Consider the following 72,089-nt stretch of genomic DNA (forward strand, 5'->3'; position numbering starts at 1 on the left):
GCCTATGACAGTTTAAGTGACTTGCCCAAGGTATCACAGTGTCTGAAGTGAGATTTGAACCTCAAGTCTTCCTGATTCCAAGTCTAGTACTCTAACCACTTGCTGCTTCTACGCCTTTTTTCCTTCCTCCTTTCCCCCTACTGCCGATCTTTTTTTCTGCCTGGAGAACCCTCAAAGGTTCAATTTAATACAATTCAGTGAGGATTCACTTACATCTACTTCATGCACAGAACTACTCTAAGTGCTGGGGATACAGAAATGGAAAATAGGCAGATACTGCCTTCAAGAAGCTTCTGCTGTATTCTTCAGGAGGAAAATGCCAGGTACACAGATAAGTAAAATACAAGGTAGGGACTGGTGAGGACACAGGGGAGATACAGACAAGGCTCTGCAAGAAAATTACAGGAAGGAGAGAATTCTTTCATTTGTGGGGTATCACAGAAAAGAATTAAAGGAAAAGGCAATTTGATCTTAGCTTTAAAGAAAGAGAAGTATTGAGATAGGTGGAAATGAGAAAGGGCATGCTGAGCATCCCAAGCTAGCTTAAGCGAATTTATGGAGGTGGGAGGTGGCATAGAAAATTCAAGGAACACCTCAGCCTCTAGGTTAGCCAGAATACAAGGTACTAGAATGGGAATCATGTAAAATTTGGAAAGGCAGATTGGAGCCAGGTTATGGAAGGTTTTAAATGCCAGATCAAGGAGCTGTATTCTATCCTATAGGCAATAGGCAGCCATTGAAGGTTTTAGAGCAGGGCAATGGCCAGATCTGTGCTCTTTGCCCTCCTTCCCATGCCTTTTCTGGCTGCCCTAATCCTCAATGACCTCTTCCTTCACTGATAACTTTTCCAGCCCTCACTTCCTGTCTAATTCCTGGCACTTAGCATTTGCTATCTTGTATTTTTTGTTGTGTATTCATCTTGTTGTGTTTTCATCTCCAACATACACTGTAATACCCCCTTGAGGCCAGGCATTGTCTCATACTTTGGAGTAAACCATCCTCCATCCCCTCCAAACACCAGCAATGTGCTGCACAGATCAGCAACAAATGTTTATTGGTTGGGGAGATACCTTATTGTCCATGGAACATTTTATAAGAGTTTCTATCTTCTTTGTCACCATAATAATAGAGTTCTTTCTGTTGTTTGCTCATTTTGACTTGTTAAAGTAGGGCTCTGCTTCCATTGTGGAGGGCACACTATCCCAAGCTTCAGGGGTTTTGTGCAGCTGTTTACAGAAATACTTCTAGGGACTTGTAAGTTTTCAGTTCTTCCCAGGTGGTATGATCTAAGGAGAGGTGTTTACTAGTGTCCTGGTCTGTGAGTGACCACAGGCACTCTTTTCTACCCTGGAACTGTGAGAAAGGTTCCCCTCCACTGTAGCCACAAGCTCTGCTACGCTAGTGCTCCTCCTCACCCTAGGACTGCCACCCAGGACAGCAACCCAGATCTGAGTATGGGCAAAGCAGCAGAGTCCTGCCTCAGTGCCAGCAAAGAGACCCCTGTAATTTCCTTCTGACCAGTTGTTTGTCCCCCTTACCATCTGTGAGCTGAGAGCACCAGAAGCTTTGGCTGCTGAGTCAGTGATTCCCAAGGACTGCTCCCAGTTTGCTGGGGGCCGGGACTGTGCTCCATTCTCACCCAAGTATGCCAGACTTTTCCTGTTGACCTTCCAAGTTGTCTTGGGCTGGAAATTTGCTTCACTCTCTCTTTTTGTGGGTTCTGTTGCTCTAGAGTTTGTTTAGAGTCATTTTAAAAGGTATTTGGAAGGGTTTGGGGGAGAGCTCAGGCGAGTCCCTGACTTTACTCCACCATCTTGGCTCTGCCCTTATAATTGTTTTTACAGAATTTTCATACATTAATTCATTCTTTTAAAAAATATCATTTATGTATTTTTAACATTAATTTTTTTTTAAAGTTTGAGCTCTAAATTCTCTGCTTCCCTCCCACCCATTGTGAAGGCAAGAAATTTGATATCAATTATACATGTGAGATCATGCAAAACATATTTCCATTTGACCATGTTGACAAAAAAACAGGATAAACAAATAAAGTTTTAAAATTGTGCTTCAATCTGCATGCAGACTCCATCAGTTCTTTCTCTGCAGGATGGAGGGTTAGGTTCAAACAATGCAATAAAGTATTCTCACAATTCCCATAATTGAATACAGTTTTCTCACAAGACAGAAATTCAATCAGACCCATAACTGAATAGAAAGGGAAGTGAGCTAGATTGAGTCACAAGACGGAGTCAGTGTGGTTTACTTGGTTTCCACATCCCTCAATGTCATTTAACCAGTTGTCTCCCCAGTATCAATTCACTAACTATCATCAATTAGCTTTTACAAAGGAATATTTACTAAGAAGTTATTCCAAGGACCCAAGTGTAACAACATCCCCCCCACCCCGCCCCAGACCAGTCTGCACAGTAACTATCCTTGGGGTAAGTGGTTGCTACAAAACATCCCTTGACTCAACCTGGATGGCAGTGGTACTTCCTGACACCTGGACTCCTTTTCTCCCTTCAATCAATCAATAATCCTTAAGTGCCTGCTATTTACCAGACTCTGTGCTGAGTGCACAAAAAGAGGAAAAAAACAGTTTATGCCCTCAAGGAGCTCACAATCTCTTCAAAGACAGCTTACTATACATATATATATATGTATATATATATATGTATACATACATATATAGTATAGTCAATACTCATATATATTGCTTACTATATATAATATATATTACTACATATATAGTATATATATATTACTTACTATACGTATGTGTGTGTGTAGATATATATATATATATATATATATATAGAGAGAGAGAGAGAGAGAGAGAGAGAGAGAGAAGTCAATAGATGAATTGCTCCCTTGATCAGCTAGGCTGGCTCCTTGCTAGTTTTTGGTTTTTCGTGTTTTTGTGATGCAATTAGGATTAAGTGACTTGCCTAGAGTCACACAGCTAGTAAGTGTTATGTGTCTGAGGTTGGATTTGAACTCAGGTCCTCCTGACTCCAGGACTGGTGCTCCATCCACTGTGCCACTTAGCTGCCCCTCCTTGCTAGCTTGGATCAAGGATGTTTTTCCTCAGGGCTGGCTCCTCATCAGCCTCAGCTTCCAGGAGCTGATGGAAGCCTGTGCTGCTAATTCCAGTTACAGAATCTCTGATGGCTTTTTTTTGAACCTTTTGAAGTTCACAAGGTCAAAGCCTATTATTCTATTACATCTCTGGACACTCATTCATCTAAAACCAGGAAAAAAATAAACACGTGAGATGGGAAGCAGAGATGTCATGTGTTCTTACAACAGCGATACCTTGCCTTTCTTGTTGCCAGAGAACAGAAGCAGATATTGCCTATTTGAACCTTTTGTATGAGCACTGCTTCTGGCTTAGCAGCCAATTAGCAGGCTTATTGTCACCATACAGTAGGTTAACAGGAAACAAGAGCTCAACAAGCAATCTCTGAAGTAAAGGGAAGGGCTTTTCCATTACTCATGCCCAGAAACGGACTAACCAAGTTTCCCCATGGCCTAGGACCAGGCAGGCATACTGGGAATGTTCTACAACTGACGTGCTCATTGGCCATCCTAAACACACACACACACACACACACACACACACGTATATATGTGTATATATGTGCTACATGCATGTGTATATATACATGCAAGTATACTTACATCTGAGGTATGTGGGGTGTTAAGGGGAGATTAGCACCTCTGGTGTGAGAAGCCCTCTTCAGGGCTGCTCATCCACCTTTGCTGTCCACCTACCACCCAACTCTCACCTGTGGCTCCAAGAAGTTATAGCATGTGCAGCAGCCACAACATGGTAAAACCATTTTGGCAGATGGGCTAAACCAGATTGAGAGGGACCTCAAACACATTGGTGAGTTGGGGGGAGTGTCTACCCTAAGCATGTGAAGACTTCCATGGTGGAATAGGCAGATGCAGACAATTTGTCCCAACAGTTATGAAGGCAGTGGAAGCAGGTGCTATGGAGTGCTTAGAGCTTGGTTAGACATTGAAGACTCCAAGGTCATCAGCTGCATCCTAAACCATCACCAGTCATCTTGACTTTTGTTTTGCCACTAGACTCTGATTACTCTGGAAGAGAGAGTGAAGAGACTTTATACAACTCTGCCTCAGTTAAATCCAATTTATGAGCAAGTCAAAAGATACCACACATACCATTTTACCATTTTTATAGGCAAATGATGAAGCAGCAAGTGTGGTTACACTGAGAGCTCTAATTACAATCCTGCACACAAGCAGCCCAGGCCATAGGGTCATCTTCTCACTTGAAGCAGCAGTGGGATTTGGCAGCCCCATGTCTGAGCAGCCTTTTTTAAAAAAGTTTAATAGTATTTCATTCTTTCCTCAGTTACATGTCAAGAAAATTTTTAGCATTCATTTTTACAAGATTTTGAGTTCCAAAGTTTTCTCCCTCTCTCCCCTCCACTCTTCTGAAAATGGTAGGCAGTTTGATATAGCTTATACATGTGTTATCATGTAAAAATATTTCCAAATTAGTCACAGTTGTGAAAGAAGAAACAGATCAAAAGGGAAAAAATGTGAAAAAGAATAAAGTGAAAAAAATGCTTCAATCTGCATTCAGAGTCCATCAGTTCTTAACTGGATACGGATACCCTTTCCTTCTTTCCTTCTTTCCTTCTTTCTTTTTTCTTTCTTTTCTTTCTTTCTTTCTTTCTTTCTTTCTTTCTTTCTTTCTTTCTTTCTTTCTTTCTTTCTTTCTTTCTTTCTTTCTTTCTTTCTTTCTTCTTTCTTTCTTTCTTTCTTTCTTTCTTTCTTTCTTTCTTTCTTTCTTCCTTTCTTTCTTTCTTTCTTTCTTCCTCCCTTTCTTAATGTGTATTCTGAACTTAACAAATACTAAATGATATGGGCATTTCCATATGCATGGCAGAACAGAAAAGGGATTACATATGAAACTTCAGATCTCTATTATGCTTATATAGCTTGCTTTTCTTCTAAAGTTGGTAGGTTGGAGTCAGGAAAATGAATGCTATGTTGGATATAGTCCATGCCTCCTTAAGAAAAGATTTATCACAACTTCTGCCTAACACTCAAAAACTGAGTCCAGTGAATGGGAGTGGTACCAAGTGCAGCCACAGAACAAAAGATATCCAAGACAGAAGGGAAAATATTGTCATTTTCGCGATAATATGACCTGCTGGGCCACCTTCCCATGAGGCTAGAATCCTAAAGAAGATACACATTAGAAAGGAGACAAAGTAACACATCTAGAGGGAAATATTGGAAGGAAAACAAACAATGCAACCACCTTCTCCCCAAATACCCAGAAGCTCACCAGGGTTTGGTTCATATTTTCAAGGTAATAACAACAACCCAACCAAACCAAACCAAAAAAAACAAAACCCAACAACAGTGCTCCATAGTAACAGACAGCTTCTACCAACCAGACAAGAAATTCTGTTCTTCCTTTGCCCTAAATCCCCTGCTTTCTGTCTTCTCTAGATACTCATAATTGTAAAAGAAATGTGGCTTTGCTGCAGATCAATAGTCATATAAATTCTGAATGATTTATAGTTTTCCTGGTGCCTCTGTCCTGGGTACTATATTCTTACCTAAAAGCAGAGAGGCTATCTAATTCTAAACTTGCCTTAAAGCAGGATATTTTGATAACTATATTTCAATATAATTGGTTTCCTTTCTAATCCTTATAACCTATGTATTATATTCATTTAAAAACATTATTCTAAGAAGGAGTCTATAGGCTTCAACAATTGCAATATACACATGGTGATGATAATAAGGATGATGATGATGATGACGATGATGATGATGATGATGATGATGATGATAAGGATGATGATGATAAAGATGATGACGATGATGATGATGATGATAAGGATGATGATGATGATGATGATGATGATGAATTTGTAGGCCCTAGGCTGACTACTGAACAAGGAAGAAATTCAACTGGCTCTGGCCCCAGGAGTGGAGTGAGGTCTCAGTTCCGGTTTCTAGCCCAATCTAAAGCCTGCAGCAGAATAACTAGGTCAGGAATCCCAGACCAAAGAGAAGTCTCCAGTACTGTTGCTCTGAACTATTTATGTGATGGAAAATTTTAACAAATGACTTTCTGAAAAAATAAACATACATACAGCACACTTTTAAATTTAATCTGCATTATTAACATTTTTATTATCATGCATTAAGAGCACATTCATACCAGAATCAGCATAGCTTTCTAGCTAGCTGATAGTGTTTCAGTCTAGCAGTAGTCTATTGGAATTTCTGACCAAAGACAAGTCAACTGGAGTACTGTGCAGACCCAAACTCAGGTCAGAAATTTGCATAACTCAGACCAGAAGGGCAATGATCAGGCTGCCCTGATCACAACATTTTGGAAACACTGAAAGCTTGCAAGTCCCCATCCTGAACTGTCCCTGAAATCCAGGAATAACACAATAATCAATGCCCCTAGAAAGTAGCAGCAGAACCAGCCCAGACATTCCTTTCAAATGTGTGCAGAATCTGGCCCTAACAGAAAGTCCAGGGTCAGGAATTAGGCTAGAAGAATAACAACCAAGCAAACAAAAAAAGAACCTCAATATAAAAAGCTGTGATTGTGACAGGGACACTCAAGGCACAAGCCCAGAAAAAAGAGAATGAATCCAAAATATCTATAAGCAAAACCTCAAAAAAATAGCTTGAGCACACATTCAATAGAATTCCCAAAAGTTATATAGCAAGAGTTTAGATATTTTTAGAAATGAAATGAGAGCACCAGAGGTAAAAATGGAAAATAAATGAGAGCTATGGAAGAAATAATTAGAAAGGGAATTAATAGCTTGACATAAGAGTCATAACATCTTACCTATGCCACAAACTCTGGAAAATTAAAATGGACCAAAAAGGAGCCAATGATTATGTGAGACAAAAAAGAAATAGAAAAATCAAAGTCAAAAGATAGAAAGATAGAAAATGCAAGCTCTCTCATAGCAAAAACAACTGACATGGAAAACAGATCAGGAAAAGATAATTTAAGAATCATTGGACTACCTGAAAGCCATGATCAAAAAAAGATAACTCTTAGAACCAGAGAACAAAATAGAAATCAAAAGAATCTATTTGTCACACTATGAAAGAATCCCCCAAACAAAAACTTCCAGGAACATTATAGTCAAAATCCAAAACTTCCAGGTCAAAGAAAAAGATATTCCAAACATCCAGAAAGAATTCAAGTACCAAGGAGTGACAGTTAGGATTGCTGACCACCACTATAAAGCTGCCACCACTATAAAGAATCAGAGAGCTTGGAATACAATATTCCAGAAGGCAAATGACATAGACATATAGTCAAGAGTAATTTACTTAGCAAAAGTGATTGTAATCCTACAGAGGAAAACATGGATTTTTAATGAAATAGACAACTTTCAAGAATTTCTGATGAAAAGACCTAAGCTGCATAGAAACTTTGAAGCAAAAACACCGGAGTCAAGAGAAACATGAAAAGATAAGCCTGAGTGAGTAATTATAAAGGATTAAACTAGAACAAATTGCTTTCATTATAATATGGGAGGATGATACACGTTTCCCCCCCTCAACTCTATCATCATCAGGAGTCACAGAGGAAGTCTAATAGACAGAAGACCTGAGACTGATGTTATACCTTGATATTAAAAGAAGAATGGAAAAGGAAGGGAAGAGGAATATAGGGTAGTGGGGAATTGAAAGGCAGGTGAGGGGAAATTATCCCACATAATCAAGGTGTGAAAGTAGAAATCTATGTAAACAATGAGAAAGGGTTAAGGGGGAGCTGTTCTCTATCATCTGAACTTGTCAAAGTAGGGAAGAATATACACATACAAAAACACACACAGCTGGGTACAGAAATACATTTCATTCAATAGGGAAACAGGAAAGAAAAGGGAGAAGGGAGGAAGGAGAGGAGGAAATTAGGGGAAGTATAGATCAAGGGAGGAATTAGTCCTAAGCAAAATAAACTAAGGATATACAAAACTACTCTTTTGGGAGGTGGTAAAGAATTGGAAACTGAGGGAATGTCCTTCAATTGAAGAACAACTGAACAAGCTATAGCATATAAAGACTATCATGTTGTAAGAAATGATGAAGGGGATCATTTCAGAGAAACCTGGGAAGACTTGTGTCAACTGATGCAGAGCGAAGTAAGTGCAACCAGGAGAACAATTTATACATTGACAACAATATAATAAAGACAATCAACTCTGAAAACTTAGGAATTTTGATTAATGACCTATCACGGTGATTCAGATACTCATGATGAAACATGCTATCCATCTTCTGATAGAAAGGGGAAGTACTCAGTGTAGAATGAGACTTTTTTTTTTAAGCATGGCTAATGCAGAAATTTTCTGTTGCTTGACTCTACATATTTGCAACCGTTTTTTTCTCCCTTTTTCCAATTTGGGAGAGGATTGGGGTGGGAGGGAAAGAAGCTAGATTTTTGCTGATCAAAAAAATTTTAATGAAATAAAAGACATATAAAAGATGAGTTCAAGAGCAGTTATCAGAAAATGAATATGAAAGAACATGATCTTTTAAGAAGTGCTAAAACTCAAAATAAGCCTCAGAATGAAACTTATGAAAAAATACTAAGAATAAGAAAAAGGAATTTTAAGGTATGTTGGGGGCAAGAAGAAGATGAAAGAAGTGAAAGGAACACTGCTTAGAATTGTGATGTATAAAAAGTTCAAGAGATATAATTTCTAGGTAATTAATCATTTTATTAATCATGCTAGCATATAATTAATAAAAGGGGTCAGTAACATTCTCCAATGCCAAAGACTCCTTATGGAACCCACTCAATACTTATATGCCCTTGGAAAAGTGGGTGTTCTTGAGGGTGGAGATCAACTCTGATTGGTTAACAGTTAATGAGAGAATGAATATTATGATGAGAGATGGACCTATTCTAATGAGGGGCTGGGCGTCCTGACTTTGATCACTCAGTTTTGGTCAGAGACTTATCTATACCCATACCAACTCATCCGACAAAAAGGAGGACCTACATTTTCCCAGATCTGTCTGAGTAAAACACAATGGGCTGGAATCCATCAATTCACTTAAAGTAATATTTCTTTACTTTTTGAACAGATCTGAGTTTTCCCTCTCATAATCAGCCCTGCACTTCATAGACTTCCTGAACAACCTACAGGACCTGATTTCTAAAAGAGGAAGTAGAAAGGGTGTTGAGGGCCGATCTTAAGAGTCTGATAAAGGTTTAAGATCCAAGGCAGAGTTTGACTTCTGCCCAGGCTTTTACCCGAAAGGGCTCAATGATTAAGTGGTACGGCTCTCCAATTCCTTCCTGATTAGGAGGTCCCTGAGACATTCCTTCTCACTCTTTGAACCTTAGATTTACACATTCACTCCTCTAGGCAGGTGGCATCAAGGTGCCTGGGAAAACCTTGGAAAATACAACCCAATCTAAGAACCCTGATAACAAGGAAATTCATGTTGTCACATCCTCAGCAGATGTTCTGGGGAGTATCTCACGGGGAGGACTTTTTGAAGTTAGGCTAGATTTTCTCTATATATCCTGTATCCTCAGATGAATAAACTGAGTCAGTAATTCTGCTCCGCCTGGCCCATGTCATAAGTTATTTCACGCCTCTCCATTCAGTGTACAATCTGGTTGCGGGCAACAGAAAGGGGAAAAGCCTTGGTCCTAATTCAAAAATTAGTTATTAATAAAATGGAAATAATCTTTTCTCTCATAATGTAAGTTCCAAGTGAATAGAAACTATTACATTTTTTTCCAGTGCCTTTATTGAGCTACACACACACATACACACACACACACACACACACACACACACACACACACACACACAGGGGCGGGGAGAGAGACAGAAAGAGAGAGAGAAAGCCTGACACATAGTAGATGTTTAATACATACTTGTTGATTGGTTACTTAGAATAGCTGGTACAGTGTAATGGTCAAAGGAGAGAAGGAAAAGAGTTACTTAGTTTTGATTTTGCTTCTGATTTCTCTAAGGAGAATAACCCAACTGAGAAGTATAGGACACAAAAATGTTAATGGAGTTAAAATTGAAAACAGGTAAAGAAATGGTAAGAGAATATCAGACCTGGAAAAACTACATGGAAAGGTTCAGGTAGAATTGCTAGATGAGACTGCCGAACCATCATCAGTGGAAAAAAAAAATTGGAGAGAGCTCCCTGCCAAGAACCCTGCCTAAGGCCAACCTCCCAGCTCCTGGGTACCTGGGAGCAAAACCCTGAAGTTTGCATTAAACTGAATAATGAGCAAGAAATTTAATGAGGAACTACAGCAAGTGGCTTCCTCTACCCTGGGACTTCACAACAATTCTACCTTGGGCAGTAAGAAAGGGACACTTCCAGCACAGAGAGTACTAGCAACACCAGACAAAGGTAAGGCATATGGGGCCTTCAGGACTCTGTGGCTGGAACCAGTAAGAGCACAGGACTCCCTTAAGAAAGTTACAGCATGGGAACTTGTGAAGCCTTGGGAAATAGCAGCGAGGAACAACCCTGTTTGCCTCAGTTTCCTTATCTGTTAATTGAGCTGGAAAAGGAAATGTCAAATCTCTCCAGGATCTTTGCCAAATGGAGTCACGAAGAGTCAGGCATGACTGAAATGACTGAACATCAAACACTGTAGCTTGTTGCCAGAGCGCTGAGACTCACAGTCACAGCTCAGGGGCTCTAAGGTTCCTATCACTCTGTCTGAGAGTCTAGAAAAGGCCTTGAAGATACAGCAAGATCCAGAGGAGCTTAATCCAGAAAGGTCTAGGTCACTGCAAAAACCCAGGGGACCTAGGGTAAGACCAAGCAAGGTCAGCTACCCCACCCAAAAGCCCAGTTGGGCTTTTTTGGCCCTGACACAAAGTCCCAGTTCAGAAACAAAGTTGGAGAGATGAGGAAATCAAAGAAAACACTGCCCAGTATCAAAAACTATTGTAATCTAGAGATCCCCAAAAGGAAAGAGTAATTCTGTTACAATTGTAAGTGCAGTCCCAAAGAAAAAAGTGGATTTTCCACAAGGACTAAATAAATAACCAGAATAAATGATGCAAGACATAAAAAACCCATTATTGGAATAACGTTACCATCCTTTAAGATCTCATCAGTTTTGCTATTCCCTGCACTCTGTCTCTTTGATTGGAAGGAGAGTGGAGCCAGGAACTCCAAGCCTCCTTTTAAGGAGAGATCTCAGTTCAGATAGCTCCTAATCTATCACCTGACTGTACTACTTTGGGATTTCACTGACTGACTTTTCCACTGTACCCCCACATCAGATAACTTCTTCTTGACCCTTTGTTCAGCTTCCTTTTGTGTGTTATCTTCCCTCTGTTAGACTGTAAGCTCCTTAAGGGCAGGATTTACCTCTCTCTTCTCTCTCTCTCTCTCTCTCTCTCTCTCTCTCTCTCTCTCTCTCACACACACACATGACTACTGACTAAATGAAATAAAAGCTCTTTAGGGAAGATTTGGGAGGAGAAGCTTAGAAGAGAAAGTGGTGGGGCAGCTAGGTGGATCAGTGAACACAGCTCTGGCCTTGGAGTCAGGAGGACCTGAGTTTAAATCCGACCTCAGACACTTGACACTTACTAGCTGTGTGACCCTGGGCAAGTTACTTAACCCCAACTGCCTCACCAAAAAGGAAAAAAAAAAAGAAGAGAAAGTGGTCACTATCATCCATGAAATTAACTGAAAACTAGAATATACTGAACAGAAATAAATGACTCTGTAGAATATAAAGAAATATTAAAGCAAAATCAAAGATTGAAAAAATAGAAGATGTAAGATATCTGATATGAAAAACAACTGACCTGGAAAACAGGTCAAGGAGAGATATCTTTTTTTTTGGGGGGGGGGGCTAGGCAATGGGGTTAAGTGACTTGCCCAGGGTCACACAGCTAGTAAGTGGGGATATGTGTCTAAAGCTGGGTTTGAACTCAGGTCCCCTGCATCCAGGGCCGGTGCTCTACCCACTGCACCACCTAGCTGCCCCTATTTATGATTTCTTGAAATACAGAGGCTTTTTTGGGCATGATTTTCAGGGTATCCTATTATTCTCAAGACATCTCTCCTTGAGGGGCAGTCAACAATAATAGGGAAGTTTGAGTTTAAGCAAGAGAGAAGGGTTGAGTATGACCCTGAGATTATGAATCAGGTTGACTGGAAGAATTATGGCAGTAATAGAGAAGGTCAAAAGGAGAATGGATTCATGGGGAAAGATACTGAGTTCTTTGTTGGACAGCTTGCATTTGGGATATCTATAGGACATTCAGTTCTTATGTTTAACAGGAAGTTGGTGAGATGGGGTGTATGTATGTGTGAGATGATGTGTGTGTATGTGTGTGTATCCAGCCCCAATATCTCCCCTGAGCTTTATATATATGTATATATGTATGTGTGTATGTACACGTGTACATATATGTGTACATGTACACATATGTACATACACATAATGCTCACATATGTGCACACAGATATGTGTAGGTATACACATATAGCATATATATATGTGACACACACATACATACATACACACATACAAACCCATGTGTGTGTGTCTGTAGCCGGGGAGGAGAGAGAGAGAGAGAGAGAGAGAGAGAGAGAGAGAGAGAGAGAGAGAGAGAGAGAGAGAGAGAGATTGGTATAGAGACAGTCAAATACATAAGAACTGATGAGAGCACCAAAAGAGAGACAGTGTAGCAGAGAGAAAAGACAAGTCAGGGTAGATTCTTGGGATATGTCCAAAGTTAGAAAGCATGACATGGAGGAAAATCTAGCCAAAAAAGACTGAGAAGTAGTGGTCAGGAAGGTAGGAAAGCCAAGCAATAGCAGAGTTACAAAAACCCAGGCAGGAGAATGTATGAAAGAAGAGAAGATGGATCAGTGGTGTGAAATGCTGCACAGACGTCAGGAAGGATAAGGATGGAGAAGAGACCACTAGATTTGCAATGAATATATTACTGGTGACTTTGAGTAGCACAGCTTCAGTATTTACTGTTTGCTGTCACATGTTATAGCTGAATTTGTTAGTTTCACTTAGGTGTTTTTCTTTATTATAAGTAAGGATTCAATTGTGGTGATGGGGGTGTGTGAGAAGGGAGAAGAAGTTAAGAGGAAATGACTGCCATAAACATATACACACATTTATGGCAATAATACAACTTCAAAACTTCCAAAGAATTAGGTTGAGAGGCATAATCGCAGAGTGGGAGTTGGAACGGACTTTAGAGTTCATTTATTTCCAACCATCATAATTTTTCTCCTTTTATTTTTATCATTTAAAAATATTCATTAAAGTTTTTGCTTTGTTTTGTTTCTATGTTATTATCATTTCCTAATTAATCCTCCACCCCGGAGAACTATCCCTTTCAACAAAGAAAAAGTTAGGCAAAACAAATCTCATTTTAGAGATGAGGAAACCTAGGGTCAGGGGCTTGTCCAAGTCCATACAAGTGTGTTAAGTAGGAGAGCCAGTATTTCAGCCTCTCCCAGCTGACCCCACATGTAATCATCTTTCCATTGCACCACCATCCTAACGTGTCCTAGCCATCTGATACTCAGTCAACAACAGTGTTGTGAAATAATTCTTTCTGTTCATCATCATTTAAAGGTTGCCAGGAGAGTACTATGCCTGTGACATCATAATTAGGTCAATGGAGCTTTGATGCAAAATAGAAGAAGCCTAGTACAGTGGGGAGCATGTTGGACTTGGAGTCAGAGTAGACCTGAGTTCAAATCCCATCTCTATCACTTACTAGCTGTGGGGTCATGGGCAGGTTGCTTACAGTCTCTAAGCCTCAGTTCCTTCTTCTGTAAGACAATCAAATTATCAAGAATTTATTGCGCAGCTAGGTGGCACAGTGGATAGAACACCGACCTGAGTTCAGATCTGGCCTCAGACACTTACTAGCTATGTGACCTGGGCAAGTCACTTAACCCCGATTGCTTCCAATAATAATAATGGTAATAAAGTAATTTATTAAGCACCTACTATGTGCCAGGCACTGTGGGGATTTTAAAAAAGGGAAATACACAATCCCTGTTCAGAGTCTGATAGGAAAGACAACTCCAAGCAAATAATTCTATAAAAAAAAGGGGGGGCAGCTAGGTGGCACAGTGGATATAGCACCGGCCCTGAAGTTAGGAGGACCTGAGTTCAAATCTGGCCTCAGACCAAACACTTGACACTTACAAGCTGTGTGACCCTGGGCAAGTCACTTAACCCCAATTGCCTAAAAAAAATTAAAAAATAAAAGCACAAGTGGGCTTTTTGAATATATTAAAAAATTAAAAAATAAAATATATACAGGGTAAATTGGAGGTGGTCTCAAAAAGAAGGCACTAAGATTAAGGTGAACTTGAAAAGGCTTCTTGAAGAAGATGGGGTTTTAACTTCACCTTGAGGGAAACCAGGGAAGCCAGGAGGTGGCAATGAGGAAGGAGGGGATCCTAGGCAGGAGGACTGCCCAGAGCCAGGAGATAGTCTTGTGTGAGAGACAGCAAGGAGGACAGTCTCACTGGATCATGGTATATATATGGAGGAGTGAGGCATAAGAAGCCTGGAAAGGTAGAGAGGGTCCAGGCTATGATGGGCTTTAAAAGCCCAACAGAGGATTGTATATTTGATTGGAGGTCATCAGGATTGGGTAACATGGTAACCTGGTCTGAACTGGGCTTTGGGAGACTGACTGCAATGGGGAGAGAGATGTGAGGCAGGCAGGGCAACCAGAAGGCTTTTGCAATGGGAGGATGGACAGAACTTGGAAACTGATTTGACCTGGGAGGCAAGACAGAGTAAGGAACTGAGAATAACACCCTGGGTGACTGGGAGGATGGTGATACTCTTGACAGCAACAGGGAAATTAGAATGAGTGGAAGATTCTGGGAGAAATAAAATAAATTTCATTGTGGACAGGTTGAATCTTAAGATGTCTGTGGAACATCTAGATCAGGGTGTCCCAATGACAACCAAATGAGAAAACATTTGTAAAACACTTGTGATCCTTACAGCTGCTAAGTCAGTGTTAGCTCTTATTGTCCTCACCCTTGGACATTAGATGGGCATTTGGTAGAGCACAGACCTCAAAGACTGTTCAGTAATACATGACATTAGAGTGGAGAGTAATGACCTTTCAGGTGCACTATGCCAAGCCTTCATTTACATACCCCGTGATGTCTTGAGCTAGCAATATATATTTTTAGTCTTTACAAGGTTTCATCGCATGCAAAGCAAAAACTCATGAACTCTTCAAAAGGTTGAGTGATCTTGTTGCTGTAGGTCCACTGAGGCAGATCACAGCCCCCTTTTCTCCTCAGTACATAGTCTTTATTGATTGCTGTGTTCATGCTGGTTCCTGTGCTATTTATTGCTATCTCACCCCACCAAGAGGAGATCCCCCACCCCACCCCCTAAACCCCCAACTTTCTGGTGTTTTGCTTAGTTGTGTCTGACTCTTCATGACCCCTTTTGGGGTTTTCTTGGCAAAGATACCAGAGTGGTTTGCCATTTTTTTTCTCCAGATCATTTTACAGATGAGGAAACTGAGGCAGAATTAAGTGACTTACCCTGGGTCACCTATAAGAGTCTTAGGTCAGATTTTGACTCAGGTCTTCCTGACTCTAGGCTTCTTCCTTTGACCAGGAGATAACCTTGTGAACATTCCCAATTTAGCTCAGGCTGCCTCTTGTTTTCCCTGGTGGGTGCTCAAAGCCTTTCCAGCTTAGTAGAACCTCCCCAAGTCTTTGTACTCTACTGGCATAGTCAGAATCCATGTTCACATAGCAAGGAGGCATGAAAAGCGGACAAAGTTTTTTCAAATGTTTAATATTTCCACTCTATCTAAAAGTCAAACAATCTTCTGATCTTATCAGTTCAGCCTGATCCTTTCCTCTCCCCTCCCTCCCTCTCCTCTCCATATCTCCCTTCTCCCTTCCCTTCCTCATTTTGCCCTAGCTTTTTATTGATAAGGCTCCTTTGGAGAACAGGGATTGTTTTTTCTCTTCTCTAGAGTCTAACTGTTGTGACTGCAGGTTGTCAGGGAGCAGCAGTGGCCCTGAGCCAGCTATTGTACCATAGTCTGATAAAGGCTGGGGGAAGGCCCCATTTGCCAGGCAGGGGTGGTAGGGTAATATAAAGCTCCTTAATTTAGTGTGAAATCAAGCTGGAGTTGCAAGAACAGGAAGGTAATATACTTTTGACAACGAGGCTTGGGAAATACAGGTGTGACTTCTGTTGATGATGCTTAGGGAATGCGGACTGGTGAGGAAGGGAGGGTATAGGAAGAAAGGACAGATGAAAAAACTGAAGAGGTTTTAGAGAAGAGAAAAACAAGGGAATTGGGAATAGAAAGGAAGTAGAAACTAGACAGGCAGCACCAGGTAGAGGGGCCTGGAAGTCAGGGAAGACTCATCTTAGTGAGTTCAAATCTGGCCTCAGACACTTATTAGTTGTGTGACCCTGGGCAAGTCACTTAATCCTATTTGCCTCAGTTTCATCATCTGTCAAATGGAGAAGGAAATGGCAAAGCACTCCAGGATCTTGGCCAAGAAAACCCTAAACAGGGTCACAGAAAGACAGACATGACCAAAGAACAACAAAAGAAGCCAGGGAAATAGGAAGAGCTGAGGAAAAAAAGATCTCCAGGCTTTCTACCTCTCATACATGGTAGCCCCCTTACCTTTGGACTAGCTAGACTACTTGTCAGGCCTCAGTTTCACCCCTTCTGGACTCCATCAACAGCTTGCACCTAAGAATTTCTCTATATCATTGACTGAGTCAAGCATACATATATCTACAGCTCTTTGAGTCACTAGACTTTCCATGGGAGCACCACTCAAAAGTATTTCCAGTGATGCCTTTGTCAGGAATGACAAAAGGTTACTTCTATATATCACTTAACAGCTTATGAAATGAAGTACTTTCCTTACAACAACCCTATGAAGTAGATAGTTGGAGTATCAATACTCCCATTTTACAGATTAGGAAATTGAGACTCAGAGAGATTAAGTGATTTGCTCAAGGCCACGATGCTAGTAAGTAGGAAATCCTGTACCGAAGCAGCTGGGTGGTCCCTAGTAGATGAGCCCTGAGACTGGAGTCAGGAACACCTGGGTTCAAATCTTGCTTCAGATGCTAGCTGTGTGACCTTGGGCAAGTCACTTACCCTCAGTTTCCTCATTTGTAAAAATGCGGAGAGCAAGAGCACATACATTTCAGGGTTGTTGTATGGATCAAACGAAATATTTGTAAAGTGCTTGGTACAGTCCCTGGCACATACTAGGTATTCTATAAATGCCCAGTATTATTGCTTGATCCCAGGCCTACTAGTCCAGTGTTTTGTGCCATTCATTGCCAGCCCAGGCCTAGGGGCATATTGGAAGGCAGTTTTCCTAGACAGATATGGCAAGGAGCAGGCAAAGGACTGCAAAACAACCAGAAGGGGAAAGGAATGGATGTAGATGTGAACTACAGGCATATGCCAGGAAACTCTAAACTTATTTTGAGTGCTAATTCAAGCTAGTTACCCTTGTGGTGGTTTCCAGGGAAACTGCCACCTCTGCCACTGCTTCATAAGAACACGGGTTGTATGCGGGAGGTTCTGTGACATAAATGTTTTAGACTAAGGTTTAGAAAGAGTTTGGCCATTTGGGTGAAATCCAGACAGGTGGCAAACCCATAGAGGATAAGGAAGTAACAGATGCTTTGGAACAGAATTCTGCTATGAGAGTGGAAGATACAACTGCAATGGAAAGAATACAGGATTTGGAGTTAAGAGTCCTGGTTATAAAACTCTCTAGCCAGGTGACCTTGGGCAAGTCACTTGGTGTCTATGAACCCATTTCCTCATTTGTCAAATGAAGATAGTATTTTCACTTCCTCCTTCAAAGAGTCAAGGAAAGTGCTTGTATACCTTAAAGCATTATTCACACCTAGCATTATCGTTCCTTGCCACTTAACTGAGTCAACCCTCAATAATCTGTGTGGGAACTATTCGAGGCAAAATTTTAATTCCAGCTTGCCTTCTCTAAACCACCTCACCTTCATTGTCAACTGTTAGTGATATGGTAACCAAATTTGCTACTGTTGTTTAGCCATTTTTTTTCCAGTCACGTCCGATTCTTCGTGACCCCATTTGGGGCTTTCTTGGCAAAGATCTTGGAGTGCTTTGCTATTTTCTTCACCAGCTCATTTTACAGATGAGGAAGCGGAGGCAAATAGGGTTAAGTGACTTGTCCAGGGTCACACAGCTAGTGTCTGAGGTTGGCTTTGAACTCATGGAGATGAGTCTTCCTGATCCCGAGTCCAGTGCTCTATCCAGCGTACCACCTGACTGCCTAAAACACATACTATTACATTACAAAGCTAAATCAATATGTAGGCTGCAGGGATCCTTATGCATGGTTTAGTGGCTTCTATCTCTTTTTTGAGTTTGATACCAGTGGTCTAGAAAACTAGATAGAGAGTCAAGAGTCTTAGGTGCCACTAATTAGCGATATGACCCTGGGCAAGTCATTTTTACCCCTTGGTCTCATTTCTTCATCCGTCAAAATGATGGGCTGGACTTGATAATTTCCAAGGTCCCTTCTCATTCTAACATTCCAGGATCCTAGGAAATCGGTGACAAGAAAATGAGGAACCTTTCTTTGCTAGAAAACAATTTCCAACGCCATGCTTATTTTATCCAATTTTTTAAATGTTTGAAATCTTGCTTTTGAGAGCGACGTCATCCCCTAATATGGCCAATTTTACTAGTAGGAAGTAAATAACAAACACAATCATTTCTTCAGCGTTTCCCTGGCTCCATAATCAAGACTTTTTTCACCTTTAAACCTGTCAAATATTTACAGATGGCCTGGCCTCATAATTGCATCACTCTGTGTATCCAACTCTGAAAATAACCCCACGCTCACAGACATGTCCTTGGGCCTACTAGAAATTGTTCAGTGGGCTTGTGACACTCATTGGAGTTTCTATCACTATGACCACTATATTAAAGGTATTGTGCTAAGTGCTGGGGACACAAAAACAGTATTGACAAACTTTCCTGGCCTGAAAGTTTATATTCAAGGGGGAGGGAAAGACTTATCATACAGAATGTTTTTCATGTCTAATAGTACAGCTGCAGGGTTGGGGGGGGTGAGGAAGGGAGGGCAGGGAAAAGAGGAGAGCTGAAAAGACCAGTGTATGACCAGAATAGCTATGTTCATACAATCTGAAGTCAGCTGGTAGCTCAATGGATAGAGCCTGGAGGGAGGAGGACCTGAGTTCAAATTTAGCTTCATACATTTACTAGCAACCCCAGGCAAGCCTCAGTTTCCTCAATAGTAAAATGGGGATAATAGGAGCACCTACCTCACAGAGTTGTGAAGATCAAATGAGATAACTGGGGGGGAAATGCATATAGCATAGTCCCTGGTACATACTAGGTGATATATAAATGCTTATTCCCTTTCCTTCCCCCTTTCATTCTATAACTATTCGCTGACTCCCTTCTCAATATAACTCCCACCTGTCGAAACTTCTGTTAAAAAAAAGTTTTATTCCTTTATTAGGCCATTACTTATGCCTGTTTTTAACCACATGCTCTCCCTCACTTCACTTGAACTCTTCTTTGTAATAAAGGATAATTAAGTAAAAACTGACAGCTATGTGGCGCAGTGGGTAGAGTGCAGGGTCTGAAGTGAGGAAGACGTATCTTCCCGAGTTCAAATCCAACCTCAAGACACTCAGTAGCTGTGTGACCCTGGGCAAGTTACTTAACCCTACTTGCCTCAGTTATCTGTAAAATGAGCTAGAGAAGGAAATGGCAAACCACTTTGGTCTCTTTGCCAAGAAAACCCCAAATGGGGTCAAGGAGAGTCGGACACGACTGAAAAATAACTGAACAACAAGGTCCCTTAGGCGCTATCTATTCTAACCCTCTCATTTTATAGATCAGGAGCTACCGCCCAGAGGTGGCGAAGTGATTTGCCCATGGTCTCACAGGCAATTGGCAACAAGGTTACTTCCTGCTCTTAATCTTCTTGACTCTTACAACTATTCTGCATCATCTAAAGTCCTCTTCCATCCTGCACTTTATAGACATCTCACTCCAGCCAGTCTGTCTGCTATTCATCCTTTAAAAATGACAGCGTACACTGAAGGAAGGAACAAGGGGCTATAGAATGTATAACCTTCAGTTCCAGATTCAGTTCTGTTGCAAACTAACCTGGATCTCTTTGAAATAGGGACTGTGGGCAAAAACTGCAGGGAAAACTGGAAAACAGTATGGCAGAAACGAGGCATAGACCAACATCTTACACCATATACAAAGTGGATACATGATTTAAACATGCAAATTAGGAGAGCAAGGAATAGTCAGAGCTACGCAGAAGGTAAGAATTTAGGACCAGACAATAGAGAGGATTGCTAGACATAAAATGGACAATTTTGATTATATTAAATTTAAAAGGTTTTGCACCAACAAAACCAAAGCAACCAAGATTAGAAGGAAAGCAGAAAGCTGGGAAACAATTTTTACAGCCAGTGTTTCTGACAAAGGCCTTATTTCTCAAATATATGGAAAACTGAGTCAAATTTACAAGAATACAAGTCATTCCCCAATTCACAAATGGTCAAGTGGTATGAATAGGCAGTTTTCAGATGAAGAAACCAAAGCTATCTATAGGCATATGAAAAAAATGTTCTAAATCACTATTGATCAGAGAAATGCAAGTTAAAACAACTCTGAGGTACCACCTCATACCTATCAGATTGGCTAATATGACAAAAAAGGAAAATGATAAATGTTGGAGAGGATATGGGAAAACTGGGATGCTAATACACTGTTGGTGGAGTTGTGAACTGATCCAACCATTCTGAAGAGCTATCTGGAACTATGCCCAAAGGGCTATAAAACTGTGCATACCCTTTGATCCAGCAATACCACTACTAGGTCTATATTTCAGAGGAAAAAAAGGGGGAAGGACCTAGATGTACAAAAATGTTTAAAGAAGCACCACATAACTGTCAGTTTTTACTTAATTATCCTTTATTACAAAGGAGAGTTCAAGTGAAGTGAGGGAGAGCATATGGTTAAAAACAGGCATAAGTAATGGCCTAATAAAGGAATAAAACTTTTTTTTAACAAAAGTTTCGACAGGTGGGAGTTATATTGAGAAGGGAGTCAGCAAATAATTGGCAAAGAATTGGAAATTGAAGGGATGCCCAACAGGTGAGGAATGGCTGTACAAGTAAATTGTGGTATATGATTGTAATGGAATACTGTAGTACTGCAAGAAGTGATGAGTAGGATGGTTTCAGAAAAATCTGGGAAGACTTATATGAACCAATGCAAAGTGAAGTGAGCAGAACGAGAACATTGTACATAGTAAAATCAATATTGTATGATGATCTACTATGAACGACAGCTATTCTCAGCAAGACAATGACTCAAGAAAATCCCAAAGGACTTATGATGAAAAACGTCTTTGAACTCCAGAGAAAGAACTGATGGAGTCTGAATGCAGATCCAAACATACTATTTTTGACCTTTTTTTCTTGGTGATTTTTTCCTTGGGTTTTCACAACATGATTAATACAGTAATATGTTTTGCATAGTTGAAAATGTATAACCGATATCAAATTGCTTACTGTCTCAGGGAAAAGGACAGTGAGGGGGTGAAGGAGAAAATTTGGAACTCCAAATTTTAAAAAAACAAATATTAACAATTGTCTTTACATGTAACTGGGGAAAAATAAAATATTTTTTAAAAAAGGGACCATTATGGGAAGGTGCATGGCTTGGAAATCTAATCCTGCCTCTGCCACACTGTAGCTATCAATTTGAGAAAGTCACTTAATTTCCTTGACTTTTTTGGTCACCTTTAAAATGAGGAGAATGGAATAGATCATCTAAGGCCCATTTCAGCTCTTGTATTGTAGGATTCTGTTAAGTGACTTTACCTCTGGACTGGTTTGCAAAATAGGGATGTGGGGTGAGACTTGGCTTTTTTTAAGAGGGGTGAGGTAAGGAGGACAATGTGAAGGTATTCAAGGCTGGATGACCATGTCAAGAACATTGTAGAAGAAACTATTTTCCAACTATAGGCTGGACTCAATGGTCACTGAGGTAATTTACAGCTCTGAGATTCTGCAACACTACACATATTTATCTGAAATGAAATATTTATCTTAAGTGAAATCTGGAGTGTAGAAATCCCTAGGAAAGACTTGAGGCCTGGATCAGCACTTAACAGAGGAAAAAAATATGTATTTCTTTAATGGGTAAACTATAAGGTGTCCATTATTGGTTGAGCCCAAGGGAAGTCTGTTATGATAAGGGAGACTCCTAAAAGAAGGAACAGAAACCTAGAAGGACAGCTGCTGGGGTGAGGTAGGGGGAAATAGAGGGACAGTCAGGTTATAGGCAGGGAGAAAATTAGTTGTAGAGATAACAGCTCCCCATCCAAGTAGAGAAGGGTATAATTTCAACCATAAGTAATGGAATGAAGTGGTCAAGAACCCCATTCACCAAATTCTTGACCTATCATCTCCAATATCCTGAGATTAAAAAAAATGTATTTTTTCTCCATCTCATTTCAGCCACCCATGTAATTAATGAGTCTTGTTTCTATAAGACTCATTACAAGACTCTTCTCTACATTCAACTTCTAGAACTTCGTGTAATGCCAATCACCTTATGGACATTAAAATGATTTGAGAGCACATTTAAAATTACTATGAATCCAGTCTGCTCACTGAAGACTTGAAATGGTTTGGGATGGAGGATAGAGGCAAACATAAAAACCATTACAGACCAGCCTTGCTGCTTTCAAATTGAACAATGCTGCCATTGAGTTCTATGCAATGAACTCTACCTTTGTATGAAGATGAGCATTTTTAAAATGGTAGAACTATTTTTAAATTAAATGTATAAATGAAAAGGCATTTATTTTTCTTCTTTTAATGTGTCAAGTCACAGTTCAGTGAAATACTACTACTTTTCTGCAATACAAAGCCACCTTTCTAGCAAAACACCTTTGAAAAAATAAGGCACATTATTAGATAAAGCAATTCAAACAGGTTAGTTAATACAAGAAATTTGTGATTTTGTATTATAAAAAGAAATGAAGAAAATGCATTTACACAGGATTGAAAAAAATTTCTGGCAATATGAACCATTTACCAATATTAAGAATGCATCCTGCCACAGATTTGATGCCTCAAACTCTTCTTTGACTTGAATTTTAAAACTCAATTGTTGAATCATTACTTTGATTTACTAGCTTTGTTCCTTATTGCCACTGATAATAACAAAAGGAATTCTCTTCACTACTCCATTAATCAAAATTTCAAAAACAGGTACTGATCAGATCATGAAGTACAATACATTTAAGGCAGAATATTTTTGCAGGAGGGCCACTGGTAGCCTAGATTTTATACAGTGTTGGTTAATCTATAAAATGCCTTTTAGTGGATGACTATACCTCTAATAAGTGCATTCAGAAAGGCTACAAACTTTTCAACTGTAAAAGCAAAGATCTTTAGGTATGCTGAGAAAGTGCTATAGACCTGCATTTTTTTCATTATCATGCTAATCATATTCAGCTTACCAAAAGATTTTGAGATAGATTAGGACGGAATTAGATTTAGTAATTTTGAATACCATTTTTTTAAGTCAACCTCTGAGATGCAGACCATATTTAGTGCCATCAATTAGAACAATCCTGGCTTTTCCCCAGTTCCTTCTGTCTGGAATTTGTAAGATAATACAGTCACCTAGTTCAGTGTTTCTGAGCCCAAACTATACTGGAGACTTAAAACTACTGAAATTCCACTGGACGATTCCTCCCCACCAGAGCCTAAAGAAGACAGCCAACATGGGAGGAAAGAAGGTGTAGGGAGTAATAGTAGTCAATTAAATTTAGAGATTTTTTTTGCTATCAAGAGTTCTGTGGACTAGTAAAAATTTGCAAACTCCAGGATGCTGGTCCATAAACCAATGATTGGGAAACACCCTGGTAAAGGTCATTACCACTCTGGAATGGAATCTTTGGCCTATTCAGTCCTTAAGCTGTTTCTCTGCCTTTCCCCCCCCCCCCCCATCAAAAGTGATGCAGAATTTACAGTTCTTTTATCTCTTGATTTGGCTATCAGCAGTCAAAAACACAGGCTGAAAGAATCTTCTTGAGTCTGAAGTACTGTATTCATGAAATCTCATTGTACATTCCTAAAAAGTTCTATAAAGCATTTTAGAGAAATGCCAGAAGGGAAATATGTTTGAAAAATCTTAAGATACCAGTATTTTTTTTCTCTCTTGAAACTTATTGGCTAATATGATCAGCATTGTAAAAATTCTCTCTCCAAGAAGAATAAATCTGTATTGAGTTGGAAGAAGGGGAAAAGTACACAGAAGAAAGAATGTCCAATTCTGGTTTGAAGGGGAAAGGCTGTTCTTAGGTTTGCTATCAGGTCAGGTTGGGTCTTGTTCAATTTCATGATGCAAATAATTTTATCTTGGTTTCTTGGGAGAGAAATAATATTACCAAATGGAACTATTTCTCCCCCTTTTTAAAAGTACTTGAATCCAAGCTGTGGTTACTTACAAACAAGCCCTCTCAGATTCTGGAAGCCTTTACTTTTTGTCCTATTCACTACATAGTGAATCTGGCAGGTCTGTACCATAGGCTTTCTTCTAGAAGCAAAATAGTCTCTAAATGAAAATAGATGCTCAAAATAACAGTTTATTAGCTTCTCAAGGGAAAGGACCGTATCTAACTAAGATTATGTAAACTTTATGGCACCCAAAGCAGTGAGTGGTTCAATACATGTTTGATAAAACTGATTACCAGTTATGAAGTATCTTATCTTCAATTCTTAGTAAATATGAACTAAGGAGAAACAGGAAAAGAATAAGACATGTACATATACTTGTATATTATAAACTTTCATACTCCTTTTTGATTACAGTATTTACAAAGGAAATCAATGTAATAAGATATTGCAATTTTTCCAACAACAAAAGAAAAAAGTATTACTACTTAACAAAATAAACGTTAAGTTGTAGGGACTGCTATTATGTTTGAACAGTAACAGAAACTTGTCTTCTGATCAGATGATCTGTTCATTAGTTTTAGTTCCAGGCACTTGTGATTGCATATAACCCTACAGCCCTGGTCTTGGGCTCCCAGTCTTTTGCTCAGGGGAAAAAAGGCTGTAGAGCCAGCCTTCCTTCCTCAAACTCTAGCCCTGGTGTGAGTAGGAGGTCCCAAACACGTGAGCCCTCCTTATCATGGAATGTACTCCCAACAAATGATAAGTCTATCATTTGTTTACACTAATAGTGTCTGAACATATCACTATACTTAAATTACTATGTTATCATGATTTTATAGCAGTACTTTTTGCCTAAAATAAAACAGTACTGAGATGGTCCAGAGGTATTTGAACCCTGATTACTAGAAGGACTGTATGAAAATCAACTCATGGTTTTCTTGGCTATTTTGGACTACATACATTATAATAAAAAGCCACTAATTTGGCCTAACTGGGGAGAAGGGCAATCTAATGTAAACTTAACATTTCTAAAATAGTTTTACTGTTTAAGTGTATATAATAGAGCTAAAAGCAGTACTATTTGATATTTAAAAACAGCTGTCAAATTGTGATTAGTGCATTTTTGTAAAATGGCTAATGCTAAAGTGCTTTAAAAAAACATGTTTCCTTTAAGTAGGTCAAACCTTGCATAGCTTCAAAATTTGCTTAGGCATTCCTCTTTTTTTAGATTCCACAAAAGTAAATAAACTTCAGTCCAACTCTATCTTAATGACCACAAATTCCAAATTAATGAGGTCTTACTCCTTCCCCAAAGCAGCACTCCAACTGCTAAGCAAATCCTACTTCCCACTGACTTTCATTATTACATCAGAGATGGGAAAAATCCCTTAGAAGTATACCAAACTGAAAATTGATGATAAAAGTGAAGATATGCCAATTCTGTGACACAATGGACAATATAATCTAGAAATAGCATTCATTTTCTGGGCTTTGTTATCTCATTATGGCTTTTGTCCCACTTCTATCCCTCACCTCCAAATCCCCTTTTCTCTTATCCATGAATTCACAATACTTAATAGGACTGGGGTGTACAATGTGACACTCCCCTAGTGGGTAGGAGCTGTTATTTAATTATGGATGTACTGCAACCAAAATCTGGCAATGTAAAAGTACTGAATGTTCAAGAGCAATTCTGTGAGTTTGAAATTCTATAGAAAAATTACTACAAATAAATGATGCCTCTATATTACGTGATGCTCATAAAATTAAGTATAAGGTATTAGAACTACTTCCTCTACTAGAATGCAATCAAGGCTGTCAGTGTGACTCCAAAAAACAGGAAGACAAGATTAGTGTTAAATATTTGACTACCTCTATAACAGAGGTTAAATTGAGGGCGAGACAAGGAACATGTTCAGAATTGGTTAATCAAAGCTGTGAGAATTAGACTTTCCAGAGTATGCTTAAGAACACACAAACTAACATTTTCAAAAATGCATTCTCAAATTTTGAAATAATCTGGTAAATTGCACACAAAAAAAGTTTTAATTTTATAATAATAACTAAACTTTATGGATTAGAGAAAACTTATTTCAACATAAAAATGTGTAGTTTTTTGGTAAAAAAATAACAGACTTAAAAATTATAGCTTAAATATAATAACACAGCTATGAGAATTAGAAAGACAGAAACTCATTTCAAAATAGAGTGAATTCTAGGTATTATTGAGGAATTGGTTATTTGGACCCTGGCCTCCACTTCACCCTGCTAGTTGCTTTGCCTTCTGGACACATCAGTCAACCGCTAGTATTATCTGCCAGAGGGAAGGCAGCGAAAAGAACGTCAAACTATCAACTATTAATTCATGTAAGAAGTTTGATGTGAGAGAAGATCAAAACTAATAACCCAAACCATCATTTTTCAGCCATCTGTTGATTCCATTTACCAAAGATGATTATAAACTGGCCATATATGTCACATATACAGGGAGTACTCCCAAATTCATACAGAACCATATAATTTTGTTCCAACCCACTTTGTCACAGATCTGTACTACCAACAAGGAAACCAATCATTTTTCTGGTTGTGTCCATTCTTACCTGAAAAAACTTATGTGACTAGTCTCATCTCCCTAGATGGGAAGACATGCTTCCATATAAAATACTACAGTTGCATTAACCATCAAAGAGCACATATAGAAATGTGTCATTTTTAGCCATAAGGTAATTAGGAAATAATAATCTTAATTATTACTGAATATTCTATTTTAATGGTACAATGGCCATAGTAAGATATCAAAGTCCAGAAAATAAATGCTTTGGGCATCACAACCAACCAAGAATCTACTTCTAAATGCTTTTAGACTGTTTAGACAGTTTGGGGCATTCACCTGACAGTTCTTTCTGGTTCACCACATGTATTCTTTTTCCTTCTTTCTGTCCCATTTGTATTACCTTAACCAGTACTTTATATCAAAGCACATTACATCTTTAATGCTCTCCAGTAAACTTTCCAATACAAAAAAAGTGTATGTAATAATTATATTATTCGGTATAATATTGCCAAATAAAGTGAGAGGCAGCTTGGTTAGTGGGAAACAACACTGGACTGGGAGTTGGAAGAGCTAGGGTCTAGTCCCTGGCTCTGCCATGCAAGTTGCTTAATGCCCAAGTGGGAATATTATTCATTTCTGCTTCTTAATATGACTGTGGGGAGAACTAAATGCAATCACGGGAAGGCATATTCTTAAGTGCTACATAAACATACAGCAGTACTATTACTTCATGACATATGTGCACTGAACATACAACCCCAAGATTGTAATGTTTATCTTAATTTTCCTTTAAAAAATACAATTAATGTAAGAATCTAGCACAGGATATAAATAAAATAAGATAATTTTAATTTGGCATTATGAAGGTTTCAATTTTCATCAATCACTTTTGCCTTCTCATTTTACTAGAGGCAAAAATATTCCTGCAACTTTTCATGTATTCTGGTTTCTCCATACTGAAAACTATTAAATACTCCCTTATATGGAGCAAAGTAATTTACCTACTAGGAATCTTTCTTGTTTAAAATGGGAAAGGGAAAAAAATGGAAGACGGTTATGAACTCAGATTATGATTAGGAATTTATTTGCTTTACTAGCACTGTTAAAAGCACACTGTAAGATTCCTTGCATAGTATAGTATACATAAATAAGGCTACAGGCTGTGGGAGCACCAGATCTGGGATAAGCTGCCCTGTATCCTTGTCAAGCTGAAGGCACTATATACACAGCCACAAATAAGAGGTAGAATAAGATGAAATGAGGATACCAGCAGCAATCTAATAAGGAAGCAGGAATGCAGGTTCTCAAAGCCTAGACATAAATCATAGTCTTCAAACTTCTACCAGTATGAAGGTCCCAAAGGGCACAAGGGGTGATAGGTCCCATAAAATCATTTGAGAATCTACATGAATAGATTTTACATGAAGGTGGAATAATCCTAAGGTTGTGGTGCAGTGGGGTGGGACACGAATATGGCCGATAATTCTAACACTGGGTTTTTGCTTCCATTTCCAGCCCAACATCTCCCCCAAGATTATAACAGTCACAGTTTATCGTGGTAGTGGCACCTCAGAATAAACCGCTTTGCTACATGCCATTTCTCACATACAAAAAGAAGCAGGCTACTGATCACAATGCCTTTTATAACAGATCTGAAATGGCAGTTCTGTGCAAACTATGTATTCAAAGAATCCATATATGGAACGAAATTAATTCCTGCTGAATAAATTGGCACAACGCAAGGTGTGTCCAGATCATCTCCAGTTGAGCCATGAGTGATGAAAATGAGGTTATGAATCTCAAATTCTCAAAATCTCTTACTGCTTTTTCAACAACCTCAAGTTGTAGCACTGGTTTTTCTAACCACTTCCATCCAGTCTTCGTGTTTTAATCACACTTCTCTAAACCTTCTCATCCAAGAAGAACCTTCTGCATCCTGTGGGCAGCAACACTAGCCTCATCTTCTGAGTCAGACTCACTCTGGGACGTAGAGCTGTGAGAAGCCGAGCTGCACGGGGAGGAACACTCTGGAGAGCACAGGTAGTGCATCAGCGGGAGCCGGTACTTCCCACAAAAGTCCACAAATTTGATTTGTCTAACACAGCAATCAAAATAGACACCTGCGGGGAGGAATACAAAGCAATCATTAAGTGAATTATGGTTTGCTTTGAAAAATGTCCCCTGGTGGTCCAGGAAGCTGCTTCTGCTGTGAAACATGAGCACAAGAAACATTTTTTCTCCCGTCAATAACTGAAAACAAGGTATTTCCTTGTAAGTACCAGTTATATCTGTTAGACCAAATTTTTAATAAGTGGGTACTATGTACAGAATCCTGGACTAGGCTATGGGGAGACACAAATTTTAGCTGTTCCTCCTCCTATGGATGACGGCAATAGCTAGCATTCATACAGCATTTTAAGGTTTGCAAAGTGCTTTTACATGTTATCTCATCTGATCCTCACAACCAGTATATGAAGTTGGAGCAATCTAATACACCTGTGTAGCATTCTTGTAGCTACCAAGTATCAAAGAAAAAAAATTACTATAAATATCAGTTTTACTCTTTCACTTTAGTGCTTCTTATGCTATAGCAAAAAATAGCATAGCACAATGGCAGATTTAAAGAAATTACTAAAGTCAGAAAAAGGAGTGGTGATGGGGAGTTTTCTAGACAAGAATGGATTCAAAAAGAGATTTAGGATTTTAAGCAAGCAAAGGCACTAAAAACCCTAAATTGAGAATGGTACTAGCCCTGGAAGAGCTTGAGTTTCCTACTTCTTTTTTTTTTTTCATCTGCCTTTATTCCACCTTCATCCCCAGCCCAATGCCTTTCCTTTTTATTCCTGCCTCCTTATGTTTTTCTGGTGTTTTGGAGATGAACTGGCCATGCAGAATGACCAAAGCACAGATAAACAACCAAGGTGCTATACTGGTATTCACAAAATATCAAAAGGCAAAGGAAGGTCTTTGGTGCAATCACTTCAGAAGATTTGGGGAGTGTATGGGCAAGAACCAAACAGGATGAAAAGATATGAAGAGAGTACCCACACTGATAATGAACTCACACACCCACCAATGTACTGAGGAATGAATGACACCTACAATTTTAAAACAAAATATTATCTGCAATAGCTTAGGTTCTTTAGGAGTAGTGATAAATTCAAGAGACAGAAGCAGTACGCTGAAGCTATAATTACAAACATGACAAATGAGCTGATAAAATGAGTGGAGGAATAAAACAAAGCCTTCTCGAGCACTCCATATCTTCTGGGTGAATAACAGCATGAAACTACTATCATTTCTCCTAGGTTCAATTTATTTCAACACTTTTTTATTAAGTGATTATTACATGTTAAATTGCTATTCTAGGTGGTATATGACCTAAGAATATATCCAGTATTAAAATAAAGGCATTCTAGAAAATGTATTGCCTTCCTTTTTGTAACTCTTAGTTCAGTAGTCAGGAATAAAAATGTCCACTAGTTGTTGTTCTCAACAAACCCTTCCCTAATTGTAGAAAAATACATCTTTATCCTTAATGTATTCTTGTTCTTGGAATAAATGAGACAAATGTACTAAAGAGGCTTTTAAAGGAAATCCCTTAAGGTACAAAAGAGGGCATTAAGGGTTGTCTGGTAGGGGGAATAAAAGGGGCAGAATATACGTAGGATTTGAAGCAAGTAATTCCTTGGTGATGTCTTGCATATTTGTTTGCCATTTCAAAGAAAGAGATATTAGTAAGGCTCAAGTGACAGCTATTTTTTCAGTGGCACATCATCTCTTTCCCAGCTTTTAAGGATACTATGTGTAAGAAAGTGCATGCATGTGCGTGTGTGTGTGTGTGTGTGTGCGCGCGCACGCGCGGGTGTGTGTGTGTGTGTGTGTGTGTGTGTGGCATGTGTCTAACTGTACTTTTTGAGTGGTCTCTATATTTTTTCCATTGTATTCCATATATTTTTTCCATTCTTTTATGGCAGTAGCAAAAGGAAATGGGACTTCCTGATGAGGCTTAACAGGCTCTAATTACTAAGTGTTCCCCCAATAAGTATGCACATAAATTATTTCCTTTAATATATATAGTATTAAACAGTATAAAGTATAGTTAAACTTTAATAGCTGAAAACAAATCAAAATTTCCAATTAATTGTAAACTTTTAACTATTTTAAAGATAAGAGTTTTGTGACAATAAGCAAGGATTAAACGAAAATACAAATAAGCTTTTAGAACAGGTCCTGCAGTCAATTAGTAGACATTCAAGCCAATCTCCTATACTGGGAGTTCTTAATCTCTTGTGTCATGGATCCCTTTGACAGTCTGCTGAAATCTAGGGACCTCTTCTTAGGATGTTTTTAAATGTATATAATACATTGGATTACAAAGGAAACCCATTAAAATGAAATTATCAAAATATTAAAATAAAGGCAAGTTCACAAATGCCAAGTTAAGAAGAACCTCTATTCTCCACCTTCTATGCGACTTGTAGACGGTACCAAATGCCACTCGAATGGTGTTGGCTAGCACATATTCCAATCAAAGTAAAATAATTAAATTCTTAAACTATAGAAAGTTACAGAAAAGTTTCAAAATACATTAAGGAATAGAATACTTTATTTCAGGACATAGACACAATCTTGCTCACTGGAAAGTTGAGCATGCAAACAATGACTAATAACATACAGTAAAAAAAAATCACCTTTCTAGCAAATATGAAAGACACTTTCATCAACTAAACGGTGCTTTGTGCACTAAATACGAGGGCAAATGGATAACGAGTCACAAGTAGGAAATATGAACAAACTTACCTCCGCACTTTGGGTTTGGGCAATTGCTGGCTAAATCCAAGTATCGAACAAGGTTTCCAGGAAGGTCACAAGGAGTGTAGGAAATATTTCGGGTTTTAATGGTCCGACCAGCCAATTCCAGGAGACTTGGAGGGTCATAGGTTAAATCTCTGACAAAACGAACCACCAAGGGATTACCTCGCAAACTCAACTCTTGCAAATGAACTAGGCTAAGGATCTCCCGAGGCAGGTATGTCAGGAGATTATTATGGAGGCTAAGGGAACGAAGAGAATTCAACCTATAATGAATAAAATATCAAATTACTGATAGGAAAATATATTAGCAAGAAATATTCAACAGGTAAAGAATGAGGAATACAGTCACTTTATATTTTAAAAAATCTTTAAATATGTGCACATGTCAATTCTGTCCTATTTTTAAGAATATGGAAAGTAAAACCAATGTTGTTAGGGATAAGATGCTGCTGGAACGAGGAAGTGTGAGCTAACCACAACAATTCCCAAAATCACAGCAAGAAAGCTGTGGTGCAGACCTGGGAAAATGTGGGTTAATTTTATCCCAGGTGTATTGATCTAAGACTAACTTAGCTCAAGCCCTTTGGGAAAAGAACATAAAAGTTATTTTTGGCCAGGGCCTCCTAGTCCAGTGCTTCTGACCTTACTGCCAGCAGTTGTTTTAATTTGTATTCACCTCCCTGTGTTTTGGCTTAATTGCTTTGAGAACTGCTTCTGCCTGAGGGTATTAGATCGTGATTTCAGTAAAATGGCTTTTTAGGAGCTATTGGGCTCTGACCGATCCACTGACTAAATGTGTAATAGTGACCTGGACAGAGAAAACTGTGAAAGCTTAATGGTGTGGTATAAGGAACCACGGGAAAATCCGTGCCTGTAGTTCCTCTGTGCAATTAAAAACAAAACAAAACAAAACAGAAACACAGTAAGATAGTAAACACTAAGACAAAAAACAGATCTTTACCGAACTGAATTTACTTTCTAGATAGGATTACAAAGGAAGCCAATTATAATGAAATGAAATTATCAAAATATTAAAATAAAGGCAAGTTCACAAATGCCAAGTTAAGAAGAACCTCTATTCTCTACCTTCTATGTGACTTGTAGATGGTACCAAATGCCACTCGAACGGTGTTGGCTAGCACATAATATTTCACACCAAGAGTTTCTATAAACTCTGACAGGCCAGAGTTAGGTTAGCTCATTGTTTTATCAATTAAAGGCAGAATCACTGAAAGTTCACAAAAATTAAGGAATCTCGGATGTTCTCAAGTGCGTCCTAGTTCCAAAGTAGGGAATATATATTAAAGGAGGAAGAAAAAACTCCTCAGAATAGCCAGGTTCTAGCCCTGATTCTGCCAGTTCATGGTTACTTGATTTTAGGTAATTCCTTTAACCTCTGAGACAAGTTTAGTTTTCTCATTTGTAAAGTGAAAACAGTCTTGCAACACTCAAATGCAACAGTGCATGTTGAAGTGCTTTGGAAATTGCAAAGGATTACACAAACATATGGAGATGTCAAATTTTATCTTCCATTTCTATTTCGCCTCAAACAGACTAAATAATAAGGTTGTTCAGGAAAAAGTCACACTTAAAGGATCATACAGTTTAGACCAGGAAAGACCTTCTAACTCCCTCATTTAATAAATTCAAGAAAGAGGTCCAGAGAGGTTGATTTGTTCAAGGTCACACAGTCAGTAAGTAGCAGAGATGGGATTCCAACACAGGTCCTCTATAATAGGTTAAACAGCAATTTCCTTCCTTAGCAGGTACTAATTTAACTACACATCCTAGAGACATAATTCTTATGCACTTTATGAACTGTTAGCCCATACTTACACAGGTAACCTATTGGTAAGAAAACAAAAAAAGTAACCTTTTGTAATGTTAAGACATTTGAATATATTTAAAGTATCGTGCAGCTACTCACTGGGCTAGCTGAGGAGGCACACTTTGAATCTTGTTGTCACACAACACCAAATAATTTAGAGAAGGCAGGTTTGCTAATTCAGGTGGGATCTCCTTGATGAAATTCCCTCCGAGGTACAAAAACTCTAAGCTGCAAAAAAGAAAAGAAAACTTGATCTAACACTCTGTTCAAACTCCTATCACACAGCTGCATCAGGAATACTGAAAGATAAAAGGTAACCCTTCTTCACTCAAGAAGTGTATGATCTGTCAGGGAAGACAAGGCACAGACATAAGAAATATTCAATCATGAGACAATATAACAAGAGAGCAATGCAGAAGCTAACACAAAACAGTGCATACATGGAGGGAAGGTTCAGAGGAGGGCCAAGACAGCCCGGGCTAGTCTATGCGGCAAGACTGCCACACTCCCAGGGCTCCAGTCCCTCTTCTGCTATTTACCAGCCAGCTGCTTAGATACCCTGTCATTTCACTTATGAGCTTTGCTTTCCTCATTTGTAAAATGGGGGAAATATTTGCCTTACTTATAACACAGTTTGGTTACAAAGGAAGTGCTCTGTAAACTCCAAAGCGCTGTATCAATTTGAACCAATGTTATCTTTACTGTAGAATGGTATGGTCATTAAAGGATTAAGAGATGAGGTGAAACATGAGATACACTTTGAAAGAGGGGTAGGACTTAAGCGGGAAGAAAGAGGTACTCCAGGTTAGAGGATGGTATGTTCACAGAATTCAGAGCTCAAAGATTTCTTAGAGATTGTCTTGTCTAACCTCCTCATTTTACAGAAGCCCAAATAGCTTAAAAAGTTTACTCAATGTCACATTAGTCCTCCTGGCCCAGTAAGAATTTGAACCCAGCCTTCTGATCCCAAATCCAGTTACACCATGCTGTTTAGAACAGAACATTTTAGTTGTAATGTGGACTTTGTGACGAGGAGCTGAATACAAGATATGAAAGGGAGAAAGGTAGGCTTGATAGATGGTAGAAAACCTTGAATGCTAAGCTAAAGATGTTAGACTTGAGGCTTTAAGCAATGAGAAACAGTTAAGGATTTCTTAATAGGAGAATGACATAATGAAAATGTTTAAATAATCCATCTTGGAGTCTGGGTTCCCCTTTGCAGCCAATCAGTAAAATTACATTCCAATTGGTTATTACAGTGAAATTAGACACAGTATATGTTTTGTTACAAAATGTAACTGTACAACTCAAGAGTGTTGCCAGCATCAGTGAGGAGGCCTCTCCAGAAGATCCCTTGTGGATCTGGCAGTGATACCCCTCTCTACTCTAAAACAACTAATTTTTGCTTACCTACCAATAAAATGACCAATATTTCTTTCTTTTAAAATCTGCACACTCCCTAGTCACCAATTTTCTACCAAGAAAATCTTAGAAAGGTGGAAAAAATCCAAAATGATTAACTGGGATCAATTTTAGGCAGAAATTGTAAAGCCCTCCACATGGCTCAGCTGTTGCAAGGTTATAGTTTGTGTCTTTAAAAAAGCTTCATATGGGACAGCTAGGTGGCGCAGTGGATAGAGCACTGGCCCTGGAATTAGGAGAACCCTAGTTCAAATGCGGCCTCAGACACGTATCACTCACCAGCTGTGTGACCTTGAGCAAGTCACTTAACCCTGACTGCCTTGCCCCCCCCAAAACCCCCCCCAAAAAACCAGCTTCATCTCTCTATAAAGCAAAATTTTTTAAAAGCACAAATTTCCTCTTTTGTGACAAAAAAATCTCTTTGAGACTAGGGGTCTGTCTTAAACTATACTGAAATCAGCTACTTTATCCCACAAAACTACAGGATACAACCGTCATAATGTCTTCAATTCTTTTTTTTTTCCAAGTGAACAAGTATTTATTAAAGAGCCTACCAGGTGCTAGGCACTGAGGATACAAAAAAGGCAAGCAGTCTTTGCCCTCAACTGAGTTCACAATCTAATGGGAGAGAGAACATGCAAACAACTACGTACAAACAAGACATATATAGGATAAATTGGGAAATGATCTCAGAGAGAAGGCACTAACCAGCATTAACTTCCGTCTCTATTAAAATAACATATTAAGGATAAAAAATCCAGAAAGACAAAGAGTTTTAACTTACCCTAACCATAATATTTCACCAAAAGCCTAGTTTAAAAAACACAAAGCTATAAAATCTCATGGACATGTCCTTTCTCATCACATCCTTTCTAAGCCTCTGTTTCCCACTGATGCTGGGTTTCATCCTGTCACTTTGATCAGGATCCTGAAACTCATGGACTTTCTACATTGTCTAATAGTGCCCAAACCTGGAGCAGCTAGCAGCATATGGAGAGGCCTGAGATATGCCTTCACTCATATAAACTAACCAGCTTCAACCACCCTATAACAGAGAGGCTAAAAACAAGAAGAGCCACAGTAGGGAAAAGAAATCAGTGGTAATGACAGCCTTAAGAACAGACATGGGGGATGGGAGGGGTGCGGGGTTGGGAAATTAACTGCCCAGATTATGGCAAGAATGTACATACTCTAATGGGATCAAAATACTATGTTTGAGGATCTCTGGCCTGCCGATAATCATAGCCCTCTTCTGACTTAAAGTGGAGAGGGGGAAGCTGCATGTCCATGGAGTAATCTGGGAGATATTTTACATGGGGGTGGGGGTGGGAGATGGGTCTGTGGTTTCATGGGATAGTATTATGGAACACTAGTATTATTTCCAAAGGTGGTATCCAAGTCACTGGCAGGGTAGGGATATGCTAGAACATCTGGTGCTGATAAGAGCCCTCACCACCATTCTGTACAGTTTCTAGAAGGATTCACCATGTAGTCCTGGTGAAATGAACAGAGGCTTATGCACTTGCCAACAGCTGATCCATTCTGAACCATACTGTTGCCATTCTTTGACCACATGGTATCTTTCTGCTATCCCTTTGACTTCATTCTCTGGTTCTGAAAACAGTTCTTTATTTATTTCTAAGTAAAGTTCAAATTCTCAGCCACATTTTGGATCTGCTGTGGGCTATAGTATTTTTGCTCCATGAATCTACTGTTAAGTACATCCAATCAGAGGCAGCTAGGTGGCACAGAGGACAGAGCACCAGCCCTGGAGTCAGGAGGACCTGAGTTCAAATCCAGCCTCAGACACATAACACTTACTAGCTGTGACTCTGGGCAAGTCACTTAACCCCAACTGCTTCACCAAAAAGAAAAAAAAAAAGAAATAAGTACATTCAATCAAGCCTGAGAAAACATTGTCCTCATCTTAGGTTTTTTGACCAGATTCTGATCTTTTCACTGATGGATCTTGAGTTTGTTAGGTAAGGAAAAAGTTATCTGAAGGAGAACTAGTGGCAGAGTCAGGAGTATCTTGATAAACATATCCATACATGAAAGAAGAAAGAGGAACAATAGAAACTGTGCTTGGCTGGAGCTTTTCCATACTTTGTATATGGAAATTCAAGTATAAATCTGGGAAGGTAAATGGCACTCTCTGGGCTGGAAGGGCAGCTCCTGTGGCTCTCCTGCCAGCACAACCAGTATTTCTGAGTGAGGACTGGAGCTCATGTTTGAGGTGAGATGCTCAAGAGAAAGGGTCCAACCAGGGCAGTCACAGGAAATCCAGGAGCAAAAGCCTTGAGTGTGTGGTGGGCAAAGTACTTGGCAAAATATGGAATGCTCCACAAACCCCAAGTGTTTTAGATAGAAACTAATCTAGAATGACAGTACAGCTGTTCCTAGCATAGGAACAGAGGCCTAATCTGGAGGGTATGACTGTTCTTTGAGAAATAGAACAATAAATATTCCTTTTAGGGGAAACACACACCAATATGGCTGGAAGGGGCCTTAGAGATAGACCATCTTACTCGATTCCCTAATTTTAGAGATGTGTAAACTGAGGCCTGGGGAAATGACCCACTTGCCCCAATCGACCAGCTAGTTAGCCAACTCCCATTCCCAAACTCCTAATCCAGGGCTCCAGTGTCCCAGGAGAGTACACAGGGTAGCTAAACATCAGCCTCTGTGGGGTCTAATTCCAGTGCTAAAAAGGACAAAACAACTATGGAACGTTATCTCAGCAAATGCACTATACAGACCTGTCATAAAAATTCAATGCTTTTCAAGTAATTTAAGGGAGAGAGAGTGTAAGTAAAGTGAATTTTAGTGTGTGTGCAAAGTGGCTTTTTTGTTATTCTTTCTTAGAGTTTTCTTCCCAGGATCCATAGCCATAACAATCTCTACTTCCCAGGTGTTAGATATGAGCTCTCACGATCATGGTTCAAAACAGTTTCTACCACACTTGCGCAGCAGATTACAGCGATGAAGTGATGTAAAATTGTGAGGCTATTGCTGGCAATGTGCATTCTTTGTCTGTTTCCCTATAAAGCAAGCAGGCACTGGTCAGTGACTGGGGACCCCCATGGGGTGAATACGCAGGCTGAATGCTGTGTGTGCCTTGATCGGCCCCCATTAAGGCTTTGGAGGGGGAATCTGTGTGTTTGCCTCAACCGGCCCCCACTGAAGCTTGAGGGATTTACAGGAGTGTCCAAGTTGTGCTGGTCTCTATTGACTCCATCGAGACAAGGTGTAGTTGCGCCCCCTTCACGCCAGCCCCTGCGAGAAGGGTTATTAGGGAATGCTGTAGGAGTTGGTGCTCCCATTATCAGCAAACTCTCTTTGAGAAGACTAGACTAGAATAAAGTAAGCTTATTTAACCCCTTATTATCACTCCACTCCTGTCTTCCTATCTTACCAGATCAAAAGTGAACCTGCTAGTGAGAGATGTGCTAGAAGCCCTCCTGCATCTCATCTTCCTAAGAAATGGTGGAGTCGGTGTGTTCACTCGTTCAACAGGGAGTTAAGGCCCCTCCAGGATTAAAGTGGGTTAAACATTAGAGGATCTGAGAATTAAGTGCTAATAATCTTTTTAACTAATAATTCAATATATGATCAAAATCTCCACCAGGGTAAGTCCAAAATAACTAAAATCTTGGTGAGATTTCCCTTTCCCCCCATCAAAAGCTTTTTCTGATAACTCCCATTTTGAGTCTATTAACTTTGATGTTAAGGTCTGAAATAGAATTCAACTGGCAGAATGAGAAATCATTTTTCCACTGATTTTCATTATAATTTTAGTGGAAGTCTGGTCTTGTGATGACAACGTAAGATGAGAAGGGGAGACACTCAGTCTAAGTATTATCGGTGTCCATATGACAGTTACTTGTTTCTACTCTGTACTTGATAAGTAAGAAAGAGTGGCAGCTCTAATTAGCACCGCACAAGGAGAAGAGATAGACCTCTGCTGTTCAGTCACTATTTTCTTTCATTGCTCATAGTGAAATAATAATAGCTAGCATTTATAAAGTGCTTTAAGGATACAAAGCACTTCACATTTCCCTCACAGCAACCCTGGGAAGTAGGTGCTATTATTATCCTCATTTTACAGATGAGTAAACTTAGGCACAGAGAGATTAAGTGATTTGCCCAGGGTCACACAGTTAGTGTCTGAGGCAGCAGGATTTGAACTCAGGTGTTCCTGATTCCAAGTCCAACCTTAGTAGGTCTGGCATAACTTAGGGAGAAGGAGCATTACTTATGCCTTTCATAGAGCTAGTGTTTAAAGTACTATACAGAGTCTACTTCCTTATTTTAAAATGCTGTAAGTTCATCTATCCAAATTTAGAGCATTCTGTTTCATGCTCACACATTTAATACATTATTTTCAATAAATTATCTGTGTAAATGGCTCCTTTTGAGATTTTAAAATACTTTTAACAATAATCATAACTATCAACATTAGCATAACATTGAGAGTTATCTGAGCTGGGTATGGTGCTACACACTTGTAATTCTTGTTACTGGCTGAGGCAAGAGGATCTCCTGAGCTCAGGAGTTCTGAGCTGCAGTATCCAATATAATGTCCACAGTAAATTCAGCAATAATACTCCTGGAAGGGTAGGGCTACCAGGCTGCTTAAGAAGAGGTGAATCAGGGGCTAGGTGGCGCAGTGGATAGAGCACTGGCCCTGGAGTGAGGAGGATCTGAGTTCAAATCCAGCCTCAGACACATAACACTTACTAGCTGTGTGACCCTGGGCAAGTCACTTAACCCCACTGCCTAGTTGGAAAAAAAAAAAAGAAGAGGTGAATCAGCAGATGTATAACCTGTATCAGATTGGTGGTTGTATTGGAGAAGGGGGAGGGGAGGAAGGGAAGGAGAAAAATCTGGAACTCAAAATCTTTCAAAAAAGGAATGTTGAAAATTGTTTTTACATAGAATTGGAAAAATACAACACTTAAATTGTTTTTAAAAGAGGTGAATCAGCCCAGGTCAAAAATGGAGCAGGTCAAAGCTTTCCTATCAATGAGTGGGTCTGTACTTTTGTAATTCTAGCCAGGGCAAGATAGAGAGACAAATTAAGCTTTCACAGAATCACAGAATTTGAGTTGAAAAGGCCTTTAACAGTCATCCAATCTAATCCCCACATAAAAGAAATCTCCACCTCTCCTCCTCCAAATCACACGCCTGACAAGTGGCAGTCCAGGTCTTTTACTGCCTCCCCAGGCACATCACTGACTGCACTTCAGGCCCTTCTAATGGGCAGGAAATTCTTCCTGCCATCAAGACTAAAGTCTCCTTTTTGCAACTTCCACTCCTTGCTCCCCATTCCAACCTCTGGAGCCAGAGAGAACAGATGTATCTCTACAAGTAGAGGAGGACGGTTATCATAGGTGTTTTGCCTCCCTCTTTTCTAAGCTAACTCTTCCCATTACCTTCAACAGATACTCAAAGGACATAAACTAAAGGCCCTCTGCTATCCTGGGCACCTTCTAACTTATCAATGTCCTTCTTAAACTGTGGCACCAGAAACTGGACACAATAAACTAGAGGATGAGGGCAGAGTTCATTGCCATCACATCCTTATTCCTAGAATTTATGCCTCTCTCAATCCTGTTCAAGGTCAAACAAGCTTTTCTGGCTGCCATATTATCCTGCTGACTCATCTTGAGCCTGCACTCCTCTAAAACCTCCAGAGGTTGTTTTCAGACAAACTGCTGCCTGACCATACCTTCCTGTCTTGTATTTGTCCAATTGATCTTTTACCCAAGTGCAAGGCTTCACATTTATCCCTACTGAATTTCATCTTATTTGATGAAATACTCTGGCTCAAGGGTTCTTCAGTTTTTTTGTGCCACGGATCCCTCTCATAGTCTGAAGCCTACAGACCCATTCTCAGAAGAATGTTTTTAAACAAGTGAAGGAAATACTGAATTTCAATTAAGAGGTTAGTGAAAATAAAAACGTAATTTTTCCCCATCCAAGTTCAAAGACCCACTTAAATCTACCCACAGACTCCCCCTGCTCTAGCATGTTTCTAGATCCTAAATCTTTCATTCAGTGTATTAGGCGCCATTTGCAAAATTTGATGAGCATGTCTTCTAGTCTTATAATCAGTCACTGACAAAAATGTAAACACACACACATACAACTAATCATTAGGAAATCTCATTATCCTGAGAGTTTAATCTGTCTCAGTTCTCAAATATCATCAACACCCTCTGCCCCTCTGAACAGAAGCTGTGATTGGAGGGCAGGGCCATGGGCTCCAGGGCAGTCATCTCCCCATTTCCCATCAGCTATGCTGCTTCTGGACTTCTTTGGACCTCTCCAGGAAATTCTCTAACCCCATAAGATTACAAGCTCCTTAGTGGCAGGGAATGTCTTTGTTTTTATTTGTATTTGTGTCTCTAGACTGACTGCTTGGGATACTCTTCTGCAGACAGTCCTGTCATGCTGATATTGAACCATTAACAACTATAGTACTATTTGACTCTGATCATTAAATTGGTTTTGAATCCATCTAACTCTACTGTGACCTTATCAATATCTTTCACAAGAGTTAATATGAGATTTCAGCAAGGATGTTGCTCTCTATCATTCCTCTCACCTAGCAGTTTAATAACCCTGTCAAAAAAAGGAAACTAGTTAGTCTAGCAAGACTTGTTCATGATGTAGCCATGCTGGCTCTTTGTAATCACTCTTCCTTTCTAGGGTTCATCAACCAGTTCTTTCATGACTATCCATTCTAGAATTAGGAATTGATATCAAGTTCAAAGATTTATATTTGCAGATGTTGTTCTCTTTCTTTTTAAAAAAATTTTATTAATTTATTTTGATTTATCGACAATCACTTCCATATGCTTTTGAGTTGAAAATTTTTCTCCCCCTTCCTCCCCCCTACCCTCCCCAACATGGTGCACAATCTGATATAGGCTTTACATTTACATTCCTATTAAACATGTTTTCAAATTAGTGAAGTTGTAAGTAAAAATTAAAACCAACAGGAGGAACCATCAGAAAGAGGAAACAAAACTGAACAGAAGGAAAAATTAAGTGATAGCGATTCGACCTCCATAGTTCTTTCTTTGGATGTGGACAGCATTTTCCATCCCAAGGCCTCTGGAGATGTCTTAGATCCTTGTAATGCTGAGAAGGGTTCGGTTTAACAATATTAGTCATCGCATAATGTGGCTGTTATTGTGTACAAAGTCCTCTTGGTTCTGCTCACTTCACTCAGCATCAGACCATACAAGTCTTTCCAGGTTTTTCTGAAATCAGCCTGTTCATCATTTCTTACAGCACAATAGTATTTCCATTACATTCATATACCACAACTTGCTCAGCCATTCCCCAATTGATGGGCATCCTCTCAATTTCCAATTCTTTGCCACCACAAAAAGAGCTGCTATGAATATTTTTGTCCCCATGTGGGTCCTTTTCCTATTTGTTTGATCTCTTTGGGATACAGCCCTAGAAGTGCTATTGCTGGGTCAAAGGGTATGCACATTTTTGTAGCCTTTTGGGCATAGTTCCAAACTGTTCTCCAAAATAGTTGGATCATTTCACAACTCCACCAACAATGTATTAGTGTTCCAATTTTCCCACATCTTCTCCAACACTTATCATTTTCCTGTTTTGTCATGTTGGCCAATCTGATAGGTGTGATGTGGGACCTCAGAGTTCTTTTTTTTTTCTTTTTGCATTTCTCTAATCACTAACGATTTAGAGCATTTTTTCATATGACTATAGATGGCTTTAATTTCTTCATCTGAGAACTGTCTGTTCATATCCTTTGACCATTTATCAATTGGGGAATGGCTTGTGTTCTTATAAATTTGTCTTAATTCTCTATATATTTTAGAAATAAGGCCTTTATCAGAGAGACTGGTTGTAAAAATTCTTTCCCAATTTTCTACCTTCCTTCTAATCTTAGTTGCATTGGCTTTGTTTGTGTAAAAACTTTTCAATTTAATGTAATCAAAATGATCCATTTTGCTTTTCATAATGTTCTCTATCTCCTGTTTGGTCATGAATTCTTCTGTTCTCCATAGATGTGATAGGTAAACTATTCCTTGTTCTCCCAGTTTACTTATGGTATCAGCCTTTATATCTAAGTCATGAACCCATTTTAATTTTATTTTGGTATATGGTGTGAGATTTAGGTCTATGCCTAGTTTCTGCCATACTCTTTTCTAGTTTTCCCAGCAGCTTTTTTTTCAAAGAGTGGGTTCTTATCCCAGAAGCTGGGGTCCTTGGGTTTATCAAATAATAGATTACTATAGTCATTGACTACTTATGGTGTCTTGCATATTTAACCTATTCCATTGATCCAGCCCCCTATTTCTTAGCCAGTACGAAGCAGTTTTGATGATTGCTGCTTTATAATACAATTTAAGATCTGGAAGTGCTAGGCCACTTTCCCCCACATTTCTTTTCATTAGTTTCATAATTTTTTGGTAGCTTGATTGGTATGGCACTGAATAAGTAAAGTAGCTTAGGTAGGATTGTCATTTTTATTATATTAGCTCGGCCTACTCATGAGCAACTGATGTTTTTCCAATTATTTAGATCTGATTTTATTTGTGTGAAAAGTGTTTTGTAATTGTGTTCATAGAGTTCCTGGGTTTGTTTCGGTAGGTAGACTCCTCAATATTTTATAATGTCTACAGTAAGTTTAAATGGGATTTCTCTTTCTATCTCTTGCTGTTGGGCTTTTGTTGGTAATATATAGAAATGCTTATGGTTTATGTGGGTTTATTTTATAGCCTGCAATGTTGCTAATGTTGTTTATTATTGAGTAATTTTTTACTTGACTCTCTAGGATTCTCTAAGTATATCATCATGTCATCTGCAAAGCTTTGTTTCTTCTTTGCCTATTCTAATGCTTTCAATTTCTTTTTCTTCTCTTATTGCTAAAGCTAATGTTTCCAGTACAATATTGAATAACAGTGGTGATAATGAACATCCTTGTTTCACCCCCGATCTTATTGGAAATGCTTCTAGCCTGTCCCCATTACCTATAATGTTTGCTGAAAGTTTTAGATAGATGCTAATTACTATTTTAAGGAAGACTCCATTTATACCTATGCTTTCTAGTGTTTTTAATAGGAATGGGTGTTGTATTTTATCAAAAGCTTTTTCTGCATCTATTGAGATGATCATGTGGTTTCTGTTGGTTTTGGTGTTGATATGCTCAATGATGCTGATAGTTTTCCTAATACTGAACCAACCCTGCATTCCTGGTATAAATCCTACCTGGTCATAGTGTATTATTCTTGTGAAGCTGCTGCAATCTATTTGCTAGTATTTTGTTTAAAATTTTTGCATCTATATTCATTAGAGAAATTGGTCTATAATTTTCTTTCTGTTTTGACTCTTCCTGGTTTTGGTATCAGTGCCATATTTGTATCATACAAAGAATCTGGTAACACTCCTTCTTCACCTATTTTCCCAAATAGTCTATATAGTATTAGAATTAATTGTTCTTTAAATGTTTGATAGAATTTGCATGTAAATCCATCTGGCCCTGGAGATTCTTTCCTAGGGAGTTCATCAATGGCTTGTTCAATTTTTTTTTTCTGAGATGAGGTTATTTAAGTATTTTACTTCCTCTTCGGTTAATCTGGGCAATTTATATTTTTGTAAATATGTATCCATTTCACTAAGATGGTCAAATTTCTTGGCATATAGTTGGGCAAAATAATTCCTAATTATTGTTTTAATTTCCTCTTCCTTGGTGGTAGCTTCGCCCTTTTCATTCTTGATACTTGTAATTTGGTTTTCTTCTTCTTTTTTTTTAATTAAATTAACCAAAGGTTTATCTATTTTATTGTTTTTTTTTTCATAAAACCAGCTCTTAGTTTTATTTATTAGTTCAATAGTTTTCTTAATTTCAATTTTATTAATTTTTCCTTTGGTTTTCAATATTTCTAATTTGGTGTTTAGTTGAGGATTTTTAATTTGTTCTTTTTCTAGTTTTTTTAGTTGTGTGCTCAATTCATTAATCTTCTCTTCTTCTATTTTATTTATGTAAGCATTTAGAGCTACAAAACTTCCCCTAAGAACTGCTTTTGCTACATCCCATAGTTTTGGTATGTTGTCTCATTATTGTCATTCTCTTGAATGAAATTATTGATTGTTTCTATGATTTGTTATTTGACCCAATCATTTTTTAGGATTAGATTATTTAGTTTCCAATTATTTTTTAGTCTATCTTTCCATGGCCCTTTATTACATATAATTTTTATTGCATCATGATCTGAAAAGGATGCATTTAATATTTCTGCCTTTCTGCATTGGATTGTGAGGTTTTTATGCCCTAGTACATGGTCAATTTTTGTGTATGTGCCATGTACTGCGAGAAAAAAGTATATTCCTTTCTATCCCCATTCAGTTTTCTCCAGAGGTCTATCATACCTAACTTTTCTAATGTTCTATTCACCTCCTTAACTTCTTTCTTGTTTATTTTGTGGTTAGATTTATCTAGTGCGAGAGGGGGAGGTTCAGGTCCCCACTAGTATAGTTTTGCTGTCTATTTCTTCCTGTAACTCCCTGAACTTCTCCTGTAAGAATTTGGATGCTATACCATTTGGTGCATATTATCTTCATTGTCTATGGTGCCTTTTAGCAGGATGTAGTTTCCTTCCTTATCTCTTTTGATTAGATCTATTTTTGCTTTTGCTTTGTCTGAGATCAGGATTGCTACCCCTGCTTTTTTTACTTCAGCTGACGCATAATATATTCTGCTCCAGCCTTTTACCTTTACCCTGTATGTGTCACTCTTTTTCAAATGTGTTTCCTGTAAACAACATATTGTAGGATTATGGTTTTTAATCCATTCTGCAATCCATTTCCGTTTTATGGGAGAGTTCATCCCATTCACATTCACAGTTATGATTACTATCTGTGTCTTTTTCTCCATCCTTTCCCCCCATTTATGCTTTTCTTTCTCCTTTTTCCTTTCCCCCTTCACTAGTGTTTTGCTTTTGACCACCGCCTCCTTCAGTCCCTCCCCTTTTATTATCCCTTTCCCTTTTCTTCCCCTTTACTCTTACTGCTTCTTCCCTCCCTTCTTTCCCCCCTCCCTTTTCTTTCCCCTTTTCCCTCCTACTGCCTATAGGGCAAGTTAGATTTCTATACCTAACTGATTATGTTATGCCCTTCTTGAGCCAAATCTGATGAGAGTAAGGTTCAAACAATGCTCCCCCTTCTTTCCCTCTGCTGTAATAGGATTTTGTGTCTTTTCCTGTAATGTAATTTACCCTTGTCTGCCTCCTCCTTTCTCAGTACATTTTCTAAGATCAGATTGATCCACTTATTTGGATCCATTTAACCCACTTAGATTTTTTATCATTACATCAAAGTCAACTAATATCCACCCTCTTTATGTATACTCCTTTAACAGGTGTAATAACAATACAGTTCTCAAGGGTTGCAAGTCTCATATTCCCTTGTAGGGGTTTAAACAGCCCCCCCTTATTAACAACATATTGTATCTTTCTGTCCCATTTACCTTTTTTTGTCCTTCTTGAGTCCTGTACTTGAAGATCAAATTTTTTGTTGAGCTCTGGTCTTTTTATCAGGAAAGTTTGGAAGTCTCCTATTTCATTGAATATCCACCTCCCTTGAAAAATGATGCTCATTTTTGCTGGGTAATTGATCCTTGGCTGCATTCCAAGCTCCTTTGCCTTAGAATATCATGTTCCATGCCCTGTGGTCTTTTAATGTAGAAGCTGCAAGGTCCTGTGTAATCCTGACTGTGGTTCCATGATATTTAAATTGTTTCTTTCTGGCTGCTTGCAGCACCTTCTCTTTCATCTGGTAATTTTGGAATTTTGCTATTATATTCCTTGGCTTGTCAATTTGGGATCTCTTTCAGGTGGTGAGGTGGATTCTTTCTATGGTTATTTTCCCTTCTGGTTCTAGGACTTCTGGGCAGTTTTCCTTTATGATTTCCTGAAAGATACTGTCCAGGCTCTTTTTTTCATCATGATTTTCAGGTAGTCCAATAATTTTTAAATTGTCTCTCCTGAGTCGATTTTCCAGGTGGTTGTTTTACTGATGAGGTATTTTACTTTTCATCTATTTTTTCATTTTTTTGTTTCTGTTTGACTGATTCTTGCTCTCTCATAGAGACATTAATTTCCATTTGTCCAATTCTAGTTTTTAACAGATTGTTTTCTTCTGTTAGTTTTTGTACTTCCTTCTTCAATTGGCCAATTGTACTTTTTAGGGACTTGTTTTCTTCAGTGTATTCTTCTGTTAGTTTTTGTCCTTCCTCTCCAATTGGATCTTCTTTTTTCTAGGGACTTGTTTTCTTCAGTGTATTTTTTTTCCAATTGGCCAATTGTATTTTTGAAGGACTCTTCTACCTCTCTCATTTGACTATTAAAATCCTTCTTGAGCTCTTCTAAGAAGGCTTTTTGGGCTTCAGACCAGTTCATATTCCCTTTTGTTGTTGCAGATGTGGGTTTGTTGACAATGTTGTCCTCTTCAGAATTTCTGTCTTGATCTTCACTCTTCTCATAATATGAATCTATGGTATGTTTCTTTTTACTCATGGTGTTTTTTATTCCCTGGCCTTTAAAGAGATTGAGCTCTCCTGCTGGGAACAGAGGGCACTGACCCAAGCTTCTTGTGTTGGGAGCCTAGGTCTTGGTCACTGGCTTTGTGTGCTGGGGCCTCTTATGCTGGCAATTGGAGGCTGTAGGTTTCTGGCAGCTTACCTTGTGTTGGGCTGGAATCAGCAAGGCTGGAACTTTCAGGCAATTCTAGGTTGCCTGCTTTTCCTTTCCTTTAGCTTTCTTCAGCTCCTTTTAGATGGGTGCTGCAGGTGTTTATCTGCCTGGGGCCCCCTGTTTGTCTCCCTCTTTCTGCTAATGCACTGGGGAGATTCCTTTGGTAGAGTGAGGCACCTGGTGGTTTTCTGAGCTGGTTTCCACCGTTCCCCCCCCTCACTGAGGCACTCGGAGGTCCAGGTGTTGGTGTTTGCCTGCTCTACCACCTGGGCTTCAGGATTTCTTCACAATTGGAGGCTGCAGGGTCCTAGCTCACCTGGTGTTGGGTTGGAATCAGCAAGGCAGGGCTTTAGGAAGCCTTTAGGTTGCTTTCTTCATCTCCTTTCAGATGAATGCTGCAGGGTACTTATCACCTGGGGCCCCTTGTAGTTCTGCCTCCCTTATTTTTGCTGAGGCACTGGGAGACCGTTTGCTGGGCTGCTGCTGCTGCTCCCGTCTTTCTTCTAGTTCAGCTGTTCCAGGGTTTTTTTCTGGGGTGATACTTTCTGGGTTTTCAGAGGTTGATAGGGGAGAGTGACAGTGACTGCCGTCTCACTCTGCCATCTTGGCTCCCGGAAGCAGAAGTGTCTCCTCTTTCTTTTTTTAAAAGGGACATTTGCCCTTCTCCAATCTTGGGGTACCTATCTCTCCTATTTTTCGCAACCTGTCAAATACTACTGACAATGGCAGCAATCACACTTTTTCATACTTGAGAATGTAGAACATGTAATCCCTCCCAAAAGAATATAAATCTGAGAGCACAGACTTTTCTTTTCTTTGTTTCCCCAGTGACTACTACCAGAGTAGGCACTTAATAAATGGTAGGAAATGGAATAGAGTTTAAGCTAGTCTCTCAGGACTGGGTCTGAGAATGGCTTCATGGTTTTATGCAAATGCCTTTGTTACATAATTTAATAAACTGTCCCCCCAAAAATCTCCAAATACCACCACAAAATTAACCAGATTTGGACAAAACTAGCTATGTGGATATCTCTCAGTTTTAAATCTTAAAAAGAGAACTCTACTTATGCTGTTAAATGTGACATATTCCAGTTAGGAAACAGGGGCAGGACCTGTGATTTCCCTGGCATAGGGACCCCTGCAAGTCAACACCTTCTCTGCAACTTCAAACAGTGACTGAGATCATGGAGAGGTTAAGAGACTTGCCCAAAGCCACAGGGTCAGTTGTTAGAGGCAGGACATGAATCTAGATCATTCAAATTCTGAAGCCAGTTTCCTATCCACTATGTGATTCTGCATCTCACAACAGAGCTGTGAAACTTTTAATCACTACAAAAGAATATAACTTTTAAAATTCTCCATTATCTACAGCCAGCTTCTAAAAAATAATATTTTCCCCCAGTTACATGTAAAGACAATTTTTAACATTCATTTTTCAAAATTTTTGAGTTCCAAATTTTCTCTTCCCCTCCCTCGATCCCCCCTCACATTAAGCAATTTGATACAGATTATACCTGTTCAATCATATAACATCTATTACCATATTACTCATGTCGTGAAACAAGACACGGACCCAAAGGACACACACACACACAATACAGAAAGTTAAAACCAGTCACTTCCATCTTTATTCAGACTCCATCAGTTCTTTTTTCTGGGGATGGATAGCGTTTTTCATCAGTAATTCCTTTGGAATTGTCTTGGATCACTGTATTGCTGAGAATAGCTAAGTCATTCATAGCTGATCACTGTACAATATTGCTGTTACTGTGTACAATGTTCCCTGGTTCTGCTCATTTCACTTTCATAGCCAGCTTTTAAATCTCATCTTTACTTGTACTCAAGGAAAACAAACTGGGTAGTTGAGGCCAAACAATGAGGAAAGTAAATAGGTTCTAAACAGGCAACATGAACACTTATGTAAAGTCTAGTATAAACTGTTTTGAGGGTTATATACATCCCACATCTTCTCTAGCAGTACAGTTATATTAACTACATACTCATATGGCTTCAATTTAATTAGAACAGAAAAAGAGCCACTGTCAGACAGGTGTCATCCAACACACAGTATTTACTGCTTCTGAAAGACATTTTTTTCTGTGAGATTTTTTTCCCCATGGGTTTGCTTTCTGACATCTCAAAATGTTAAGAATGGTGACCAAAAAAAAAAAGAGTACATTCATAAATGGGCAACCTGGGTGGTTTGGCAACTATGTTGGACACATAACAGTTGAGCAATCTATAGATCTTTAGCCAGGAGAAAAGACGGAGGGGGCACTGACATCTCTTCTAATGTTTGCAGGCTTACCATGTAGAAAAAGGAGTAAGCTTATTTTGTATTTTATATAAGTGTTCTTTTTTGACAGTTGAAGTAGTCAACAAAAGAATAGATTGCTTCACAAAACGGTGAAATTTGCAGTCTCTGGAAATGTTTTAACAGAAGCTTTGATGACCATTTGTCAGGAATGTCAACAGAAAGAAACTTGCAAAAGAAGCTTAGAATAGATGGTTTCTCAAGTTCCTTCAATTCTAGCTTCCCTGGTATCAATATGAATTTACTAAACCTACTTAAATTTATGTTTTCTTCATCTGCCTCCTAGAGTAATAAGATGTTTCTTCCCAGTTAGAGAACCTCTATTTTCCTTTCTCCATTTATCTAAATCTTACCCATCCTTCAAGGTCGGTAAAAGTCATTTTTCCTACATGAAACTGGAAACATCTCTGAAATCTGATAGTGTTCAAAAGTTATATTACTTGTACTGCCACTAATTTATGAATCATTAACATTTATCTAGTCTAGTCAGAGAAATTATGAGACTAATGGAAAGCTGGATATGAAATCCAAAAGACCTGGGTTTGAATCCTTCACTCTCAGACACATCTTAGTTGGGTTCACCCATTGGACAAGTCATTCAACTACTCTGAACCTCAGTTATTTCATCTATAAACTGGGGATATACTAATTGTAATATCTCATAGAACCACCTGTTTTGAAGACCAAAACAAATATAAAAACTATATGTGTCAGCTACTATCACTACTACTCTCTGAGGTCAAAATTCCCCATACTGCTAAAAAGCACAATGAGGAGGTAGATCTGGGTTAGAAATGTGATTTTTCAACAGAGTTGATACCCTTCTGAGCAGTTTCCTAATCTGCATGGGAATAAAAACTACCTTAATCATAGCCATAGGGTTATTATACAGGTTGAGTTAGCCTTACATGAAAATGCTTTGAAACTAAATAGCTTTACAAGTCTATCTTCAAGAATCTGGGGCTTTATTGATGTATATATGCTTGCCCATGATTCAGATTATAATCTGTGAGAACCTTAAAAAGTTGCTGTGCCCTAAAAAGTCACCACACAAAAAGGCCTTCCCAGGTTGATACAATCTACTAAAATTTGCATTCTGCTAGCATAGTCTTCTAAAATGTGTACCAAGAAGAAGGCAGTGAAATACAATTTTAATATAAGGTGGCTCAAACATAAAATCTTGTTCAGTCATTTCAGTCCTGTCGGACTCTTTGTGACTCCATTTGAGGTTTTCTTGGTGAAGATACTGAAGTAGTTTGCCATTTCCTTCCCTAGCTCCTTTTACAGATGAGGAAACTGAAGCAAATGGGTTTAAGTGACTTGCCCAGGTTCACACAGCTGGTAACTGTCTGAGGCCAGATTTGAACTCAGGAAGATGAGTTTTCCTAATTTTGGGCCTAGTTAGCACTCTATCTAGCTGCCCCAAACATAGAGCTATTCCTATGATCTAAAAGTCCTTTGTATTTATTTACTGTACTTCAAAAAGGCTTCTTCAGTTCTCTCATCTTCAAATATTTTGAAAGTGGGGTAAGGGTCAGTAGTATACAGGCATCACCCACATGATACAATCACTGCCAATTCCAAACAAGTCAACAAAGATTAAGCCAAAAGTATTTGCTGAAAAGCTAAGAGTTAATCGGTGATACTAAAAGTCCCTTCCTTTGAACTAAAAGAGATTTACACAGGTTATACTCTCCTTAACATTTTTTTTAAACTGCCCTAAAAGAAAAACATTTTTCTTAATTTTAAAATTCAATTCAATAGGCATTAAGTACCTATTATGAGCTAGGCAGAGAGGCACTGAAGCATAATGGATAAAGAGCCAAGAAGATCTGAATTAAAATCCTTCTGCCACATACTTGCAATGTAACCCTGGCCACTTAACCCTCTCAATGATCTGCTGCCTAAAACTCTAAACTGAACTTTACTGGCAGATGGAATTTTCTCACCTATGTGTTCTCTTTAGCAGAGTGAATCAGATTAAAAAGTAACTGGGAAATGTTTAACAAAATGAATAAAAATACAAGATAGATAATATGAATTTTGTGGTTTTCTAAGTCAATATTTGGACTACTAGAATGTTTCTACGTTTGGGTTCTACACCACTGCTCAACAGCAATGAATTCACAGGTCTAGTACTTAATATACTGATGATCCCAGGCCTCAGGCCAGATTCCAGAGATACAAAGACAAAACATCCAAAATAGTCCCTGCCTTACAGGAACTGGGAGAAGGACACTGGGACAAAAAATATCCAGGGTATCAACATTTTAAAGCAACAAATTAGAGCTATAAACTGAATTTGTCAAATATATATTCTCTAAGAAATCCTTAAGTTTGTCTTTTCACACAAATAAAGTCAGATCTAAATAACTGGAAAAACATGAGTTGCTCATGGGTAGGCTGAGCTAATATAATAAAAACAACAATTCTACCTAAGCTAATTTTACTTATTCACTGCCATACCAATCAAACTAACAAAAATTATTTTATAGAGCTAGAAAAAATAATAACAATATTCATTTGGAATAACAAACGGTCCAGAATATCAAGCGAACTAATGAAAAGAAATGCAGGGGAAGGTGGCCTAGCCATTCCAGACCTTAAACTGTATTATAAAGCAGCAATCATCAAAACTGCTTGGTTCTGGCTAAGAAATAGAGTGGTGGATCACTGGAATAGGTTAAGTATGCAAGACACAGTAGTCAATGACTATACTAATCTACTATTTGATAAACCCAAAGACCCCAAGCTTCTGGGATAAGAACTCACTATTTGACAAAAACTGCTGGGAAAACTGGAAAAGAGTATGGCAGAAACTAGGCATAGACCAAAATCTCACACCATATACCAAAATAAAGTCAAAATGGGTTCATGATTTAGATATAAAGGCAAACTTTATACTATAAGCAAACTGGGAGAGCAAGTAATAGTTTGCCTGTCAGATTTATGGAGAACAGAAGAATTTATGATCACAAAATGGATAATTTTGATTACATTAAAATAAAAAGTTTGTGCACAAACAAAGCCAATGCAACCAAGATTAGGAGGGAAGCAGAAAACTGGGAAAGAATTTTTTATAATCAATGCCTCTGATAAGGGCCTCATTTCTAAAATACACACAGAAGAACTAAGTCAAATTTATAAGAATCAAGTCATTCCCCAGTTGATAAATGGTCAAAGGATATGAACAGGCAGTTTTCAGATGAAGAAATTAAAGCCATCTATAGTCATATGCAAAAATGCTTTCAATCACTATTGATTAGAGAAATGCATATCAAAACAACTCTGACTACCACATCACACCTATCAGATTGGCTAACATGACAAAACAGGAAAATGATAAATGTTGGAGAACATGTGGGAAAATTGGAACACTAATGCCTTATTGGTAGAGTTGTGAACTGATACAATCATTTTGGAGAGCAATGTGGAGCTCCACCCAAAAGGTTATAAAACTGAGCATACCCTTAGACCCAGCAATACCACTTCTAGGGCTGTATCCCAAAGAGATCATAAAAATGGGAAAAGGACCCACATGTATAAAAATATTTATAGCAGCTCTTTCTGCAGTGGCAAAGAACTGGAAATTGAGGGGATGCCCATCAATTGGGGAATGGCTGAACAAGTTGTGGTATATGAATATAATGGAATACTACTGTGCTATAAAAAATGATGAGCAGGCGGATTTCAGAAAAATCTGGAAAGACTTGTATGGACTGATGCTGAGTGAAGTGAGCAGAATCAGGAGAACACTGTCTACAGTAATAGCAATGTTGTGCAATGACTAAATTTGATAGACTTAGCTCTTCTCAGCAATGCAAGGATCTAAGACATCTCCAAAAGCCTCACGATGGAAAATGCTATCCACATCCAGAGAAAGAGTCTGAATGCAGATCGAAGCGTAATATTTGGTCTTTTTTTTCTTCTGTTGTGTGTTGTTTCCTCTTTCTGGTGGTTCCTCCTATTGGTTCTAATTCTTCCTTACAACACGACTAATGTGAAAATATGTTTAATAAGAATGTATATGTATAGCCAATATCAGATTGTGAGCTGTCTTGGGGACGGAAGGGTGAGGTAAGGGGAGAAAAATTTAAAACTCAAAAGCTTATGAAAGTGATTGTTGATAAATCAAAATAAATTAATAAAATTTTTTAAAAAGCATACAAGAAAGAAAAAAAAAGAAATCCTTAAGTTTGTTAGAAAGACACTGTCACAGGGCAAATACACAGAAAAATATAGCAGGTTTCACAGAATCACAAAAAGAATCTCAGCAATCAGCCAGCTAGTTCAAACCATACATAAAAGGAACCACCACCCTGTTCCCTCTCTGCCTTCACTTTATAATGTACCTGACAAGTGGCTGTCTAGCTCCTGCTTGAAGACCTCCCAGGAGGGGGCACCCACCCCCTCTGGAGGAGACCCTTCCACGGGGGACAGCTCTAATTGAAGACCAGGAAGTTCTTCCCCATAGCAAGCCTAAATTGGCCTGTCTGTAACTTCTACTCATTGAACCTGGTTCTGCCCCTTGGGGCCAAGCCCAATAAAAGAAGCCCTCTTTCACTTGACAGTCCTTCCAATATTCGAAGACAGGTGAAGACAGACTCAGCCCTTCTGAGTCTTCTGTTCTTCAGGCTACATGGCCAGTTTCCTTTCAGCCATCTTCACATGTTCAAGACTAAAGGCACTTTCCCATCCTGGCTTCCTAAAGCAAGATTCTCAGAAGAGAACACAATACTCCAAACGATGCTGGGAGAGGGCAGAGTACAGGAAGGCTATTACACCCCTACTCTGGAAGCATGCCCCTCTCTAAATGTAGCCAAAGTTCACATAAGCATTTTTTGGCCGTTACATCATACAGTACACTCATATTGAACTTGTTTTCTAGTAAAACCACTAGATTTTTTTTTCAGAGTAAGTACTAACCATACCTTCCCCATCTTATACTTGTGAAATTATTTGTTGTTGTTGTTCAGTTGTTTTCAGTTGTGTCTATTTGTGACCCCCATTTCCTTCTCCAGCTCATTTTACAGATGAGGAAACTGAGGCAAACAGGGTAAAGTGCCTTGCCCAGGGTCATACAGCTTGTAAATGTCTAAGACCAGATTTAAACTCAGGTCTTCATGACTCCAAGCCTGGTGCTCTGTCCACTAGAAACCTCTTCCCTTCAGACTGTGGTTATAAGAAGTCATTTTTAAGTAAATCTGGAGGTATAGTGGAAAATGCAGTCAATCCTCAAGAGCCCCAGAATCTTGTCCCAACTCTACCAAGGCCACTTCACTGGTTCCTATTTTCCCCATGAACAAAATGAAAGGATTAAATTAGTTAATACCTAAGGTCTTTTCAGTACAGAATGTTCTATGACTCCAGCTTCTTTCAGCCTGTTCAACTGTGATTAAGGAGCTATGCACTAGACTCCACACTCTGGGTGCCCTGCTAAACACCAACCATTGCAAACTCTTATTTTTAAGGTCACAGGTGTCAGTGAACAGAAAATGGCCAGTGGCAGCGTAAAGACTACACTGTTACAAAGGCCAAAGGCCACACAACTCAGCCAAAGAACAATGGGAAAGCACCTGCCTTGAAGTCAGTGGACTTGGGTTTAACCCTGCCTCTCCACCACTTACTGTATGACTTTGGGCAGATCACTCAGCCTTTCTCTGCGCAGCAGTTTCCTCATCTGCAAAAAGAGGGTTTTTGACTCAATGGCCTCTGAAGTCCCTTACAACTCTGGTACTACTACTTTGTGATTCTTAGAGGTAACTGAACAGAAACCAGAGTCATGAGGTGATGAATGGAGGGAGTCTGGAATCAGAGGGTGAGAGGACAGTTTTTCTTAGGCCTGGAAAGGATAGCCAAGATCATCTAAGTTCAATCCCCTCATTTTACATATAAGGTAACTGTGGCTGAAAGAAGTTCAATGACTTGTCTAAGATCTTCTGATTCCATATCTAGCATCCTTTCCACCTTACCACCTATTCCAGGGGTTCTGACATTTTTCCTGTGGTGGAGCTCATGGACCCCCTTTCACAAATTAATTACATTAATTAATTACATTAAATACATAAAATAAAATACTACAACTACAAAGGAAAACATTATAGCAAAATACAGTTATTAAAGTATTAAAAAGACAAGTTGAAGGATCCCATGTTAAGAATCCCTGATCTAGTCCAACTCCTTTATTTTATAGATGAGAAAACTGAGACCTAGAGAGGTCTTCTTCCAAACCCGAGCTGTCTTTCAACCTGACATCAACATTCTCATTTTGCAAATGAGGAACCTGAGGCCTAGAACAGTTAAATGACTTGCCCAAGGCCTCCTGGTTTATTCATTCAGTCAATTACTATTCAATAAGGGCTTACTTACTATGCCCTCCAGGAGCTCACCTTCTAATGGGGGAGACAACATACAACTAGGTATGTATGAAATACACAGCCGGAGGTAATTTCAGAGGGAAGGAACTAGCACTGAGGGAGACCAAGAAAAGACCTTTTCCAGAAGGTGAGATTCCAAGATATCAAAAATGCAGCCCATGACACTCCTTGAGTGCAGCTCAAACTAGATTAAAATGTAATTGGGAAATATTTAACAAAAGAAAAATACAATAAAACATACATGACATTACATTTTAAAACTAAGTCAACCTACCCACAGGGATCTTTATGTATGTTTGTTGTAGTTATTGTTCAACTGTTTTCAGTCCAGTCTGACTCTTCCTGACCCCATTTGGTGGTTTTCTTGGTAAAGATACTGGAATGGTTTGCCATTTCCTTCTCCAGCTCATTTTACACACAAAAAACTGAGTGACTTGTCCAGGGTCACACAGCTAGTAAATGTGTGAGGCCAAATCTGAACTCAGGAAGATGAGTCTTCCTGACTCCAGGCCCAGTGCTCTATGAACTCTGCCACCTAGCAGCCCTTATACACATTTAATAAACCTTGTTTCTACCAGAGTTCTATGCCACTGATATAGACCATTCATTTTACAGATGAAGAAACCAAGGCTCAGCAAGGTTAAGTGTCTTGCCCAAGGTCTGATTCCTAAGCCAGCCCTCTTTCTATCACATTTCCACAAAGCTACTTTACTCTATGAATGGCCTTGGCCAAGTCATTTCAACTTTGCTGGGGCTTAGTGTGCTCACCTGTAAAATGGAGATGGAGAGAAGTACCTGATTTATAAAAACCACCATTTGTAAGAATCACCACCAGTTCTAGAAAGCCTACAGTGAAAATCCTAGTGTCCCCTTATGTAACAACTGGAGGGATTCCCAGGCTGAAATGGCATACTTACCCTGGGGATAAGTGTTAGGGGAAGGGGCAGTCTCTCCCTGGAGTAGTAGGCGGATCTCCCCCTGGAGGGGAAGCAGTAATGGGGGAGGGGTCTTCCTCTGGAGCTCCCCTAGAAGGAGCAGTAGAGGGGGGGAATCCTCCCTCTGTAGAAGTAGTGGGGGGGAGGGTTGTCTCTCCCTGGAGAAGCAATAGAGTGGGTGTCTCCCTAGAAGAGCAGCAGAGAGAAGTCTCCCTGAAGCAGTGGGGGGGTCCCTAAAAGTTGCTCACTAGGGGGATCTCTCCTCTGAAGGAATAGTAGAGAGGTCTCCCCTAGAGGAGCAGTAGGGTGGTCTCCCCTAGAGAAGCAGCAGGGGGTTCTCCTCTGGAGGAGCAGTAGGGGAGTCTTCCCTGGAGAAGCAGTAGTGGGGTCTCCTCTGAAAGCAGTAGGGAGGTCTCTCCGGAGGCGGCACTCTAGGAGAGGTCTTCCCTGAAAGAGCAGTGTGGGGGGGGGTCTCCCCTGAAGGAGCAGTAGGTCTCCCCGGAGGAGGCGCACTGGGGGGGGTCTCCTCTGGAGGAGGGGGGGTGTCTCCCCAGAAGGAGCAGTAGGGGGGGTCTCCCCGGAGGCCGCGCACTGGGGGGGTCTCCTCTGGAGGAGGAGTACGGGGGGGGTCTCCCCTGAAGGAGCAGGAAGGGGGGGTCTCCCCGGAGGCGGCGCACTGGGGGGGTCACCTCACCTCTGGAGATTCTCGATCTTGGGCGGGATGGTGTGCAGCTGGTTGCCGCCCAGGCTGAGCGTCTGCAGCGCCCGCATCTCCAGCAGCGCGGCGGGCACCTCCTGGAAGCAGTTGCCGCTGAGGTTGAGCACCTGCAGGGTGCGGCAGAGCGGCGCCTGCGCCAGGCCCTTGGGCAGCGAGCCGGGGCCTCCGAGCCGGTTGTTCTTGGCCAGCAGCGTGCGCAGACAGCGCAGGGACAGCAACTCGGGCCCCAGAGCCACCAGCCCGTTGCCGCTCACGTCGAGCAGCTGCAGCTGCGGGAAGCTGGCGCCCAGGCTCCGCGGCAGCGACACCAGCCGGTTGTGCGGTAGCAGCAGCCGCTGCGTCTCCCGGGAGCCTCGCCGCTCCTCGGCCCGCACCTCCAGCTCCTGCGCCAGGGCCTCTGGGGACACGCCTAGCCGAGACAGGTTCAGCTCCGACTCGGCGGCCGCGGCTCCGGCTCCGGCCCCTGCCCCAGCGGCCGCCGCTCCGGCCTCCTCCATCCTTCCCCTCCTAGCGCCGACGAGCTAGCGGCCCCGTAACCTGGATACGCCCCGCCTTCTTCCTGCCCTGGCAACGAGGGGATTGTGCGCGATCCGCGGTCTCGGGCTGCTTCCGCCGCTGCCCCGGAACCTGAGTAAACAGCCTTCTGAGGCGCGTGCGGGGAGGGAGATTATCTTTGAATGCTGATTCAGGGGGCGGGGGCGGGCTCGGTACTTCACACCCCCAGCAGAGAACAGGATCACGTGGCTAGGCAAGCAGGCCCCCGATCCTGGAAACCGCAAGTCCGGGGACCTCCCTGGGCTGGCCAAGGAGGGCGGAGGGAGGTCCTCTCAAGCTTCTGGCCTCAGTTCCTGCTTGGCTGTCTCCGTGCAAGAGCCCTTTTTGTCTTTTGGTTTAACCTGGACGTCGGTAGGCGTTGGCACCTGCAATGCCCAGGTGGAACAGTTGTGAGCTTATGCAATGCAGAGGAAGACTAACTCTCGTGCGTGTGTAAACAGCTTGTACGTGCTTGTGCAGTCCCACTTGGCTGTGGCAGAATTGTTCACACTTTTCACTTCCAATCCCTCCACTCCCCCAGACCCACCCAGCTCACACTGAGGTCCTTGACCCATTAAGTTTTGGCAGTAGTGTTTCACTTAAGCCCTGTCTTTGCGGCCTGCAGTGCCCTGATCCAATGCAAAGTTTGCAGGGGCGGCCAGTGAGAAATAAATTAGAATTGCTACCAGCGAGCCTCCAACTATCGATTTACATGTATCTTTCCTTTTTAAGGATCCTACATCTTTCCCAACCCCCACTCCTGTTATATAAAGAGAGAATGGAGTGCCTACCTCATCCAGGCTTTGTGAAGAATACCTACTACTCATGTTCCCTAATGATCTGAACTGGGTTTTTTTTTTTCTCCCTCCAGAGCAAGAAGTCATCTAAATTTGGGGATTGCGGCACCGAGGAGTCTGGAATAAATCAACACAAACCTGATGGGGAGGGGAGTGTCGGGGAGGTGTTCCTATAATTCCCTTGACTTTGCATGGATGCCAGTTGACCATCGGTTATAACTAACTCTCCATGTGACCAGTCCATGGGGGGGGGAGGTTCTTACATTTTTCTGATGATACCTTTTACATAATTCTTTGTGCTGCTTCTGCAAAAATAGTGGGTTTTTTTTGGTAACGTGTCTACAGCCTTCTGACACTAGGCCTCTCTCTGTTGCCATTTGTGCATCCTCAATTTGAATTCTTTGGAGCCTGTGACATGCCATGACTGATACTTGTAAGATATCATGGGAAAGAATGCTGGTGTTTAAAAAGGCAAGCCTGTCAGGGAGAAGCTTGGGGTCTTTAAAAGAATTCTATGATATCTTGTATAGCTCATCCATCCACAGACATATGTCCACAATAGATATTACAAAGGGGCAGTGAGCAAGGCCTAAAATTGGACAAAAAGAGGGAAAAGGATGGCTTGGCTTTGGCAAATTGTAGAACTATTAATATAAACTATTAATATGCTATTTAAGAGTTAATACTAGGCTATGTAGTAAAATAATATGCTGTTTGAGAAGCAGAATGGATAGAGAGCTGGTCTCGAGTCAGAAATAAGTAGAATCAAATCTAATATTTGCTAGCTGTGTGACACCCCCCACCCCCGAGCCACACACACATTAACCTCTCTGGTACCCCAAGCATCTCTCTAAGACTTTAAGTGATTAGATTAGGTGAAGTTGCATTAGTTGCCCTTTCCTCCCTACACTAAAGAAACCATAGGTCTGATTTTTTTTGAAGTACACATTGTTTCAATGGAAAAACTTGTCTGTTATTTTGAAATGGAAATTTCTTTGAAATTTGGTTCAGAATTTCTGACAATATAATTTCTTCATTGGTTAAAAGCTGATTAAATCCTCGAGGAAAAATGCATGTATTTCATTGTTTTGACAAGTAATGAAGGCTTATAAAACAAATAGATTAGCATTAAAAAATGAAAAAACAAATGCCTTCTGCATAAACACTGACATGAAAAGAATCTTCCTTGAGTAGCTTTTGTGTGTTCCTACTTCATTTTCCCACTTAAGAAGGTGTAAAATATTACTCTATTTGTCAGCACTCAATCTGCTACTCATTTATGTTAAGAAATAGGGAATAAGAACTTTGTAAGTCTTTGTCAATGTTTACACATGAAGATTTGGGGTTTAAAATGTTAATCAATTTATTTTACCTGCCTTCCTTGTCAAAATTTAGAAATGCATTTTTATTTAGAAATTGATTTCCTGTTCTGAGCACTTTGTTCTGTGTAATTTCTTATTACCCAGGATTCCTTTCATTGTTTCTTGTTGTTCAGTTGTTTCCATTTTATCCCTCTTTTCATGATACCATTTTGGTGTTTTCTTGGCAGATATTGGAGGGATTTGCCATTTCCTTCTCCAGCTCATTTTTACAGATGAGGGACTGAGGCAAACAGGGTTGAGTGACTTGCTCAGGATCACACAACTAGGAAGTGTCAGAGACCAAATTTGAACTCAGGAAGATGAGTCTTCCTGACTCCAGACCCAGTGCTTTAACCATTTTACCACTTAGCTGCCCTAATAATAATTTTTTTAAATTTATGGATTGCTGTGTCCTCTGTTAGAATTATAGTCTTGGGAGGGATGCTACTTGTCAGGTCACACTAGAAACAGAATGTAGTAAAAGCTGATTGGCTGTGGCTTACAGTCCCCAGTACCAAACTGGTACCTCCTGTTATGAGCAATGAGATCACTTTTTGGCTGCCACATGGAAAAGAAATCGCTCTGTGTGCTTGATCACAGATTTCTTACCCACCTGCCCTAAAGGAAAGTTCATAAAGCTTTTTGATGGCAGAAATTGTTTCCTAGCCCAGTGCCAAGCACATAACAATCCCTTAAATTATTATATAGCCTTTTAACATACTATTTCCTTTGCCACACATTCCATGCTCCTATCAAACAGGAAAACTCTACTCACCCCAAACCACCCACTGGCCTTGTGCTCTCCTGTCTCCACAATTTTGCTCTCACTGCTCTGCTTTGCGCTTGCCTCAAATGTCCTTCTTCCCCTGCTGAATACCTATCTGTCCTTTAAAGTCCAACTCTAATGCCACCTTCTCCATAAAGCCCTCAGTAACATTCCCCTCTCTCCTTTAGATCTGAAATCACACTTTGCAAATCTATTTTACATATTATGTGTTTCTGTGGAAGCTATGAATTCTTGCTAGTGACCCAGGTTTACACCTTTGGAGTGTTCCTTGAGTCCTTGACTTTCCTCATCCTGTGTATTTAATCAAACATTATGGCCTCTCTGTTCAATCTCAATCTCAAAATTTCTCACATCTGTTTGCTTCTCTCCACTCACACAGCCACTGTCATAGTTTAACCTCTCGACTACTGAAATAGCCTCCTAATTAATCACCCTGCCACCAGAGGTCTCCTTCCATCTTCAATCCCTTTTTGACATAGCTACCAACTTGATATTCCTAAAGTGAAGATCTGAGCATGTCACTCCCCTATTCAGTAATCTCCTGTATCTCCCTATCCCTATGTAGGATAAAATACAAACTTCTCTGGCATTTAAAGCCTTTTGAAACATAACTCCAACTGTTCTTTCCAGGCTTGTTATACTTTACTTGTCCTCATAAAATCTATATTAGACTGCTGCAATAGCATCTTCTTTATTCTCCCAGCTTCAAGTCTCTTCTCTTTCTTTTCATCTCCCACACTACAGCCAAAGTGATTTTCTTAAAGTATCATTTTATCATCACTACTTGAACTCCAGGGACTATCTCTTTCCTTAAGAATTGAACATAAACTTCTTTTTGGTATTGAAAGCTCTTTACAATCAAATCCCTTCCTACTTTTCCAGGCTTTTTAGCTTTACACTTCTCCACAAGCAGTACAATCCAGCTATATTGACCTGCTTGCTTTTTCACATACAAGATCCTCCTATCTCCTACCTCTAGATTTTTGCCCTGGCTGTCCCCTATGCCTGAAATGTTGTCTCTCTAAAGCTCTGTCTCTTGAAATTCTTGGTTTTCTTTAAGACTGGACCCAATTGAAATCTTCATCATGAAGCCTTTTCTGGTCCCCCAAACTGCTAGCACACCTCATCCCCAAACCACCTTGTGTTTGTTTCATATAGCTCTGTGTGTGTGTGTGTGTGTGTGTATGTGTGTGTGTGTGTGTGTGAATGTACACTAGCACCTCTGATGTGAGAGCTTGCCAAACCCTTTTCAGGGCTCATCCACCTTTAGTGTCTACCTATCACCCAATTCTCACCTGTGGTTCCAAAAAGCTGTAGCATGCACGTCAGCTACACCCCAGTAAAACCTCTGCAGATGGGCTAAACAAGATTGAGGGTAACTGACAGGCCTCAAATCCCATTGGTGAATTAGGGAGGTGTCTACCTCGAGGATGGGAAGACTTCCCCTTCAGAATGGCTGGATGGGAACAATCTGTTCCAACTGCCATGAAGACAGCTGAAGCAGGTGTTATGGAACACTTAGAGCTTGGTCAGGCATTGAAGATACCCAGGTCATCCACTGCATCCCAGGCCATTGACAGGCATCTTGACTTTTGTCTTGCCACTGGACTTCAGTGACTCTGGAAGAGAGAGACTCATCCCACAAATGGTAAGGGGGTTGGACAACTAGTCATAAAGAGATTACAGGGGTCCCTTTGCTAGCTCTGTTGTGCAGAACTCTGTTGCATGGCCCATACATGGTTCCAGACATGGTCCCAGGGTGAGGAGGAGCACTAGCACACCAGAGCTTGCAGCCACAGGGAAGCAGGGATCCTGGCCTCAGTTCCAGGATGGAAAAGAGTGCTTATGGTTGCTCACAGACTAGAGCACAGGCCAAAAGAACAGCAACTGCACCTCTCCTTAGATCATACCACCTAGGAAAAACTGAAAACTTGCCCAGAACTAGCTCTGAGAGCAACTGCAAGAAAGGCCTGAAGCTTGGGACAGTGCCCTTTCTATCCCAGGTCTGGGGTCTCACTGTATCATAGAGTTAAAAGTTGAGGAATAGGCTGGGAAAAGGAACAAATAACAACAAAAAAAAAAAATAAAATAAACAAACAAAAAAAAAACCCAACCTGACCAGAGACCCTTACTGTGGTAACAAAGATCAAAATGCAAACCCAAAAGAAAACAACAAAGTCAAGAAGGCTACATGCAAAGCTTCAAAGAAAAATGTGAATTGGTCTCTAGCTCAAAAAAGATTTCCTGGAAGAGCTCAACAAATAATTTTAAAAATCAAATAAGAAAGATAGAGGAAAAATTGGAAAAAGAAATGAGAGTGATACAAGAAAATCATGAAGATCAACAGCTTGGTAAAGGAGGCACAAAGAAAAAAAATCCTGAAGAAAATAACACTTTAAAAAACAGAATAGGCCAAACAATAAAAGAGCCACAACAATCCACTGAAGAAAAGAACTCCTTAAAAGCAGAGTAGGCCAAATGGAAAGAAGATATACAAACATTCACTGAAGAGAAAAACTTTTTAAAAAGTAGAATTGGCCAAATGGAAAAGGAGGTACAAAAGCTCACTGAAGACAATAATTCCTTAAAAATAGAATTGGACAAGTGGAAGTTAATGGCCCATGAGACATCAAGAATTCCAGAAGTAAATGGAAGCTCTGCACTCCTACCTTGAGGTTGTTCTCCTGACACTATTGTGCAGAATTGTCTTGCTTTTGACCCCCTGATGTTGAACTTGGATCGCCCTTTCCTACCTAACCCTTGGGTCTGGAATTCAATTAATGAAACAAACTGATCTGGTATCAAGGTTGCTGACTTCCGTCTTTGTCTTTCAGCTGTGCTACCTGTCGTTTTGTTGTTCAGACTCTTCATGACCCCATTTGGGGTTTTCTTGGCAAAGATACTGGTGTGGTTTGCTGTTTTCTTCTCTAGTTCATTTTACAGATGAGGAAACTGAGGCAAAGAGACTTGCCCAGAATTACACAGTAAGTGTCTGAAGATCAATTGGACCTCAGAAAGATGAGTCTTCCTGACTCCAGGTCTGTCACTCTAACCACTCCACCATCTAGCTGCCCCCATACCATTAGACCGTATCTCTTTACTGATGGTTTCACATCATGGTCTGAGACTCCCACATTGGCAATCATCTCCACTCCACAGGGAGACGTTTCTGAACAAGATACCAATTCTATGGTATTAAAGAATCTATTTCCCCTAGGTATGTAGTACTTCTTCATATGTCAATATTCTGCACATGCCAATAAAAAGAAATTGAGTCCTAGCTCTCAAATATGTGAGTCATCCTTGTGAAATTGTAATACTAGTCTTGGCCTGGGAAAAGATATGAAAGAAAGTACCTCCTTTCCTTGGAGAGGAGGGAGATAATGGATATGGAATGTTGTGTATGCCTCTGGTCTTGTTGCTCTGTAGTTATTTTTCTTTGTTACAAGGGTAAACTCACTAGGGTGGTATAGGTATAGCTTGAAATAGCTGAAGGAAAACAAAATGCTTCAATAAAACTTTAAAAAACAAACAAAACTACAGCTTAAGGTTTTTAAAAAATTTACATCTTCCCGAATCACTACATGTATAATGTCCTCAGAGTCATTTTCTGCTTGAAACAATTAGTGATTAATTGTCCATTTTATCACCTAGTTCCCTCAGTACCTCAAGATTCCAATCTCTCCCTCCTCCTGTCTATCCATTCTTCTCTCTGTTTCCTCAGACATCACTCCATCATATTGTTTCCCTGCTCTAAAATCCACAATGATACTTCGTTGCTTACTAGTTCAATGCCCAACCATTAGGCCTGGTTTTCAAGGTCTCCCACAATCTACTGTTATGCCTTGAAAGTATTTTATTCCATGCTGTCCTCAGATACTGGCCATAAATAATGATAATAATAGCTAACATTTATGTAGTACTTACCACGTGCTGCTAAGCACTTTACAATTATTATCTTATTTGATCATCGCAACAACCCTGGGAAGTAGGAGCTATTATTATCCCCATTTTAAAGATGGGGAAACTGAGGCAAACCAGGGTTAAGTGACTCACCCACTGTCACACAGATAAGTGTCTAAGGCCAGATTTGAACTCAGGTCTTCTTGACTCCAGGCCTACCACCCTATCCATTGCCTCATCTAACTGCCCATCAGTTGGCAACAGTTTTAGCTAAAAAGGAACCACAGACATGCCCCTTCAAAAACTTTTGCCTTTAGAATTCTTGGTTTCCCATGAGGCTCAACTCAGATATCATCTCTTCCAGCAAGCCTTCTCTGACCTACCAACCCCTGTTAGTGTCTCTCCTTCATTTTTTTCTTTTACCATCTTTATTGTGTACATATATTTCTCCAGTAGAATGTAAGCTTCTTGAAGGTGGAGACTTTTGTTTATGCCTTTATATCGTCAATGCTTTGAATCCTCAAAACACCCTGCTTATGATGCTGGTTATTGAATAGAATTGAAACTGAAGGCACTTTAGTGGATTTGCTGGGAATTCCCTGAGTTTGTAAAATTGGAATAACTAAGCAATAATTTGATATCTAAATAGTAATGACCATGCTGTCCGTTTTCAGGCACCAGAACAGCAAATTACCAACATGCCAGAGTTTGTGGGATTTATGAACTGTGACTTCTAACGTCCATGTGAGAGTAGGGTAAAGTTTTGGAACTGGCTGGAAGAACAATGTAGTAGCAGTTCACTACTGAGTAGTCAGTCTCCCTGCCTCCAACATCAATTCACCTTCTACACATTATTAGCACAGGTCTGACCATGCTATACTCTTGCTCTAAAAATTCCCATGGCTCCCTATTCTTGCTAGGATAAAATAAATACAAAACCCTCCTACATTTAAAATCATTCACAGTCTGGCTCCAGCCTGCCTTTCCTTCCTTTATCTTTTAATGTTTAATTGATTTTCCTTTATTTTTTCATTTCTTTTTCACCTTCTGTTATACTGATAGCTCTCTGGGAAGGGTGAGAAAGAGGGATACTGAAGAGAATTCTAGTCAATGTAAAAACAAAAGATCAATAAAATTTCTAAAATTACATTTTAAATTTATAATAGCCTCAAAAGTGAAAATAAACTATATGAGATAGAAATTTGCAGTTTCACATACAATCTACTTCCGTCTTACTTTATTTAGAAATTCTTATATTATCCGGTATCTGAGTTTAAAACTAAAAATTTAAAAAGATGCCTCTTGAAAACCTTTGCTGATACTGGTCTACTGTATTGAATATTTTACAAATCAGAAAGTGATAAGGTCTAAAAGAATGTGAGGGAAAAAAAGTTCCATAAGAACTCAGGGAAAGGAGTTATGTAGGTAGGGGCATTATGGATGGCTTCCCAAAACAGGCAACATTTGAGATGGGCCTTGAAAACTGGGTAAACTTTTTTTAAAATTTTATCAATTTATTTTGATTTATCAACAATCACTTCCATATGCTTTTGAGTTGAAAGTTTTTCTCCCCTCACCCTCCCCAAGACACAATTTGATATAGGCTTTACATTTACATTCCTATTAAACATATTTTCACATTAGTGAAGTTGTAAGTAAAAATTAAAACCAATAGGAGGAACCATCAGAAAGAGGAAACAAAACTGAACAGAAGGAAAAATTAAGTGATAGCAATTAGACCTCCATAGTTCTTTCTTTGGATGTGGACAGCATTTTCCATCCCAAGGCCTCTGGAGATGTCTTAGATCCTTGTAATGCTGAGAAGGGTTCAGTTTCACAATATTAGTCATTGCATAACGTGGCTGTTATTGTGAACAAAGTCCTCTTGATTCTGCTCACTTCACTCAGCATCAGACCATGTAAATCAGGTTTTTCTGAAGTCAGCCTGTTCATCATTTCTTACAGCACAATAGTATTCCATTACATTCATATACCACAACTTGCTCAGCCATTCTCCAATTGGGCATCCTCTCAATTTCTAATTCTTTACCAGTAAAACTTTTGATAAGTAGTAATATAAGGGAGGATATTCCAGGTAAAGTATTCAAAGATTCAATGTATGGAAAGTCCCAATGATGTGGAAAGCCTTGAATATCGGGCAAAGGAGATGACAAATTAATCTTGGGGTTTTTTTTTCCCTTTCTGAATGTTTGAAGACCCCATTTCCCTGCTCATGTAGATCAGGAGCTTTTAACCTTTTTCATGTTATGGACACCATTGGCAGTCTGGTGAAGCCTATGGACTCCTTCTCAGACTAATGTTTTTAAGTGCATAAAGTAAAATACATAGGATTACAAAGGAAGTCAATTATATTAAAACAGACATCAAAATAAATATACATTTTTAAAAAGTTTACAAGACATCTTGAATAGATGTTTCATAAAAGTACTAGATGACCTTGAAGGACCCTTCCAGATCTGATATTATATAATTTTAAAAGACTTTATTGTTTCCCCTTCATCTCAGAAGGATTTATTCCTGGAGTCTGGCATCTTTACAAATACCATGTTTGGGAACAAAGCATAAAGTGAATCATTCTTCATATTTCTCTCAAATTATATTCTTGTCAGGATATTCTCTTGATGGGAAGGTGAGGTTCAATAGTATTCTCCCTTAGGACCCTTAGCATGACATAGAGAACTGACCTATATTTACCCTGGTGTTTCATTAAAGCTGAATGAATGCTCTGCTTTGGTGGGGGTGGGAGGGTGCCACTTTGCTCCTGCCACCAACAGAGAAGGAGGCCTCTGTTCCTTGGATTTCTCTGAATTTATTTCTTTCAATAATTCTTCTTGCTCAGGGCAGAGTTCTTTGGAACAAGAAGGAACAGGATTTGGACACTCTTTGTCAGGACAAGGTACTGGACAGGAGTTTTAAGGTTAAATTGAAAAGCACAAATACAACTTCATTAGGCAGACACATGCAACAGATACTTTTATCCCTGGGACAAAAGGAATGGAAAAAGGCCTAATTTGCTCTCTCCCTCTTATGACACATTAAGTCCTTTTCATGTCTGTCATATGTCATGTATATAGGAGGTGTAGTGGTATTGTAGGAAGGGCATTGATTTTTAGCTTTGCAATTTAATGCCTGTGTAAACTTAGACGAGTCACTTGATTTCTGTGGGCCTTAATTTCATCAGCTATAGAACTAAAGAACTAGATTACCTTCTCTTTGCTAGTATAACCCAAGGAATGGTATCTCTAAGTCAAAGGGTATGTGTAATTTATTGACTTTTGGGGCATAGCTCCAAATTACTTTCTAAAATGGATGGACTAATTCACAGTGTCACTAACAATATCTTAGAGCGGTCTATAACCCTTCTAACATTTGTCATTTTCTTTTTTTTGTCAACTTTACCAATCTGGTAGGCATGAAGTGGAAATCCAGAGCTGCTTTAGTTTTCATTTCTCTATTAAGTAATTCAAAGCATTTTTATAAGGTTATTGATAGCTTGGATTTCCTTCCTTGAGAATTGTCTATTTATATCCTTTGAACTCATCAGTTGGGGAATGGCTCTCATTCTTATAAATTTTAATCAATTTCTTATATATCTTAGAATTAAGATCCTTATCAGGGAGAATTGCTACAAAGATTTTCCTTCAGTTAACTGTTTCCTTTCTAATTTTAACTACATTGATTTCATTTGTACAAATACTTTTAAATTTTATGTAATAAAAAATGTCCATTTTATTTTATCTAACCCTCTCTCTTTCTTATTTTGGTCATGAACTCTTTCTCTACCCATAGACATTAAAGGTAATTTCTTCCTTACTCCTCTAATTTTTAGTTATGTTACCTTCTATATCTAAGTCGCATACCCAGGAATGTGCAGTAAATGTGCAAAACCAATTCTCTGAAGAAAAAAAAAGTGTGCAGACAGACTTTTAGGTTTAATCTTCATTATTAATATTTTCCATCATTTTATTAAGTCTAGTCAATCAACAAAACAATAAATGAAACCCTGATTTGTTTACTGATTTCTGAGGTGTAAATGCTCATACTAAAAATTTAACAGTTAGGTCTCAGGAAGCAAGTTCTAGCTGGCTCCAGTGCCCTTGCATGTATTCATTTGGAGTTCATCTTCGGGTGATTTTTTTCTATCTCTTTAAAGGCTTTTTTTTCCTTCACATAATGCTGTTAATGCCAAAAAAGACAGAAAAGGTGTTTTTATGTAAAGAAAGATTTATATTAATTCTTGAAAAATGTAAAATATTGCTATTGCTGTGGATAGACAGTTGGATATCTAATATGAGTGGGAAAAGAACTTTGTTTTAATACAAACTGCTAAAACATGTGCTTTCAGACAGGATTTTGGACAGCTTTGGCAGGAAAATGATCTGTGGTATAAATTTGTGGACATCTTTGTTAACAATGTGGAGTAGTGACTCACTTATGAAGGAATGGTTTAATGTTATAAAGAGGCTGAGATAGATCTTTCATTGAAAAAAAAAACCTAGCGAAATTTGTAAAGAAATACTGTTTCAAGGATATCAGAGATCAGAGAGACCTTGCTGAGATGTTCAGAGCAGGGCATGATGGATACGTTAGCTAATTTGCATAAAATGATTTTGTCACTAAAGAGGGTAAAATTAAGAAAATGAGAAATCATATAAACATTCGGAGAAAAGGGTATGGTTCAAAAACAACTCTTTGAAAGGGTAAATTTAGGGAGCTGTGATTTTTTTTTTTTAAGCCCAAAGGTGAGTCATTGTGAGGCAGGAAGCTCTCATTTAAGCTTCTGATTGTCTGGAGAAGAGCAAGAGGCATCATGGGAGAGACATCAGCCTGGGAAGAAGGAGCCTGAGAAGAGTTAAAAGACCCAGCAGGGAGATGAAAGCATACCATTAGAACTGGGGCAGTTAGAAGCAGTTAGCAGAGAAGGTTTCATCTGAGTGATTCCTGATTGGTCCCAAAGAATTGACATCATTGGCCAAAAGCATCAATGACAGCTACTGCCTCTCAGCTCAACCTAGAGCTGGAGAAAGGTGAAGTTTTAAGTAAGGGGGCTTGTTGCTCTCTGCCGCCACCTCTGGCTTGAGAAGGAAAAGCATAGAGGCTTTGAGGCTGCTTTGGGATCCTTTGGGAGCTGTGTTCATTTCATTCTGAATGGACTGTGCAGCCTCCTAGAGAGTGAATACTTCACCAGGCTGATCTGTATAGCTTTTTGTTGTTGTGTCTTCATGACCGCAACAAAGATGTTGGAGTGGTTTGCCATTTCCTTCCAGCTCATTTTACAGATGAGGAAACTGATACAAACAGTGTTAAGTGACTTGCTCAAGGTCACATAGCTGTCAAGTGTCTGAGGCTGGATTTGAACTCAGGCATTCCTGATTCCAGGCCTGGCACTCTGTCCACTGTGCCACCCCGCTGCCCTCTGTATAGTCTAGAAGTAGTTGATTTGATGAGCTTGGCAGTAGTCTGGCTTAAAGAGAACTGCTATTCACATTAAAAACTAACACTTTCACTTGTATGGTCTGATGCTGAGTAAAGTGAGCAGAACCAAGAGGACGTCATACACAATAACAGCCACGTTGTGCAGTGACTGATATTGATAAACTTAACCCTTCCCAGCAATACAAAGATCTAAGACATCTCCAAAGGCCTCATGATGGAAAATGCTATCCATATCCAAAGAAAGAACTATGGAGTTTGAATGCAGATCGAAGCATACTATTTGCTAATTTTTTTTTCTTCTGTTGAGTTTTGTTTCCTCTTTCTGGTGGTTCCTCCTATTGGTTCTAATTCTTACTTGTAATATCACTAATGTGAAAATATGTTTAATAGGAATGTATATGTATAGTCTATATCAGACTGTGTGCTATCTTGGGGAGGGTGGTGGGGAGGAAGGGGGAGAAATATGTTAAACTCAAAAGTTTAATCACTATGGAAGTGATTGTTGATAAATCAAAATAAATTAATTAAAAAATTAAAAAAAACTAACTTTCTAAAAGCTTTTTTAAGGATGGTGGTTAATTGACAAAAGCTTTTAAAGGCTAAGTTGAGAAGAGAGAAGAAGAGGAAAGAGAAGAAGAGAGGAAGGGAGAGGAGAGAAAAAGTGAGCATTTCTCCCTCTGGTGAATGGTGAGGATCAACAGTAGAACAGTGAGCAGAATTTCCTGAATGGACCACTAGCATTGAAGTCTGATATCCAGAGTTGTGAGTTGCCCTAAGAACATACATTTTCCTCTCTTGTGAGTTTCCTATGCCAGGTTTGTATAAGTGGTTGCCCACTTTTCACAAAAGTTATCATTGAGTGCATTGATGGAAGATTGTGATCTGGGCTACGTATATCTTGTGATGCATTTTATTACTTACGTAATTACTTTAACATGTTGGTCTTTATAACATCATTTCTTTTGCCTTGTGT

The 72,089-nt window shown here is 39.5% G+C and overlaps 1 protein-coding gene and 1 pseudogene across 1 annotated transcript; both read right to left on the minus strand.

The window, feature by feature from the left end:
* Positions 1-22,963: 22,963 nt before the first annotated feature.
* On the minus strand, positions 22,964-58,849 carry LRRC58 (leucine rich repeat containing 58). The gene is made up of 4 exons (XM_020985886.2): positions 58,254-58,849; positions 33,871-33,999; positions 31,929-32,206; positions 22,964-29,245 (listed from the first exon to the last, which is right to left on the minus strand). The coding sequence occupies exons 1-4, from the start codon at positions 58,772-58,774 to the stop codon at positions 29,037-29,039; spliced, it is 1,137 nt and encodes a 378-aa protein (XP_020841545.1). The 5' UTR covers positions 58,775-58,849; the 3' UTR covers positions 22,964-29,036.
* Positions 36,007-37,839, minus strand: LOC144454517 (homeobox protein NANOG-like; annotated as a pseudogene).
* Positions 58,850-72,089: the final 13,240 nt, after the last annotated feature.

This window comes from Phascolarctos cinereus, unplaced genomic scaffold (genome assembly GCF_003287225.1).
Source record: "Phascolarctos cinereus isolate Bilbo 61053 unplaced genomic scaffold, phaCin_HiC Scaffold_726;HRSCAF=1367, whole genome shotgun sequence".
Lineage (NCBI taxonomy): Eukaryota > Metazoa > Chordata > Mammalia > Diprotodontia > Phascolarctidae > Phascolarctos > Phascolarctos cinereus.

What these genes read in the sequence shown, in the direction of transcription:
- LRRC58 (XM_020985886.2), bottom strand. Translation starts at nt 58,774, where the DNA reads ATGGAGGAGGCCGGAGCGGCGGCCGCTGGGGCAGGGGCCGGAGCCGGA. An exon ending in AAGATCGAGAATCTCCAGAG is followed by an intron (nt 34,000 to 58,253) that starts GTGAGGTGACCC and finishes TCTTTTTTGCAG; the next exon opens with CTTAGAGTTTTTGTACCTCG. An exon ending in GTGCCTCCTCAGCTAGCCCA is followed by an intron (nt 32,207 to 33,870) that starts GTGAGTAGCTGC and finishes TATTCATTATAG; the next exon opens with GTTGAATTCTCTTCGTTCCC.